Genomic DNA, 72,089 nt, shown 5'->3' with positions numbered 1-72,089 from the left:
TAGCATTTGAAATTCATTACCTACTATTTTTATAAATATTTATTTTGTCTCACTGTTTCTCTGTTTTCTTTCTGAGACTCCAATTACCCATACATGAGACCTTTTTCCCATGCCTCACATGTCACATCAGTTGTTAGGTGGACAATACTATCTATGGACCCATCTGAGTTTCTTGTTTTCATCTCCCATGTTGTTCCTTCCCTGCCAAAATATGACTCTTTAACTGTATTTTTTTTAGTTCTTATTGTTTCATTCTCATATAATTTCTTTTAAAACAAATCACTGTAGAGATTATTTCCCCTAATTTTGCTTTTCCTTAATAGATTATAATTAATTGTGCATAAATATAAACTTGGCTTTTGGAATGCCTATGAATAATTCTTTATAAACATTTCTAAATATTTTATATTTTCATCTTTATGCTTTTTTTATTAGGTTAGAAAGTATTAATTGTGTACAAAGAATACATGAGTAATTGTTATTTTCAACTCACTGGAAATGCTAAAAAATGTATCACATGTTCATTTCAATTGTGAGAGTTTTATGGAATCAAATGGATTTATATAACCACCTGAAATGCTGTCTTCTGAATTAGAAAATTAACATTGCACATTAGTTAACAGAGATAAGAGTTGGCAATACTCTTCAGAAATATCCACATAATCAAAAAATTATTTGATATAATACACATTGGTTACTAAACATTAGTCTGTAAAGAGTTATATAGTTTCTGTTCTTTATCTGTACAGAAAGAATGAAGTGATTGTATAGAGAGCATTCTAGAAATATGAGTTTGATCACCTGATTGTTCCTAGTTCACAATATTCAGCACTTTCTAAATTTAATTTTAATTATTAGAATTTAAAATATCTCAAAATAAAAATTAAAACTCATAATTATGATTTATTTCCTACATAACATATGTTAACATTTTATTTATCTTATGTTATTTATCTTAACATTTTTTGAGTTGAAAAATATTCAAGGCATTACACGTTTTCAATGACGTGAAACTTGTATCACAGAAATATATGATATACACTTTTAAAAATAAAATGTAAAAAATTTCCTCACAAATAAATTAATCAAAAATAGTTAGATTATAAAACATATAATCTACTTTGTAAATATGGTAAGAAGCTAATTATTGATCTACCAAAATCTCTATCCCAAACCAAGTTGAATCTAAAGAAACAAAAGTTGAAAAATTATCAAATTTAAAAACAAGAAGGAGACTCAAACCTACTCAGACTGGACATGACTTGAACCTTATTATAAAATAAACAACAATGTTAACACCCCATGTAAGCTATTGCTCTGTGGAGACAACTTCCTTACTTCGCTTGAACTCATATCTCCTTCCAGGGGTTAAGTTTCTTCACTTTGCTCTCTCTCTGACTCGTTGCAGCAGTGCTTCCCCTATCATGTGGATACCATCCCCAGCCAAGTCCGCCTCTGACACTTGCAATGGCCTATCCCTCACCCCTATCTTTTGGTGTGTGTATTACTTGCCCTGTTTAACCTGGCTATCCTAAGCTGGGCCATCCTGCCCTGAAAAAGACTTTTTACTTTTTTAAAATTCAATTTAATTTTTAGATTCAAGAGGTACATAGGCATGCGTGTTACATGGGTATACTGTATACTGGTGGGGACGTGGCTTTTAGTGCCATTACCCAGATACTGAACATTGTACCTGATAGGTACTTTTTCAACCCTTACCTGCCTCATTCCCTCTCCACTTTTGGAGTCCTCAGTGTCTATTATTTTCATCTTTATGTGCATGTATACCCATTGTGTAGCTCCCACTTATAAGTGACTACACATGGTATTTGAGTATTTGATTTTCTGTTTCTCAATTAGTTCACTTAAGATAATGCCCTGCAGCTTCATCCATGTTGCTACAAAGGACATGAGCTTATTCTTTTTTATGGCTTACTCCACTTAATCTTTGACTCCATATACCAAGCTACCTCTTCAACTGGGCACAAACTTATTCACTCTGCTTGGGGTTTTCTGTCCTTTATCGGGCACTGTTACCACTTGTACATCTCTTCCTCAGCCTTCTCAGTTTTGCCACTGCAGTGAGATATCACATCTCCCTCAAACTCAGTATAACTAGTAACCTTGTGTGGCCTCATCTAATGTCTTTAGACAAATTCTTCTTGAGTAAATGATATATCAATACTAATATCCTGATCTTGATGGTTGTGTGGGAGATATGTAGAAAATTGTCTTCATTTACAGGAAATAAATACTGAAGGGTTTGAGGATGGTGGACACTATCTTTACAGTGAAACCAAGTGGTCCAAGGAAATTAAGAGAAAATAGGTGAGGAATTTGCTATAAGAGTCAATAAACGAACAGACTATTATCATAATTAAAATGATAATTTTGCAGAAACAAAAAATACATATTTCTTAAATTTTCAGAGGCTTTTCTGCCTGCCATTTTAACTCGGTTTAACTTAAATATTTAGATCAGTATATGTGTTGAAAGAAAAATCTAATTCTTTAGGCCTCACAAACCACTAATTTTATTTCTCCATCCCCATGTAACCAAGACAATTCCTGCTATTCTATCCTCCCCAACCGCAACAATCGAACTGGACAAAATTTGAGTTTCTAGACTCTAGTAGTATGTATTCAAATTTGGACAATGACTTTCTTGCCATTTTTAACTGTAATTGAGGTAGATCAGGGACCCCTCTTAGAAGCCTGCTGGGTTCCCCTACCCTGCCCTGGCATGGAAACAAAGGAAAAAAAAATTAAGTGTCTTCAAAGGAAATTGCAGGCAGCTAGCTAGTCTTATGACCAGCAATTAGGGAAGTAAATTAATAATCTGCTAAGGAAGAAGATAATTTTAACTTAAATAATAGTCACCCAAGTAAATCAGTCATAAGATGCTCAGTCCTCTGTAGAGACTAAAGATAACATCTTGACATATGGACCCGAGTAGTTTTTCAGAAACCGGATGGAAAATGGCAACTGCTGTCATATAGATCTCTGCCAGCCTGTAACCAGAAAACGGATAAAGAAGTTCCAGAAATTTCCCAGCCCTTAACTCATTTTGAAGATCCCCTCACCTCTGTCTTGAACGACCCTTGCTTGTAAGCCATCATTAAGTTCGAGTCTTAAATATTAGCTGTTAATTCTTCTTGCTTGGAGCCCTGCAATAAATGCCTTACTTTCTCTTGCGGTAAATCCTGGTGTCAGTATTTGACTTTTCTGTGTGACAGGTAAGCAACCCAGGTTCAGTTCAGTAATAAGCCCAGGGATAAACCAGCTGCAGAACTTCAGCTCATGCCTCCATATTTCTCCCTTCTCCAGAATTTTTGCCTATCTGTTTCTCATAGCTTTAGTAGGTTTCTGATGTCTTTAAGCAAATGCATTTTATGAATGAGTTGTGGCTTCTTGAGCTATTTTCAGTGGGAATCGTGTTTTCCTTTAGTTTCTTCACACAACCTACATGCCAGTCTCATTTTCTAGAAGTTTTAATTCATTTTTATTTCACATAAACTTAGTTTCTTGGGTCTCCAACACAACATGGCTTTATGCATCGTGATATAAATCAACTGTCTCCAATATCCTGCCTTTCAGATTGATAAGAAATTTTATTAGTAAAATAATGGCCAGATTCAATCTTTTTTACGATAAGAATATATATGTTCAGAATAATATAGAAATGAGTTTGTGTGCGCATAGACATCTTATTTACATTGCATTAAAAGCAGTGTTTTCTTGTTTGCTTTTCAAAATCTTTGTTGTTGTGCATAGATAGTTTATCGCATTGTGTTCAACTCTTTCGTCAGATTTGGTAAAAAAATAAATAAATAAATAGATGCACACTGGGCACTCAGTCAGTTTTGAATTTCAGATTGGAAAAAGAATATTTTTTCAGTTCAAAATACAGTTTTTAAAATATAATTGTCTCAATTACTGCATGCAACATACAAATATAAATATATACCTATATAGATATATTTTAAAAATGTATTTAACTGAAATTCAAATCCAACTAAGTGTCCTATATTTTATCCAGCAACCCATTTTCTCCTTAAGTCAAGAATCTATGTAGGTCAGGGAAACATAAGCAGAAAAAGCCAGAAAACACTGATGGTTAATAAACCCAAATGATATTGATGAAAAGGACAATAGAAATGCCATTGTGCAGAAGATAGTGAGACTTACAAAATATCAAGGCCCAATGATTTCTCAAGAAAACCTTAGGAATGAAAGCTTAGTGTATATAATGAAACACATAAGCATTGCATCGATTTCTTCATTTTAGTGATGCTTAAATATACTTTAGTAAGAATAGAAACAAGTTCCAAAGTATAATCTAATTTGACACTCATAGACAAATACATGAGAACATAAACTGAAATGAGGATGAATGGGCAGAGAAGTAAAAGCAATTTCTGTAAGGTTGCAGGATATTAATTACCTGAAGTACTGGCATGAAATACAGTTAAATACGTTGATGGGCATTTTAAGTGATTTGTTTTCATTAACCATGCTAAGTTACAAGGTCGTGATTTCTTTTAGTCTGTTAAATACAGGCATTTTGCATCAAATAACTTTGTACCGGGGACAAATTTAGGTTAATCTATCATTATTAGCTTCTATTTATAATACCACATTTGCAGGAGAAGACTTTAAAACCAACATGCATATAATATTCTAATTTTGAGCTCTAATTTTAGGCTTTTTGGCAAGGATTTGTTTTCTATATTTTCAGTAATAGTCAAATTCTTAAACACTTTACCCGTTTCCTAGTTTTTTTGTAATTCATTTATTTTAACTTCTTTTTGAAATTTACTTTTGAGCTTGAACATATAATTTTTGTATTTTTCAATTTGCTACTATCTCATTATACCTTGAAAAGTGCTTAGCATAAAATTATTCTATAAAGATTTGTTAAGTGAATGAATACTTTCAATCAGAGGGGAGATTAGAAGGCATTAAGAAAAAAAAAGGAATGAAAACAAAATTATGATGATCCATTTAGTGGCCAAGGTTTAAACATGTCCTATTTACCCCATTAATAGGAGAGAGTTTCCTGCCCTTGGATTGTAGGGATGGCCAAACACACAACACTAGACACAAGAAAAATGAGATTGCCAGCGGTTTATTGGTTACGTATACTTATAGCCTGTGAGAGAAGGGCGCCCGGTACCATACAAGCCCACATAGAGGTTGCACTTGGGATTACAGTGAACTGAAAGAGGCAGAGGGATGCAGGCTTTGCGTTATCAGAAAGGTGAAGTGCTCCCTGGTTCCCAAGGAAGAATACGATCGCCTTATTTAAATAACTCAATGGGCTGTCAGGGAACCGAAACCCACTCCTCAGGAGTAAACAGAGCATCTGACAATTCTTTGATAGGAAGGGCTGTTTGGCTGCAGAACATTAACTGCAGAAGCAGTGTGGAAGATAATTTGCTTTAGGTCATTCTAGTCTCTCTCAATTTTACCAGATATCAAAGCAGTATATAGCATTGAACCATAACTTTAGGCCTCAAACCACAAGCCAACACAGTAAACATTTTATGCTTTTGCACATATTATGTGTTTTACCTTCAGAGGAGGGGAAGTTCAGGGGTAAGATGAAAGATAAGACTTAGTGTTCTCTCCTGGGATGTCTTCAACAATGGGTTCTTCACGACCAGTAACCCACACTGGACTTGTCACAATTACCTGCGATTAACCTAGACCTGAGGGTGAGAAAGGAAAGAGGGAAGAAATACAGAAACTTTGCATGTAAAGATTTTTTTTTTTCAGTCTATAACTTTTCTCATAAAGAAAAAAGAAATGTTATGTTAGGTTGGTGCAAAAGTAATCACTAGTTTTGCCATTAAAAGTAAAATCATTTTGCCATTAAAAGTAATGGCAAAAGCCGCAATTATTTTTGCACCAATGTAATATTTTTATCTCTGATGAAAAAAATTAAATTGTTCTCAGAGACCTTTCAGTGTCCTCTTCAACAGTAATGCTAGAAAGAGATGAAGGAACAACATTTGAAATTTTACAGTTGAAAAATTGTCTCACCAACACATATTAAAAATCAAAACATTTACTTATTTGTTAACTTTTGATGAAGACATTACACATATATTACAAAGTTTTAGAAAATATACCACCTTATCTTTCTAAAACAACCACTTGAAAATAGCATTCTGCTGAAATATTGATCAAAATAACCAGCTCAAGCACATTTGCAAACTCTGCATTTGACAGGGAATTGATATCCAGAATTTAGAAGAAACTCAAGCAACTAACACCACCACCACCACCATCAAAAACATATCTACTATTAAAAAGTAGGCTAAGGGTTTGATTAGACATTTTTCAAAAGAAGACATACAAATGCCCATAACCATATGAAAAAAAATGTTCACATCACAAATCATCAGAGAAATGCAAATTAAAACAACCAGTCAGAATAGCTATTATTAAAAAGACAAAACACATATGGGCAAAGATGCAGAAAAATAGGGAACACTTAAAAACTTATAAAAAAGGAACTTATAAACAGGTGGTAAGAATGTACATGAATACAACCTTAATGGAAAACAGTATAGATAGTTCTCAAAGAACTAAAAATAGAACTACCATTTGATTCAGCATACTGAGTATCTATCCAGAGGAAAAGAAATCATTATATCAAAAGGACACTTACACTGGTATATTTATCACAACACTACTCACAAAAGCAAAGATATGAAATCAGCCTAAGTGTCCATCAATGGATGATTGAATAAAGAAAATGAGATACTATTCAGTCATACAAGAGAATAAAATCATGTCTTTTGCAGCAATATAGATGGAACTGGAAACCATTATCTTAAGTGAAACAGCTCAGACACAGAAAGCAAAATATTGCATGTTCTTACTTATGAGGGGGAGCTAAAGAATGTCTACACAGAAAAATAGAGCGTGCAATGATAGAAAATGGAAACTTGAAATGGAGGTGAAGTGGGAGGAAGGTGGATGATGAGAAATTACTTAATGGGTATAATGTATGTTATTCATGTGATGGATGCTCTAAAAGCTCTGACTTTACCACTCCTCAATCTATGCATGTAGCAAAATTACACTTGAACCCCATAAATTTATACAAATAAAAATTTTAAAACAGAATGCGAGGAAATGTGTTACTAAATGACAGGTACTGGATAATGAAATGAGAATAGTAACTATAATTACAATACAATGGAAAATATTTTATAAAACATGGCAGTATTTCTCGTTGGATGATTTGAGGAAGAAAAGAACACTGAATTTACTAAATTAAGCATTTACCTGGGATACAGTCAATATACATATGTAAAAGGAGATTTAAGTGTATATGTAATGTACACACTTAGAGATATATTCAGTTATCCATGATTACATACGGTCATTTATATGTATACAAAATATGAACTTATAGAGATAATACATTCATGAAATAAATACTCCTCAATATTTAAATATCACCTGATATAGGATTACAGGTCATTTAATTTTCATCATTTTAGTTTTCAGCTCTTTTGTAGTTCCTCCATAAGAAATATTTTAATTTTATAGGCAGAAAAATAACTTTATTTAAATTTTTGAAAAAATTTTGCAAATATTTTTTAAAGCAAATTTCTTTTTTTCTTCATGTGCTCCTTCAAGTTTGGTTCCAGTCCCTCTGCATGAGTTCCTAAATCTTTCAGAGACAGCTTATTTATTACATTTCTGATGGAAATGTTCTTGGTATAAGGTCAATTCTAGTCTCTTCATCGTTCTCCGGCTCTTTGGATTGCTGTATCCCAAATAAGATTCACTCCATACCTCCACCTCACAATCCCCATATATATATGTACATGCATTTAAAAATCTATTTTCAAAGTTACAAGCCTCATTGTTGGTTACTTAATGGCAGCCAAGGGGACTTTAGGATAACAAAACACTAAGAACAGGGAATATTTGCAGCTGACACCAAATCACGGAGAATACTGTTTTTGAAAGATTTCCCTTTCTCCCTCTTATGTTTGTTTGTGTGACTTAGTGCTTAGCTCACAGATGCCTATTTTAATGAAATGTGTTATTTTCACAGTTTGTAACATTGTGAGAAGTGCTTCTCACCATAAGAACTTCACTGCATTGATGTGCTTGGATGTTTTTTTAAAAAATTTTAAGATAAATATGACTCTCAAATATTCTTGCTCTTTTTTATTTTTACATTTAATAAAAAACACTGTGGTCATCATAAAGTTGGCATATCTATAATACAGCATGAAATCAATATACTGTTTTAGCCAATAATTAATTTACTTGCAATCCTATGGTCCTCTTTATACAAAGTATAAATGAATGTTCTTTGGCATTATTTACTTCATAATTTGTTAGCTGTAAACCTAATAATAAATGAAAGAAACCAGCATATTCCCACTCAGTTACATGTTAGAAGCTGAATTGCCCATGTAATAGGGCCAAAAAGCAGCCACACGAAGTAAGTAAAGAGAAGTGGACTTGCTGACGTAGAAATTAGTATTTTTTTGATAAATGATTTATTCTATTTCTAATATTTGTCAATATCATTTGTTAGGTTGACATAGGACAATTCTAAAGATGACCTCTGAGTCATTTAGATCCTCTGATTCTCCCAGGAACTTTCTAAAGTTTTAAAATCAAATTTGACTAAAAACCTGATATTCTTTCCGTAATTTAATAGAATAAAAGTCAGAACTATTAGCAGGGAGAAGGTAAAATGAGACATCTCACATAAAACCACTTTTTACCATATTAAGGTATTCATCTCCATTTGAAAGGAAAAAAGCAATTATATCCATAACCCAGAGTGTTTAGACCAATACCCTCTTGCTTAAGGACATACATAAATACACATGTAAAGTGAAATTTACCATCTTTCACATCCTCTTTTTAATCTTTGTCAATGCGAGAATGAAAAATCTCTCTGTTAATCCATTAGATTCTAAACTCTCATTTCCATCTGTCCAATTTATGATCTTAGCTGATTAAAGTCTTCTCCCCTCCCTAACTCCTTTCTCATTTTGTTCTCTGGAATGCCTAGTCATTAGGTTCCATATATTCTACAACTACTTTCTGAATTTCCCCTTTACATCTGTTTTTTGGAGGTAGTTTTTTTTTCTCTTAATATACCATTTTCTTCAGTTCTTAAGGTGGAAAGGCTTTATTTTATTTTCATGTGTCAAATATCTTAAATTTGAGAGCAGTGTTTGTATCCTTCTTGTTTTCCAAATATATGCGTATTCTTAGTTTTCGGAGTTCTCAACAATTAACTGTATACCTGCTCTATAATTTTTCTTAGTGGTCCGCAATCAAAGTTTCAGGCATTATTCTTTTAGACTCAGACATTACCAGCTAGCCCATATTCCTTAATCTTCCATTCCTTTCCTCTCTATGATATTTAAATTTTCTTTGTATATCTCATCTCACTCTTCAAACTCCTTAAATATTAAGCTCCAAAAATGTTCTTTTCCTTTATCCTATCATGTTGATACTGTGCATGTTTTCATTATCCAAAGTGAACCATCTCCTGAATAGCTCATTAAAACTTTCTATTATAAGACTTTTTTTTAACGTCAGTAAGAAGCCAAATATACTGATGTTGCAGGTCTTGCTATGTGGCCTTAAGCAAGTTATTTAAGTTCTCTGTGTCTTTGCTTCATCTGTTAGATGAACATAATGATAACAGTTTTTTAATAGAGTTAATATAAGGAATAAATGAATTCATAAATATAAAATGTTTAACACAATCCTTGGAACACAGGAAATATGCATTAAATAGTAGCAATCACTATTATTGTTATTTGACTTTATAATTTTGCCATCATTTTATTATTCTTTGTTTTCTTATTTTACCTTGTGATCACTATCCTCAGATAGATACTCTGTATACCATCCACCATCCATAACATCCTAATTTTTGATTGACAACTATAACCTTCCAATGACACAAAGTTAATTTCATTCTATGACATACAGCAATATATGTAAATAATTATGAATGATGAGCAAGTGAGATTTATCTAAAGAAAGCAAGGTTGGTTTCACATTCAAAAATCAACTAAAGTAATACATTGTATTCATAGAATAAAAATAGAAAAAAAATTACATGATCCTCTCAATATACACACAGAAAGCATTTGACAAAATCTGATACCCTTTCATGATATGTTTCTTTCAACAAACTAGTCATAGAGGAGAAGTTCTCCAACTTGACATCTGTGGAAAGCTTATAGGTAACATTATACTTAATGCCAAAAGACAGGATGCTTTTCTCTAGTATCAGGTAGAAGAAAAGGATATCACTTTTACCACTTCTATTCAACATTGTAACTGAGGTTCTAACCAGGGCAATTAGTAAGAGAAAGAAACAAAAGGTAACAGGATGACATGATCTTGTATATGAAAATTTTAAGTAACCCCTTAAAAACTATTAGAACTATTAAATGAGTTCAGCAAGTCTACAGAATGCAAGATCAGTATACAAAAGTAAGTAGTATGTTTATACATTTTCAATATAAATATAAAAATCAATTTATTTTGGGGGACTGTGGGGTGGAGGTGTGGAGTGAATCTTCTTTGGGAGAAATTTAAAATCAATTTTAAAAATTTCTTTTACATTGGAATCCCAAAGAATAAAACAGGAATGTATATGCAAAATAAGTGAAAACTTACACTTTAAAAACTATAAAATACCATGGAAAGAAATTAAGGAAGATCAAAATAAGCACAAAAACATCAGATGTTCATTTATTAGAACACGACAATAAAATAGATATACTCTTAAAGCTGATCTGCAGATGCAATGCAATTTGTATCTGAGTGTCTGCTAACTTTTTTGTAGAAATTGACAAATTTGTGCTAAACTTTACTGCTGGCTGTGATGACTCAATCCTATAAGCTTAGAACCTCCACAAGATGAGATGGGAGGATCCACTGGGTCCAGGAGTTCAAGGCTGCAGTGAGCTATAATGACCCCCATGTACTGCAGCCTCAGCAACATAGTAAGGCCTCACCTCAATAAATAAATAAATAAATAAATAAATTTTAAAAAAGTGAAAACACCAACTCACAAAATGGAAAAAAAAATTTGAAAATTATGTATCTCATAAAGGGCTTCTATCCAGACTACCTAAAAAATTCTCATAAATCAAAAATTTAAAAAATGGTTGTTTTTTAAATGGGCAAGGGATTTAGTAGATATTTCTCCAAGCAAAACGTACAAATGGATAATAAGCACATGAAAAGGTACTTCATTAGTTATCAGGGAAATGCAATTCAAAGCAACAAATCGTTTCACATTCACTAGATGGCCAGACTAAAACAGTCATATAATAAAAAGTATCATCAGGAACGTGGAGAAATCAAACACTGCTGGTGAGAGTGTAAAATGGTGTACTCTTTTAAAAGCAGTCAGTTAGTCTCTCAGATGATGAAACGCAGAGTTACTGTATGACCTAGATTTTGCTCTGAAGTATGTACCTAAGAGAAATAAAAAGCTGATGTCTACACAAAACTTTTTGCATGAGTGTTATAACAAATTTACCCAAACAGCCAAAAGGAGTAAACAACCCAAAGGCCTATCAATGAATTAATGGATATATAAAATGTGGTTTATATGTACTATAAAATATTATTCTGACATAAACAGGAAAGAAGAATTGATGCATAATGTCACGTGGTTGAATCTTGAAAACGTTATGCTAAATGAAATAAACCAGTCACAAAAAAACCACATATGATTCCATTCATGTGAAATGTTCAGAACATTGATAGAGACATGGTGTAAATTTAGAGATACATGGTGTAGAGTAGTTCTTGCCTAAGGCTGAGTGGTAATTAATGTATATGAAGTTCCTTTTTGGGGTGGTAATTTAATTGAGTATTCCATTTTAAATTCTCTTTTCTGTCTTGAAAATTAACCAAGATTTTGAGCATATTTTTACATTTGAAAATACTTTTCAATGTCTACTCCATTAATTAATATGTAGAATGAGTTAAAATATTTGGACTTACAATTTATCTATTTAGAATTTATATACACATCCGCCAAAATGTAGGGGGCCAGGGAGAGAGGATGAAGGAAAAAAGAAAGGAAGGGAAAAATAAGCAGGAGGAGGAGGAAGAGAAAAGAAAGTAGTTTAACAAAATACTAATTTATAAATGTACACAGAGGAGGTAAGATAAATGGAGGTTTATTGCACTATACTTTTAATTCCATAGTGGGTTTGAACTATTTCAAACTAAAAACTAAATGAATTTCTACGCGCATAACCTCCAAGGCTATAAGTTTCCATGGAACAGGACAATGTCTATTTTACATAAAGTTACCAGGATAATGTCTGGCTTTGAATAGGCCTTAAAAATACTTGCGGAATAAATGAATGCACATTGTTCAATGCTGTCAGTCAGGCATTATAAACCAAATTTGGCATCTTGACTTCTTTTTGTCTTATCAAGTAGGAGGTTTGAAATTAAATACAATTGTTAGAATCTGTATTAAATCAAATTCACAATCAAATAATCTGCTCATTATTTACTTTAATTGGATTTATATATATAATCATTATTTTGATGTGGAACAGAGTTTGATTTTTATGCTCATATAAACAGATATGACTCCAAAAAATGTTATTCCAATGGTTCTTGCTGTAAAACAAATTGACTCAAAACTCAATGCCTTAAAATAACCACATTTTTAGGTCAAAATTTTAGAGATAAGAATTTGGTAAAAGTTGGGCCGCAAAGTTCATACTTGAGTTTCCTCATCAGACTGTAGTCAGATTCTACTTCAGGTCTGCCACCTGAAGGTTTGGTGTGGTTGAATATTCAAGATGATTTACTCCAAACTGGTTGCTTCATAGGGTTGTTGACCAATGTGCCTTCATGTGGCCTCTCCTACCTGACAATTTGGGATTTTCTGTCTTCTTATATAGTAGCTTATTTCTTTTAGATGCAGCTTCCCAAGAGGCTCCTAACGTTCATTTGCATTTTACAACTGGATTCAAGGGGAAAAGTAACTTAAGACAGTATTCCTCCAACTTCAGTCTTAGTATTAAACTTTCTACTTCCTTCTTTATGTTCAGATGGAAGAGGACATGTGGAGGTCAGACATGTGGAGATCAATCCTTTGAGCAACAGTATACCTTAGGCTTTTTTTCAGAAACTGTTTGGCTCAGAGTTATGCATCGACTTCCTTTGCACATTCCAAGGCCACCTTCTCAGCCTCCCATTGAAGGTATCTTACAAGAGGCAACCACAAGACTCCAGTCTCCCTCCAGCATCCCCAGTAATCTTTTTCACAGTGTCTTGAATACTTGTCATGCACCTAACCTCAACAATATACTGAAAAGCATGTTTTGTTTGGCAAAATATGGGGACAGATTTTTGGTCAGGGGACATTAAGGAAGTTTATCAAAGTCAGTGTTTCTCTCATTACTGTCAGTGGAACACCAGGGGTTCCCAAATCCCAAACATATTTCCTTGTGTTTGGCTAAGAAAAGTAACTGGGAAGAGGATAAAGGTGAGGAAGTCTTTCAAATACTGCCTCACTTAATCATTTTATTGAGGGTGTTTCATAGGAATTGTTTGAAGAAATCCTTTGCTACTGATTTTTTAAAACAACTAACATACATTCCAATAAATCAATTCATTTTTAAAGACAACATTAATGTTACTTGTCCAGATGTAAACAACATTGAGGAAGGAGTTCACATTTCATCATTATTATTTTCAACATGTTTAGATATTTTTATGTTAGTTGTGCATCTGGTGATGCATTAGTTTAGTGATTAAATGAAAGGGAAATGTCGCTGAGTTACATTGTTTAGTGAAGTCATTTAACCCAACATTTCAGGTTGGCATTTTGAACAGTAACTTTAAAGCTGGCATTTCACGAAAATATTTAAAAAATAAATGCCCTCTACATTATATACTTTTTGTAAAGGTTAAGTGCACAGTGTTTCACTTTTAAAGTGATTCTCGAATTGACAACAAAGTTACTCCCTTTTTTTCAAGATGTCAACCATAATACATGGTTCATTAAAAAATGAACCATAGTCTTTCTTACTCTTAATGCCTTTCTTTCAGTATTTTAAATAAAAAGCTATGCTTGACTCCCTCACCTGGAAAATTTATTTCCATTGACTTTTCTATGTAGCCATCAAGCATTGTAATTCACCTCTTTACACCCTATCTAAAATGATTTATTTTTCTTTAAAAAAATTAAGGCAAAAAATTAAGTCAATGTTTGAGGTTTAGATATGCATGCTTCTAAATGTCCCCCTTGATTAAACACAAAAAAATGAGTCACTGAAGAGTCTATAGTGCTATTCACTTACCATAGTATAAAAATCTGAATGCTAGTTAATTGCTTATAGTTCAGATGACATTAGAATTTATTATGAGTAATGGTTTTATTTACTTTGTATAGCACAATACAATGGAATGCCATGTGAATAGTATACAGATTTACTATAAAGAATCAGTAGGCAAAAGGTATCTCAAATGACACAGAAAATTTAGACAGACACATAACATACACACACACATCAGGTTAAATAAATGACTGTGAACTTTGGAGCTCAATCTTACTATGCAGATAATACATTGAGCACAGAATTTCTCAATAGTTCTGGCTTTATGACAAATTTTGTCTCCTTTCAAGTTGTGGAAATGAATGCAACAATGCATTTGCTAAAGCAAAAACCACATCTCTTTTTTGGATGTGACACTGATGTGAATTGTGTGTGTATGTGTGTGAGAGAGAAATATTTCAATACAATTATCTGTTTCTCTCTTTTTGATCACTGATTGACCCAATTGTTTTAATTTGGATTTGTGCCACTGTGAAACAAGGGTAGAAAACAGGACTGATGATTTACACACTGTTTTTGTCATTACTTAAGAGATAAGTGTAAATTTTGCTTAGTGTAAAACTTCTAACATACAGATTTTTATCATCAAAAATATCAGTGCAAATTACACAACCTTAGTGTGAGCACAGGAAAGTAAGCAGGCTTCCATCAGTAGTTCTCTTGCCAATTTTTTATCCTTCCCAACTCCTGCCTTCTCTCCTCCAATCAAAATGGTTGATACTACAAGCATTCTCCCATTTTCCCATGTCTGAAGTTTCTGAGTAATATAATTTCTTCTCTAAAATATTTTATATTTTAGGATGTCGACCGAAAATAAGTATGTATCATTTTTGGTGTTCTGAACAAAAAATCTGGTTAAAGTCAGCGTTCGGCCCAGTGTAGACAGTTATTCTACTACCTTTAAGCTTTTCTTATGCCCAGCCATGTCCTTCCTACTGAAAACTATAGCTTTCTCTCCAAACTCCAAGTGCAGGTTTAAGGCTGACTGATTGTATACTTTGTATTCTTTTAAATAAAACATTTGCCTGGTAACAAGCAACTCTGAAAAAGTAAGAATAGAAAGGACACTATGTTTAATTTTTAATAATGGTGGTACTCTATTTTTCCTTTATCATCATATACAAGAATGAGAAAGAAAATACTATTCTCATTTTCACATATACTTTTAAACAAATTTTATGTTGTTTTTATTGAGGTAAAAGATACGTATAAAATTTGCCATTGTACGATTTTTAAGTGTACAGTTCAGTGGCAATAAATGTATTTATATTCTTTTTTCCCTTCATCTGCCGCTCCCTGCTTCTCTTCCAGGCTTCTGGAAAGCACCATTCTACTCTCTGTCTTCGTGGATTCCACTTTTTGATCTCCCACATATCAGTGAGAACATGGAATAGTTGTCTTTCTATGCTTGGCTTATTTCACTTAATATAATGGCCTCCAATTCCGTCTGTGTTTCTGCCCACGGCAGGATTTCATTCTTTTAGGGCTGAATAATTATGTACCTCCATTATGTAGATACACCACATTTTCTTTATCCATTTATCCATTGATGGCCTCTTAGATTGACTCCATATTTTGGCTACTGTGAATAGTGTTGAAATAAATATGGGAGTGCACATATCTTTTCAATATATTAATTTCCCTTCCAGATATATACCCAGTAGTGGAATGTTTTGAGGAACCTCCATACTGTTCTATATGGTGGGTATACTAATTTACATTCCTTGTAACCGTGTATATGAGTTCCCCTTTCTCCACATCCTTGCCAGGATCTGTTATTGTCTGTCTTTTTGATATAAACCATTGTAACTAGAGTGAGACAATATCTCATGTGGTTTTGATTTGCATTTTTCTGATTAGTGATTTTGAGCATTTTGAACCTCTAGCTAGCCTTCCCACAGTGCCATAATAATACCTTTGGGATCCCTTCCACGTATGCTTTTCAAATGGACAATATACACTGGAAATAACCTCTTAATTACATCACCCAAAGCAAGCTCCATGAAGAACTCTGGCTTTTTGTTTGACTGATTTTGAAGCAGTTCTGATAAACCTTTTTAAGCAAACAGCTGGAATTTTATGCTTTTTCCCTTTTCTGAAGTGACTGTCACAGCAAATCTCATCTCATTCTAGTGATTAAACTGAGATTTTATGCTTTATTTTTCCATTAAGAAAGCTTAAAAATCTTCACATTGTAAACTTAAGCTGAAATGTGAAATTTACTCATTTAGTTTACTTATTTTATCCATTTTGTAAACTCGTTGATAACAATAAGCAATATAATTAGATAAATATTTTATAAGGAATAAACTCCAGTGTGACTACTAAATAACATTAATCAGCCAACAATGTTTCTAACAAAAATATCTGCATATTTGAAATAAATGCACTTATGGAAAAAAAATGAGAATTTAAAAAGTATTTAGAGAAATACGTGAACTTCCTCAGAAAACCTGCTTCAGGTCACATCAGTCATGGAAACTTCTCTGTCCAAGTGTTGTAGCTCTTTGAATATAATGAAACGCAGAAAAGAAGATTTGGGGCAAGGCAAATTTTAGACTAATTTACGGATACCAAAAAAAAAAAAAAAAACACATAGTCTTAACAAGTGAAGGAAATCACCAGATATTCACCAGATATTTTGAATTATTAGTTGCTGGTTAAACATCTGCATATGTATCCAAACTTTTGGTATCTACATCATTGTACAATAAAATAACAATGCTAAACTAAGAGATAGAAAAGTCAGATTCCACCACCAATTGATTTAAACATGGCAATACTGGACTCATTTTCTTCTTATTATTATAAACCTTCAATATCTAAGCTTCTGTTAAATTCTTTATTTATATATTATTTACACAAATATAGCCAGATGAATGAACAGATGTTAAAAGTACATTTGATTTGGTGATGAGTTATTGATATTTGTGTGTAAATACTTATCAACATAGAATCATTTCTTATCACTTAGTATTCTTTGTACACAAAAGTGAACAAGAACCAGTACACCAATCAAGGACTCTGAAAAAATTACACTAGTCTGGATTTCTAATTTTAGTTTTTTGTAGAATTGAAAATGGTGATATCAAATGCATTAGTTAAATATTAAACCATAGTTAACAGAAAAGTTTCCTAGACTATCTCTATTATTATATTTCTTCATAAAGTGATTTTTTCCCAAATTTTCAGAGTAAAAAAAAATATGTGTAAAGTATATAAGACTTGTCTCAGCGCTTATTATAATAAAGAAAATATTTAGTTTTCCTATTAGAGGATGATTTAAAAAATTATGGTGTTTTCATGTCATGGAATAATTTGTAGGGATTAATATAATGTTTCTGAATATTTAATAATGTGGGAAATGTTGACAATATACTATTAAGGAGATAAGGAATCCATAGTTCTTAGGGAGTGTGATACAAGTTATCTATGAGTGTGTATACATGTGAATCCAATGGACTTTGTGATATCACTGTGATTTCCTTACAGTATTCCTAAACTTTCTATCAATAGTGTTTCAGCTCAGAATATGCTAGGCATTAGGGAGTTAGGTTGGAGCAAAATGCAGAGTTATGGTTTGACAGATGGTGTCCCCTCCAAAGTTCATATTGAAACTTAATCCCCAATACAACACGATTAAGAGGTGTGGCCCTAGGGAGGTGATGAAGTCATGAGGGCTTTACCCTCATTAATGAGTTTAACACCCTTGTAAAAAATGGCTAGAAGTTGAAGAGAGCACTCTCTGGCCCTTCTGTCCCTTTTGTCACGTAAGAACATAGTGTTCCCCTACTCCTGAGGATGCAATGTCAAAGTGTCATCTTCGAAGCAGAGAGCAGCCCTCACCAGAAAGTGCCAGACCAGACACTAATTCTGCTGGCACCTTGATCTTAGACTTCCCAGCCTTCAGAACTCAGAGAAATAAATTCATATTATTTGTAAATGACCAAGTATCAGATATTTTCTTATAGCAGTACAAACGGGCTACAAGTACACACAAAAGTACTTAGTTACAAAAAGGAAAGAGGTGAAGGGAGAAATATGGAGCATTGGTTCTTAGGAAAGTATAACAAGGAGAAAACTATATCAGACTTTTATAACTTGTGAACAATTATTAAGGAACAATTTATTAAGGAAATCAGTGATGCTAAAGAAGAATGAAATAAAAGTGGAAAATTCTGCAGTTAGTCAGTTTGGAGGCTTGGATAGTGTTTGTTACATATTATTCAAAGGGTGAGCCCTGAAAGCTGACCTGGACTCATGTGCATTGTGTAAAAATATAGGCTAATTTTCTTTGGCTGCAAACTACCCCAAAAGCAAATTTCTTGAAACATAATACTGTATTTTATTCATTGCCTCCTTGAAAGAATGTTATGTTATTTCAATTCATGGTCTTCATTTATTTTTTACTGACCATATGACAAAACGTTTTGTCCCTACATCATGATCAATAACTATATAAACTCAGTTTTTCCCAGATTTTACTGGTTGTTTCTATGTTTTAAAAAGTGGCAGAAATCAAATAAGCAGACATGATCTAATCCTAGTCTACAGTTTTTCTATTTATCTGAATAAATTTATGGGACAAAAATGTAATGTTGTTACATGGATATATTGTGTAATGGTGAAGTCAGGGCTTTTAGTGTATCCATCACCTGAATAACACACAATGTACCCATTAAGTAACTTTTCATCATCCCCCTGGCCTACATTTAATATATTTAAAGCAAAGTTGATATGAGAAATGCATTTCAATATTTGTGATGACTAGCTTTAAAGGTTGCCAGATTCAGTGAGGTCACCATAGACAAGAACATACATATCATCAAAGTCAAGAACCTTACTAATTCTTCCATTTAGTGGTGACAGATTATAGAGAATGTGTTCATGCTACCAAAAGTTAGATAACATTGAATTATGTTTAATGGCAAATTTATATAAAGACCCAGGTCAAGAGTTATTCAAGAGCTAACAGCATTCTATTGAGATAGCTGTATTCAGAAAATCCATTCACATTATAACATGACAGCTTCCAATATAGAAAAATTGAGTAAACATACTTGCAGACTGTCAAACAAACCAAAACAAATACACTGTAATAGTCATATGCCATTAGGAAAACTTAGTCCTTGAATTTTGCTGCATAAAGAATAAACCATTCGTATTCCACTTCTTCTTATAAAATCAGTGAGTTTCCTACCTTCAGAATTAAAAATTGCAACACATTATTTCTTCGATTCCTAATTTCTACATTCCTGAATACATTATCTGTCCTAATGACAGTCATTACTCTTGTTTTTTGAATGAACTTTAAGCCTCTTGTGTTAATTTCATTTAGACTCAATTTTCTCCTGTCTGACCTGCTGTGTTGACTATTTTCACATTCCATTCAGATGGCTTCTTGTCTTTCAACATCTATAACTTTTTTTTCTCCATCTTCTTTATTTTTTTCTTGGCATCATAATATACTTGGATATATAATGAAGCATATGTGTAATTTGTTAATGAATAGAGATCTTGATTTCCTCTTACTTCATTCTGTAAAATACCTTTATTGATTTACAGGCAGGAAACAGGTAAGTACAATAATTTTTATTTATCTATTATACCTTTACAAAGTACATTCATCCTTAAATATTATTAATATGATTGCTATATCTGACTCCACTTTTAATATTTGATGCTGACAGAATTTTTTTTTTTTTTTTTTCAGACAGGGTCTCACTCTGTCCCCAGGCTGGATTGCAGTGGCACAATCTTGGCTCACAGTAACCACCACCTCCTGGGCTCAAGCCATCCTCCTGCCTCAGTCCCCCAAGTAGGTGGCACTACAGGCATGAGTCACCATGTCTGGATAATTTTGTATGTTTTGTAGAGATGAGGTTTCACCATGTTGCCCAGAATGGCCTCGAACTCCTGAGGTCAAGCGATCCACCTGCCTCCACCTCCCAAAGTGCTAGGATTACAGAGGTGAGCCACTGCGCCCAGGCGCTGGCAGCTGGACAAGCTGGTAAGAATGTCCATTAGGGTTCCTTTGGCGCTGGCTCACTAGTTGTACTCTCTAACTACTAAAACACCTAACTCAAGCCAGCCTGGACTTATTTGTGCCTGTTCTCCTCTCCCTAGGTTTCTCTTGTGTGAGTACTAAACTTTGCCGTGTATTTCTTTGGTGTGCAATGTTATCAGACTAAACTTTCAGTTTATTAATTGGGAGGGGATCTAGCTCATCTCCATAGGTGACCACAAAAATAAAGATACAAGTATCTGTGTGATATCCCTATGTTTATCTCTCAATGATGTAGTAATAAAAAGGGAGGAAGTACTAGAATATGAAAAAATAGGAGTAGTTCCTCCAGCAAGGTCACACAAGAAGTACTATGAACCCAGATGAAACAAATCCCTCATTTTCCCGTTTTTCTATTATTTTAGCACATTAGATAGAAACTCGAAACGATGCTAACATAGATATGTTTGGTAGGAACCTTTAAAATGAACTAAAGGGAACCTGTAGAGAGACATTATTCTAATATACAAAACAGGCTTACTTTCAAATTTATAACTGTAACTACACGGAAGAGCTACTCATTGTATCAACTACCCTCTGTGTTTCAGAAAGACGGCACCTAGCTAGGTTCAAATTAATCTAAAACCAAGCTACCAAAAGAGTACCAATAACTTATTGTCATCATCAAAATTACTGAGGCTTTCCACATGTATTCAGGAAGATTAATTTGTCATATACCTAAAGGCCTAAAACTGTTGAAATGTCAGATATGTAAACCAATATGCAAACATACACATATATGCATATGTAGATCTCACTGTATATACTTTCATATGAGATAGTCATTAAACTGGGATCAATAGATCAATATCCTCTCACTTTACTATGATTAGACATATAAATTTGTACAGTTAACATAAATTTTTAAAAAAATTTATTTCATTGTGGAAAAAACACAGTATGATAGCTCCCCTACTAATACATTGTAAGTGTATAAAACATAATGTGAACTATCCACACAATGTTGTTCAGAAGACCTCTATAACTTCTTTATATTGTACAAATCATATTTTATGCTAATTAACAATTTCCCATTTCCCCCTCTCAGCCCTGTCAACCACCATTCCACTCCATTGATTCTATAAATTTAAGTGTATAAATGGAATCATGCAATATTTGTCCTTTGGTGACTAACCTATTCCACTTCACATGATGTCCACCAGGTTCTTCATGTTGTCACATATTGCAGAATTTCTTTCTTTTTTAAGGCTGGATAATATTTCTTGTATATGTCACCATTCATCCATCAGTGGACATTTAGGTTGCTTTCACTTCTTAGCTATAGCAAATAGTGCTACAAATAAATATGAGAGTGCTAATATCTCTTGAATATTCTGATTTCAATTCTTTTGGATAAATACCCAGAAGCAGTGGAATTGTTGTATTATATAGTAGTTCCATTTTGAATTTTTTGAGAAGCCTCCATGCTGTTTTAAGTAGTGGCTGAACCATTCTCACCAGCTGTATGAATCACATACTGTATTCTCACCAGCAGTATATTAGGTTTCCAATTTCTCCACATCCTCACAAACACTGGGCCTTTGTTGTTTTGATAATAGCTATCTTAACAGATGTGAGGTCATAGAAATGCCAAGGCCAATGTCATAAAGTTTTTATGCTATGTTTTCTTCTATAAATTTTACAGTTTCAGATTTTAAGTCTTTATTTTGAATTAATTTTTTGTAATGTAATATAAGGTCCAATATTTTTCTTTTGTATATGGATTTCCAGTTACCCCAACACCATTTGTTCAAGTGGCTATCCTATCTTCATTGTGTACTCCTGGTAACTTTGTTGAAATGTAGTTGTCTGTATATGTGTGGTTTTATTTCTGGGCTCTCTATTCTGTTCCCCTGACCTGCGTGTCTGTCTTTATGCCAGTACCATATTATTTTTAATTGCTGTAGCTTTGTATTGCTTGAAATCAGGAAATGTGATGCCTCCAGCTTTGCTGCTCTTTCTTAAGATTTATTTGGCTATTTGGCATCCTTTTTTGGTTTCATATGAACTTTAGATAAATAATTGCTATTGGGATTTTGATAAGAATTGCATTGAATCCATAAATTGCTTCAGTTAGCATAGACAATTTCACAATATTAAAAATTCCAATTCAAAAATATATCTTTCCATTTCTTTGGATTGTTTAATGTTTCATCACTGTTTTCTAGTTTTTAGTTTATGAGTTTCTCATTTACTTAAGTTTAATCCTAATCATACTTTTTTGTGCTATTGTAAATGGAATTATTGTCACAGTTTCATTTTCAATGTGTTGTTAGTGTATCTAAATACAGTTGATATATAAATATTGAATGTATATCCTGCAAGTTCTCTTAATTCATTTATTATTTCTAAAAGTTTTTAAATGGGGTTTTGACTGGTTTCTATATACAAGGTCATGTCATGTGTAAAGGGACAATTTCGCTTATTCGTTTTTGATTTGGTAGACATTATTTCTTGTTCTTGCTTAACTACTCTAGCTAAGACTTTCAGTGCTATGTTGAATAGAAGTGGTGAGAGTGGGCATCCTTGCCTTGTTTGTGATCTCAGAGAAAAGCCTTTCAACTTTTTGTTATTGAATAAAATGCTAGCTGTGGGATTGTCATATTTGGTCTTCATTAGTAATTTCCTCCCAGTCCTAGTTTTGCTGAAAGTTTTCATCATAAAAAAGATGTAAAATTTTATCAAATACTTTTTTGTACCTATTGATATGATTGTATAATTTTTATCTTTCAATCTGTTAATATGGTGTATCACATTAGTTAATTTTGATATGCTGAACTATCTTTGCATCCTAGGCATATACCTTACTTGGTCATGGTGTATAATCCTTTCAAGATGCTGTTGAATTCTATTTATTAGTATTTTGTCAAGAACTTTTACATCTCTATTTATCAGGGATATTGGCCCATTGTTTGATTTTCTAGTAGTGTCTTTGTCGGGCTTTGGTGTTAGGGTGATGCAGGCCTCATAAATTTAGTTTGAAAGTGTTCCCTTCTCTTGAAATTTTGGAATTTTTGGAAAAGTTTGAGATTGTTCAAAAACAATCCTCAAACAGTAAGGAATGAAAATCTTTGAATGTTAGGTAGAATTTACCAGTGATGCCATTTTGTCCGGGGCTTTTTTAAAATGGAAGTTTCTTATTTACTATTATAAGCTTCATACTATATACAGGTCTTTCAGACTTTCTATACCTTGAAAATTTAGTTTTGGTAGGGTGTATGTTTTAAAAGTTTATTTCTTTTAAATTATCTAGTTTTTTGGTGTATAATTGTTCATACATGTATCTTACGATCCTTAAGTTTTATGGCATCAGTTATAATGTCTGAATTTTCCTCTCTTATTTCTGATTTTATTTGAATCTTTCTTTTCCAGTTAGTCTAGAAAAAGGGTTGTCAACTTGTTTATCTTTTTCAAAAACAAACTCTTAGTTTTATTTATTTTTTCTACTCTCTTTGTACTCCGTTTGTTATAACTTTATTATTTCCTTCCATTTGCTAGATTTGTGAATACTTTGTTCTTCTTTTACTAATTCTTTGAGGTATAAAGTTAGATTGCTTATGTAGCATCTTTCTTACGTTTCAAGGTAGATACATCTGCATAAATGTCCCTTGTAGTCTGCTTTTCCTGCATCTCATAAGTTTCGTTGTTTTGTTATTTTACTTTTATTTGTTACAAGTTATTTTCTAGTTTTTCTTTTGATTTTCTTTGACTCATTGATTATCCAGGGGTGAAGATGTGTTGCTTAATTTCTTCTTAGTTGAAAATTTCCAGTTCTCCATATGTTACTGATGTCTAGTAGAATTCAATTTTGGTTAGAAATGATAACTTGGTATAACTTCAGATTTTATAATTATATTAAGTCTTGTTTTGTAATTGAACATGTGATATATCCTGGAGAAGTTTTCCTGTGCTTGAGAAGAATGTATATTCAGCTACTGTTGGGTAGAATGTTATGCAAAGATCTGGTATGTCCATTTGGTCTACAAATGCTCCCTGATTTAAGATGGGTTATGCCCTGAGCAACCAACTGTAAGTCAAAAATGCACTTATTACCTTGATAAGTATACCATGAGGTCAAAGCATTATAAGTCAAATCATCATAAGACCAGATTCACCTCTTTTTACTATGGAGTTAAGTTCCAAAAAACACATAGTAAGTTGAAAAATTAATTAGTAGAACCATTGTAAGTTGAAGTTTGTGTGTATATTGCTGCTAAAGGTTGCTATTTTATTGATTTTCTATCTAGTTGTTATATTAATTATGGAATATGAACTATTAGAGTCTCTCACTATTATCATACTGCTATCTATTTCTCCCTTCAGTTCTGTCAATATTTGCTTTACAGATTTAAGTGCTCTGATGTTGAGTGCATATATATTTATAATTCTTGTATCTTCCAGTAAATTGGCCCCTTTACCATTATGTCCTTCTTTGTCTCTTGTGACAAATTTTGACTGGAAATCCATTTTGTCTGATACAAGTAAAACCACTTATGTGACTTCTCTCTTTTGATTACTATTTGCATGAAGTATATATTTTTTTTATTCCTTACTTTTAGGCTATGTATATTCTTAAACCTAAAGCAGATTTATTGTAGACAACATGTAGTTAGATTTTCATTTTGTCTTGTTTGTCGTTGGCTTAAAAAAAATTCCATTCCACCACTCTGGGTTTTTTTTTTTTTTTTTTTAAATTTCAACTTTTATTTTAGATACCAGTGTTACATTTGCAGGTTTGCTTCAGGGCATATTGCACCCAAAAACCAATTGCACCCCAAAATCATGCCCCTTTCTTTTCTACCCCCTCTAGTAGACTGCAGTCTTGATTCTTCCTATGCTTTTGTCCATTTGTGGTCAATGTTTGTATCCTTCTTAGTAGTGAGAACATATGCTACTTGGTTTTCTGTTCCTGCATTAGTTTGCTTGGGATGATGACCTCCAGCTCCATACTTCTTGATGCAGAGAATGTGATTTTGTTCGTTTTTTATGGCATAGTATTCTTTGGTGTATATGTAAAAATTTTTTTATCCAATTCAATATTGATGGGGATCTAGGTTACTTCCATGTCTTTGCTTTTGTAAATAGCGAGGTGATGAACATACTAGTATGTGTGTCTTTTGGGTATAATGATCTATTTTCCTTTGTTTATATACCCAATAATAACATTGCTAGGTTGAATGGTAATTCTGTTTTAAGTTCTTTGAGGAATCTCTAAACTGCATTCTACAGTGGCTAAACTAATTTGCATTTCCACATACAGTGTAGAAGTATTCCCTTTTTTCTGTAGCCTCACCATTATGTGTGTATGTGTGTTTGTGTGGTGTGTGTGTGTTCAACTTTTTAGTAACAGCCATTCTGACTTGTGTGATGTAGTATCTCATTGTGGTTTTGATTTGCATTTCTCTGTTGATTAGTTAGGATGAGCATGGTTTTCATATGTTTATTGGCCACTTGTATATCTTCTTTTGAGAAGTGTTTGTTCATGCCCTTTGCTCATTTTTTTTTTTTTTTTTTTTTTTATGGAGTCATTGCTCTGTTGCCCAGGCTGGAGTGCAATGGTGCAATCTCGGCTCACTGAAACTTCTGCCTCCCCTGTTCAAGTGATTCTCCTGCCTCAGCCTCCCAAGTAGCTGGGATTACAAGCCTGCACAACCACACCTGGCTAATTTTTGTGTCTTTAGTAGAGATGGTGTTTTGTCATCAAAACATGGCCAGGCTGGTCTCAAACTCCTGACTTCATGTGATCCACTTGCCTTGGCCTCCCAAGGTGCTGGGATTCCAGAAGTGAGACACTGCACCTGACCCTTTGCCCATTTTTAAATTGAGAATACAGCAAACCAAAGTGGTTGAAGATCTGTACAAGGAGAATGATGAAACACTGCTGAAAGAAATCAGAGATGACACAAATAGATGGAAAAACATTTCATGCTCATCAATTGAAATAATCAGTATCATTAAAATGTCCACACTGCCCAAATCAATTTACAGATTCAACACTATTCCTATCAAACTACCAACATTATTCTTCGTAGAATTAGGAAAATCTATTCTAAAATTCATATGTAACAAAAAAGAATCCAAATAACCAAAGCAATCCTAAGCAAAAAGAACAAAACTGGAAGCATCACACTAGCTGATTTCAAACCCTACTACAAGGCTACAGTAACTAAAAGAGCATGGTACTGGGATAAAAACAGACACATAGACCAATGGAGCAGAATAGAGACCCCAGAAATAAAGCCACACATACACAATCATCTGATCTTTGAGAAGGTTGACAAAAGTAAGCAATAGGGAATGGATAACCTATTCAATAAATGGTGCTGTGATAACTGGCTAGCCACATGCAGAAGAGTAAAAGTAGACCCTTACCTTTCAACATATACAAAAATTAACTCAAGATGGATAAAAGATTTAAATGTAAGACCTCACATTATAAAAATATGAGAAGAAAACCTAGAAAATACCATTCTTGACATCAGCATTAGCAAATGATTTTTGGCTAAATCCCTAAAAGCAACTGTAACAAAAAAAAAAAAACTGACAAGTGGGACCTAACTAAACTGAAGAGATTCTGCATAGCAAAATAAACTATCAACCTACAGAATGGGAGAAAATATTCACAAACTATTCATCCAACGGAAGTCTAATACCCAGAATCTATAAGGAACTTAAGCAATTTAGAAAGTATTCTCTATCTTTTCATAGGGGAGTCTTATTCATTCACACTTAAAATAATTATTGATAGGTAATTGCTACTACTGTTAACCTGTTTCTGTTTTTTTCTTATTTTTTGTTCCTCTCTTTCTTCTTTCTCTTGTCTTTTGTGTTTCATATTTTTTATTGGTATGTTTTATTTTCTCTTTTTCCTTTGTGCATCTTCTATAGGTATTGTATTCATAGTTACTGTGGGGCTTACATGAAATATCTTATGGTTTTAACAGTTCATTTTAATCGGATAACAACTTAAGCTTGTATACAAAAAATTTTACAATTTCAGTTATCTTATTCATACACTTTATGTTACTGATGACAAAATTATATTTATTTATATTGTATACCATTAATTTTTCTTTTTATTAATAGCTATTTTGAATGCTTTTGTCTTCCAACTTTTACACTGGCTCTAAAAGTGATTTACAAGCCACCATGAGTTATGTAGTATTCTGTATTTATCTTTATACTTAATTTTACCCATGAGTTTTATCCTTTCTTATGCTATCATATTATTCGTTAGTATCATATATATATTTTTTAACTTAAAGAACTCCCTTTGCCCAAGCCTACGTCCTGAATGGTATTGCCTAGGTTTTCTTCTAGGGTTTTTATGATTTGGGGTTTTATATTTAAATTTTAATCCATCTTGAGTTAGTTTTTGTATGAGGTGTGAGGAAGGGGTCCAGTTTCAGTTTTCTGCATGTGGCTAGCCAGTTCATGACTAAAATACCAAAAAAAATTTCAACAAAGGCCAAAATTGACAAATGGGATCTAATTAAACAAAAGAGCTTCTGCACAGCAAAAGAAACTAGCATCAGAGTGAACAGGCAACCTAGAGAATGGGAGAAAATTTTTGCAATCTACCCATCTGACAAATGTCTAATATCCAGAATCTACAAGGAACTTAAACAAATTTACAAGAAATAAACAACCCCATTCAAAAGTGGGCAAAGGATATGAACGGGCCCTTCTCAAAAGAAGACATGTTATGTATGTGGCTAACAAACATATGAAAAGAAGCCCATCATCATTGGTCATTAGAGGAATGCAAATCAAAACCACAATGAGATACCATCTCAGGCCAGTCAGAATGTCAATTATTAAAAAGTCAGGAAACAAGAGATGCTGGCGAGGCTGTGGGAAAATGGGAACGCTTTTACACTGTTGGTGGGAGTATTAAATTTGTTCAACCATTGTGGAAGACAGTGTGGCGATTCCTCAAAGATCTAGAACCAGAAATACCATTTGACTCAGCAATCCCATTACTGGGAATATACCCAAAGGATGATAAATCATTCTACTGTAAAAACATATTCACAAGTATCTTAATTGCAGCACTATTTACAATAGCAAAGACTCGTAACAAACCCAAATGCCCATTGATGACAGACTGGATAAAGAAAATGTGGTACATATACAGTATGGACTATTATGCAGCCATAAAAAAGAATGAGATCATGTTCTTTGCAGGGAAATGGGTGAAGCTGGAAGCCATCATTCTCAACAAACTAACAGAGGGACAGAAAACCAACCACCTCATGTTCTCACTCGTAAGTGGAAGCTGAACAATGAGAACACATGGACCTAGGGAGGGGAACAACACACAGTGGGGCCTATTGGGGATGGAGGAGAAGAGGGGGAAGAGCATTAGATCAAATATCTAATGCATGTGGGGCTTAAAACCTACATGACATGTTGATAGGTGCAGCAAACCACCATGGCACATATACACCTACCTAACACACCTGCATATTCTGCACATGTATCTTGGAACTTAAAATTTAAAAAAAAGAACTCCCTTTAGTATTTCTTATAAGGTAGGTCTAGTGATTAATTCCCTCCGCTTTAGTTTGCCTGGCAAAATCTTTATCTCTCCTTCACTTATGAATTAAAATTTTGCCAGGTATAGTATTCTGGTTTGGCAGTTTTGTTCTTTTAGCTCTTTGAATGTAGTAGTTTCCCCTTATTCACTGGGGATATCTATCTCAACATCTCTTGGATGCCTGAAACTGAAGATAGTACCAAACCCTATAAATATTATGTTTTTTTCTATACATACACACCTATGATGAAATTTAATGTATAAAATATGCACAGTAATTAACAATAAACTAGAACAATTAAAATGTTATACTGTAATAAAAGTTATGTGATTGTGGTCTTCCTGTCTCTCATTCTATCAGAAGACTAATATTTTCAAACTGCGGTTGACCATGTATAAGTGAAACAGTAAAAAGCAAGATCATGGATAAGAGGTAAACTCTTGAGTATCATCCCAGTCCCTTCTGCCCTGTGAGATTTCTGATGAAAATTCTGTTGGTAGTCTTATGAGAGGAAGGGGTTCCCCTGTATGTGACAAGTCACTTTTTTCTGCTAATTCCAGAATTTTTTCATTGTCTTTAATTTTTGACAATTTGATTTCAATGTGGCTCAGTGTGTATTTCTTTGAGTTTATTTTAGTTGGGTTTCTTTGGGCTTCCTAAATTCTCTGAATGTCTATTTTCTTCCCAAGATTTGGTTAAGTTTTCTGTCATTATTTCTTTGAATAATCTTTTGGGTAACTTCTCTTTTTTACCCCCTGGCACTACCATTTTATATATATATATATAAAAAAATGAATATGTGTGTGTGTGTGTGTGTGTTTATACAATGGTGTCCTGTAATTCTTTTATCTTTCTTCACTCTTTCTGCAATAATCTGTTTCCAACTTCACTGGTCCTTTCTATCGCTTTACCTAGTCTGCTGTTGAAATCCTCTGGGATTTCTTTTCAGTTCAGATATTGTATTCTTCACCTCCGTGATTTCTATTTTGTGCTTTTAACATTTTCTCTTTGTAGACAATTCCCACTTTGTTCATGCATTTTTCTCCTATCCTTAGTAAACATCTATGATAGTTATTTTGAATTTTCTCTCAGGTAAATTATATACCTTTCTTTGCTAAAGTTAGTTTCCAGGTACTTATTTTGTTCCCTTATTTAAAACATATTTCTCTGTTTTTTCTTTATCCTTGTCTCTCTGTGTTGGTGTCTGCACATTAGACAAAGAAGGTACCTCTTGTAGCCTTCACAGACTGGCCTCATACGGGATAAGGTCTTCACCAATAAGCCTGTTCAGGGATTTTGCAGGCCTCTCATTCCTTTGTGCTAATCAAACCCACTTTCTTTGTTCTCATTGGCCCCCACAGGCCTACAGTATGCCGGGTCCTGTCAGTGCTCCAAGACAAGCACTGAGAACAGTTCTTCAGTCAGCCCCCAGAAAAGTTGGGTCATTTGCACCCTGTACAACTCTTTCCCTCCTGGAGTGAAGTTGGGATCTCATTTGTTTTGGTGTTTACCTGTTTGCTCTGTGCTAAGCTTGGGGGAGGGTGTGGCAACTAGCTGCAAGCTAGATCAAACCATCATCTTTGTTGTCACTGGCCCCAAGGTAACTAGAATATGCCAAGTGTTGTAGTACTGGGAGACTGGCAAGACAGAAACTACTCCTTTGGGAAGCTCCTGAAAAATTAGGGCATTTTTCATTAAAACCAAATCTTTAATTCTCCAAGGAAAGCCTGGGAGCTGGGATTTTGCATCTGCTAGCTATCTGCTGAGCCCAGGGGAGGGACTGTGGCAAATACCAGTCCAAACTACCATCTTTATTTTCCCCAATGGCTAGATTATTTCAGATCCCATCAGAGCTTTGAGACTGGCAAGACAGCAATCATTCCTCTGTGGAGACCCTGGAAAAGTTGAAGCACTGGACATGCAGGTCATCTCTCTCACTCTTCAGGGAGAAGCAGAGACCTGAGGGTTGGTTCTATTGATTATATGACACCGCAACAGGGGTAGGGATTCTCGTGAGAGGATGTGTCAAATTTCCATATTGGCCTTAATGTGTCTAGTTTCACACTCACCTGGGGTGCAGAAGCCTCTTAACAAGTCCTTGATTTTCTACAAAGAAAATGCTTCCATGAATTTCCTGAATTGTTGTATTCATGGAACAAAGGAGGGTCCAAGGCTTCCTCTTCTGTCATCTTGCTGATGGTACCCTCACATAAATATTTTATGTATTATTTTTAATATTAAAATTTATAGGACAATTTTATATTAAGAATAAATTGAAATACTATAGTTTTCTTATTACTTATTAAAGACCTATAAAATAACTCTTCCAACAGTTTCTCATTTGCATACTGATGAAACTATTGTGCTTGGCCAGGTATGATGGCTCACATCTGTGATTCCAGCACTGTAAGAAGATGAGGTGGGAGGACAGCTTGAGGCCAGTAGTTTAAGACCAGCCTGGGCAAAATTGCCAGACCTTGTGGCTACAAAAAAGTTAAATGAAAAAATTAGCCATGCATGGTGGCACATGAATGTAGTCCCAGCTACTTTGGAGGCTGAGGCAGGAAGATCACTCAAGCTCAGGAGATCAAAGTTGCAGCAAGAAATGATTGCACAACTGCACTCCAGCCTGGGTGACAGTGTAAAATCCTAACTAAAAAAAAAAAAAAAAATCTATTTTCTTGTTACCTTTATAAATAACTTTAAAAATTGATTTTGTTGTAGTTTGTATTTTTTGTTTAAAATTATATCTGCAATATTGACTTTCACATCAGGACTATTTTTACACATTCTACCTTTATAACGATTCATATGGCTTTTAAAATTCATTGCTCGAATCAGTGTATGGTAGAATTCCATGGTAGAATTGTGACTCACACATTGGCTGGAGAAGATACATGAAACAAATTTGCTAATTGATTCTAGATTCATGTATATATGTACAAAGAAAATATATCATGTTGTGTAATTGTTAAAATCCTAAAACAAAATGTATACTGAGAAAAGAATTACATATTTTTAGTGAAAAAAGAAAGGAGAAATATAGTCAATACAGTAAATGTTATATTTTCCTATTTTTCTTTCATTATTTTTTAAACATTAGTTCTCATTTAATCTAATTATTTGTTGTGTTATGAAAACTTTAGCTAATTTTCTAAAACCTTCAATGGCTTTGACTCTGTTCTAAGACTTCATGCTAGCAAACAAATACACAAACAAAAACTTTAACCTGTTACTTTCTAAGTGTTGAATGTGACAAATTTAGGGAACCATTTCTTTGAGTCCCTTTTATATCAGATGAAAAAAGTGCAGGACCAAGCTATCAGAGTACCTGGATTTAGACCTGCATGTGCTACTAACTAATTTTATTATTCAGGGGCCTCAGATTGTTTTCTTTGCAGGAAAGATGTCAGACTAGATTATATACAGAGGCTGTGCTATATTTAAAAGTCTGTGGTTAGGCCCAGTACCGTGGTTCACCCCTGTAATCCCAATGCTTTGGGAGGCCAAGGAGGGAAGATGGCTTGAGGCTAGGAATTTGAGACCAGCCTGAACAACATAGCCAGACCCTGACACTTCAAAAAAATAAAAATAAAAAAAAAAATAGCCAGGTGTGGTGACACACACCTGTACTCCTAGCTACTACGGAGGCTGAAGCAGGAGGATCACTTGTGCCTGAATTCGAGGTTGCAGTGAGCTATAATTGTGCCACTGCAAAGAAAAAAGAAGTCTACTGTTAGATTCTTCTATAATTTATCCTCCACTTAGGCATGTCAGATTTTAATCGTCCTTAATAAACAAAGAAAACATAAACTGTATTAACATTTATTTTCTTCAGGGTTTCTCTAGTAGCTCAAATCCATAGACGTTTATGAAAAGTTAGGATGCACTCTAGATTCTAGAAAACATAAATAAAGGGAAGAAAATGCTGTTATAATTTAAAAAGGTGATTAGGCTATAATAAAATTTTATATGTAGCTGAAGAAAAGAAAAATATTTTTAACATGTTTATAGTTAGCTGGACACCAAATTTAATGTTATTATTTAAGCAAAGACAAAAGAAAATATTCATCTATAAAATGATTTTCTTTCCATTATGTAAAATATATCTAAATCAAAGGAGAAGAATCAAAATTAGGATAAAAACATAACTAATTTGAATAGAATCACTGGTGGAAGAAGAATAAAAATTTCCATTAATTTTCTTAGTGTGTTACCAACTAATGCTGAATCAATCTCCTACTCTTATATTTAACATTAGATTTATTCAGAAACCAAAGGACTAATGCATCTTTATAGCTTAATTTCACTAGAACATACACACAGGTATTTGCATTAAAATATTTTAAAGATTACCTCTATATACTCCTTTAAATAAGAGCACACTAGGTAATATACTATACGCCCATTGATTAGTTCATTCAATAAGTATTTAACAAAGTCTTACCATGTAGTAGTTATTACTGTAAACAGATCAAATATTCCTGCTCTCTTGGAGCTTACATTCAAGTGGGCAGAGAGAAACTAAACACTATAATTAAGAAACATAACAGACATACACACACTATGTTAAATAATAAGTGATAAGGAAAACATTAAGTGGCAAAGGAATAAATAACATGTTGAGAAAGAAGTTGCATTTTTAGGTAGGGCAGTGGACAGAGAAGCCCTCATAGAGAATGTGATATTTCAGTTAAGGTCCAAAAGAGGAGATGATGGATCTAGACATGGGTTTTGTCATGTCACATATACATACACACACACACATACACGAGGAAAAAAACACTAACAAAATAACAAAATAAACAAACACACATACCACAAGAGCAAAGACTCACGCACACTTTTGTGGCTGGCACTGAATGAGCAAGGTAAAGACCAGTCAGCGAGTTTAGAGAGGGAAAGGGCATCTGATCCTAGAGGGTCTTTCCGAGGACTTGTGCTTGAATAATTCAGGACACCACTGGTGGGTTCTGAGAAAAAAAGTGAGGATAGTCTGATATATTTGAAATATGTTGCTCTGGCTGCATTGTTGAGATTAGATATTACGAGTCTAACCGATGACTTAATCATGGCTCTACAGCTCACGTTACATACATTTCACTGTGGGATTTTCATGTAAAAGATGTTTTCAGAGACAGAGTCAGGTTTCACTTAAGTGATTAATTATATGAGACAAACAAGGAATATGAAAAAGACAGAATGTGACTGCAACCATCTTCACAAAATTAACAAAAGCAGCCAGTCCAATATGACATTCGTTCCTACAGAAATATGTGACCACCTATCATATTTTTAGCTAAAGCTTATCATAACCTATAAATAGAGATGGAAAATAATTGAATTCTAATTCACTTTCAAGGGAGCTTTTCTATCATTAAGCTGTTTGTTGGCATTAAGATATTCAATGCAAAGATAAAAATCCAATCCATTTTTAAAGAAAAACATCAGAGGCCATAAAAATTTGTAAACATGTGCAAAAGACTTCGCTATCTTACCATCTGGGAAATTATAAAGATAATTTTACACAAATTCTATTGCAGGTGGTAGAGCTGAAAATTCTTGGCATTCTGATCATTGTAAGAGCAATAAATGGTGTATTCACAGGGCTTACAAAATATGCAGACATATAAGCAGGCTGTTTATTTATAGTTATGTCTGTAAATTGCTGTAGTTTAAGTTGTATGAAAACAGATGTTAGAGATAAGCATCTACTGAAAGAACCAACTGCACCACATATGACAATAATATATTCTCCTTTATTAAAAATAAAGGTTCTGAAATAATAGTATATACAGTTGCTATGAATTCATATGGTCTTTTTAATATTAAGCTGTTAATATTCATTGACTGATACTTGTTTTCACTTTTCTTATTGATTCCCTTTTTTGCTTGTGCTAAGCCATCTGTTATAAATCTAGATTTATTTATAAAAATACCTTCCGCTTGGTTAGAGACAATCAGAATTTAGGCTGTAATGGCATTTCATACCTTTTTGATCCCTGTGGAGAAGGAAGTCTCAAGTTGACCTTCATGTACCTATTTAAGGAAAGTTATTATTGAACTGCTGTACTTGATAAGGAGATCTAATTCCACAGGAATAGTAAAACTGAAGAAGAGGGTAATCATATTTGAAAAAGGGTAGGCTTATTCATTCAACAGAAAATAGAGATGAGCAAAGCAATATTAGGGATGATGCTCTCATTTAGTACAAGGTGAAGGAGTTTAAAAAGGGACACTGGTTCAAAATCCTCCAAGAGCAAATTTTGAAATATTAATTCATACGTGTAAACAAAGATGAAGCTTTACAATTTCTACACTACATTCTTTGTGGTAAGCAACTTATCATTATTGAGCTAGTGACTTGTTTATACTATTTAAAGATTTCTATTAGAATATACAGGCATCTATTGTTCATTTATTGTATTTAAATTATAAGTATAAAATGTACATCAATTGGGGTTAGACTGAGTTAAAATGAGAAATGACAATGTTGATTTAAGAAACAAAGGGGAAAGTAAGTAACTGTATTTCATTCCCTAAGCATTGCTTAATTACATGCCTTTGATTTCCAGAGAGCTAAGACCAGAAGAAAAGAAAGACTAGGTAAAACAAGCAAACTACAGAAGCTTCACAAGTTTAATAAAACTCAAAAGCTAGTTAGTTCAACGTAGGGTGTTCCAATGTTCTCAAGAAATTGTTTTCTTCATAGACGTGGCCAAAAATGACACACTGAAATATAAGATTTTTCCTTTCGCTTGTCTCTTTAATTGCTCCCATTCATTTAAGGACTGCCTGGTAGGTAACAATGTTCTGGTGGATTCTGTGAATAAAAATGAGCAATTCATATTTCCTTACTTTCAGTAAATATCCTAGGAAACAATTACAAAACAGTAAAAGGCAAGTACTCTTATGTCCTCATGGAGGTAAGTACAATATATTATAGGAGCAAAGAAAGGAAATCGGTTAAGAATTGATTTTTATTTAGTTTTGATGAAGTTTTGCAATTAATTAATTGATGGCAACTTTCCCAGAGAAATATTACTGAATTGAACCGAAACTTTGATTGTGGTATCACAGTAAGTGGATGAAAATTGAGATCATTAAGACATTAAATGAAAGTTGAGACAACAGTTCTTGAAGGGAATGATGAATTAATTGGTAGAAATCTTAAAACATTAAAGGGGTAAAGATTCCTCACTATAATTCTAAGACAAGTAGTATGGAATATCACTTTTCTACACATTTTCATTAAATTTGAGAGTTAAATTGAAAGTCTTTATTGTTGTTACTAATATGTATTTGTTAAGTGCACAAATAAACTAATTTCAAAAGAGTTTTTATTGAAATGCAATTTGTATTTAGTTATCGCAAGTAGATTATAACATAGTGAATTATGTTGTGGATTATTACAAGTTCTGAATATTCCTAGACATCTTTCAGCTTACAGAAAATCTGCAGTCACTTTAATCTTCAGAGCCATAATAATACACAGGACTATAAAAAAGTTAGTGGGCAAGCTCTTAGTCATCACTTTGTCCTACCTTCAAAGTATCCACTAATACGACATACTCAAAACTTAGAAATAAAGGAGAAAAGGGATTGCATGTCATTTCAATGTCATATTAGAACACTGTCTAATAAAATCTCCTTAGGGTTAATGAACTAGAACAATCCAATTTTTTTGACTTGCTATTTACTATTGTTTAGAAAGCAAACTCTATATTCATGGTTAATTTGTAGAAAATTGATAATGTGAAAATGATTCTTCATCTGGTAGAGAAGGTGTCTCTGAAGGTTACCAGACACCAGATCTTCTAGGAGACTAGCCAGTTTTGTATTTTATTGACAATCGTCTCATTCTAGCATTCTTTGTGCTTTGTTTATATTCTCATTTAAATCAGTTGTTTTGTTTTTGTTTTTTGCCCTGCTTATTCCAGTATTAACAAATTAAGTTAAATTCAGCCATATATAACTAAACATATAAGGGTCTTATTTTTAGTATTTTGAGAATTAAGTCTTGCCATGCCTCGAGGAGACCCAAGGAGATACTCCACATGTGATATTACTTTCAGATAGGTCATATGGTCTCAGCTTACTACTATTGTAGTTTAATCACCATTTTCATTAGTTTCCTGTTGCTATATAAAATTTATCACAATCTTGGAAGCTTAAAACAATACAAAATTTTTTATCTTATAGATTCCATGAGTCAGGAGTCCGGCATTTCATGACTGGATTCTATGCTCAGGGTCTTACGTAGTTGAAATTGTGTTGTCGTCTAGGGCTATGTTTTCACTTGAAGCTCAGGATTCTCTTCCAAGCTCATAGAGTTGGTTTGCAAAATTTAATTTCCTACAGCTGGGACTGATATCCCCATTTTACTGCTGGATATGAACCAGGGACTGTTTTTGCCTCTAAGTGGATGTGCACCATTTCTGCCACATGGCCCTCTCCATAATGTGGTGGTTATGCATGCAAAGCCAGCGGGGGAATGCTTTGTTTTTCCTAATCTTTGACTTCTCCATCTCTGATCTGCTGACCAATATTTAAGGGCTCATATGATTAGTTCAAACTCATCCTAATTATCCCCTTTTTGATTAACCTAAAGTCAACTGATAAATAACCTTAACTACATCTGCCAAAAATTCATGTAAATATAGAAAAAGTTTCATAGGATTGATTTCTCACAGTCCTGTTCACATTCAGGGAGCAATTTTGCAAGCGCCAGGGTTGTCAGGAATCATTCTACCTACCTGGGTTCTCCTTCCATCTTAATGAATTCTATCTTCCAAATCCTGGAAGTATCCCTTTGTAATTAAAAGTCAGTTGAACCTTTCCATCACTTTCTCTAAACATGCTAACATATACCTATAGATTGGGACGGAGGCTGCTCAGACTCTTTCAATATGGCTCTTGGCCATCATGGAAAGTAGAAAAACATAGAATTTGGAGTGGTAGCAGGGAAGTGGTAAACAATAGTTCTGACCAAAAGAGAACACTGTTATAACGTCTTTCCAGTAAAACTCTTGCAGAAATTCACGTACTGATTTAAATGAAGTGGATTTCCAGATATCTCAAGCTGTGAGTGACAACCTTGCTTGTCACTTCAATAATGGAATCTAAGCAGTGGTGAATCACATAAGCTTCCCTTTAGAAAATAACTGCCCTCTCTGGATATTGACTCCGACGTAGGTTCCATTAGGGAGGAATGCAGCTGTGAAAGACAGCATCTTTGCAGATTTAAAATGTTAGCAGAGCACAGTGGGTAGAGTACAAGTTCTGAACTCAGGAAATGTGTATATGTGTGTGTGTGTGTGTACCATTTGTGACAGATGCAACATCTGTGATACTATCACTGCAATATAGATAATGAATATAATCATCATACCCTATTTCTCCATACCCCTTCATAATCCTTCCCTGCTATCCCCTCAGTTACCCTCACCATACTCTGACAAGGATTGATTTGCTTTCTGGAGTTATACAGTATGTATTTCTTCACTTAATATAATTATTCTGAGACCCATGTTATAGCATGTATCAATAATTCTTGCATTTTTTCATTGCTAAATATTTCTGAATGGTTGTGTTCATCCCAAAATTCATGTGTTAAAATCCGGACCCCCAAGGCGATGATTAGGTCATGAGAGTGCGGCCCTTATGAATTAGTTTTGTGCCCTCAGAAAACAGAACCCAGAGAGCTAGCTGGTCTCGTCCATGTAAGGACACTGCAAGAAGGTGCCATTCCAAGAATCAGAAAGTGGAGCCTTACCAGACACCTGATCTGCTGACACCTGAATCTTGAACTTCCCAGACTCCAGAACTGTGAGAAATAAATTTCTGTTGTTTATAAGTCAGCCAGTTTATGGTATTTTGTTATAATAGTCCAAATGTACAGAAGCACTGATTAATATTCTGTTGAATAGATAAACCACACTATAATTATTTATTTTGACGAACATTTATTTGTATCCAGATTTTAGCTACTGCAAATAAAACTCTAATGCACCTTCATAGATAAGCATCTATAGACATTTTCTTTTATTTCTCCTGAGTAAATACCTAATACTGGAATAGCTAGAACATATGTTACATACATACTGAAATTTTTAAAAAACTGCCAGCCTTTGTCCAAAGTGATTGTACCATTTTATATCCCCACTAGCAGTATATGAAGATTCTACATCTTTCACATCTTTGCCAACGTTTAGTGTGATTTTGTCTCTTTAATCTAATGACTGCAGTAAGTGTGTAGCAGTATCTCTTTGTGGTATTATGCTACATTTCCTTAAGAAGTGACAACAGTGAACACTATTGTGTTTATTTTCCTTGTGTATATTTTATTTGATCAAGTGACTCTTTCAAATATTTGCCTTATTTTTAAATTAAACTTTGAAACTTACTGTTATATTCTGGATACATGTCCTTTTGTGGGACATACAATTTGTAAATACTTTCACCCAAGGAATAGTTTGTCTTTCCATATTTGTGTGTTTTATAGAGCAAACTATTTTAATTTTGACAAAACACTATTATTTTTGTGCATTACTAAGGAAATCTTTGCCTAGCTGGGGTCACGGTTTTCTCAGATATTTTATTTTATAACTTTTACAATTTTCATTTTTATGATTCATTATCTATTTTTAATAAAATATCTATGTACGATGCAAAGTAATGATTGAAGTATACTTGTTTTATATGAACACTAGTTGGTCTAGTGCCTTTTGTAAAAAGACAATCTTTCATCCACTGAGTTTCTCTTCAACCTTTGTCAAAAATTGGTTGTAGTTGTATATTTATATGTGGGTTGTAGGTGCCAAGGGAAACCGTCCCTTTGACCCTTGGAAGGTTTACTGAAAAAAATCAACCGACAAAAGGCAGATTAATAGGAGAAGTGTTAAACAAATTTATTATTGTGCAAGAGGGAGAATCAAATAGTGACTGCCTCACCACACAATGGGGTACAAATGGTTATAAGTCCTACATTTTAGGGGAAAGCATGATGGGTAAGTGTGGATAATTTTAAGGGGTTAATAAATAATTTTTAGGGAAATTCTGTAGGCTTGAGTAACATACAGTGGCCTGGAACAAAATCTGTTGGGCCCACAGAGCAGAGAAGGGTTTGTGACAAAAGTCTGTCCATGTGCATTGACAGATTTCAGTCTTTCTTCCTGCTATATGAGTTCATTCAGTTAATGAAAACTCAGGGAAGAGACCAGAGGAATTGTTTTCTTCTTTGATGGGTCTAGATGATATGTACATAAGGACGTTAGAGAATAAATTCATCCTGTGCTTAGAGATTGACAGAGGACTGAGAAACAGGATTAGGGGAGAGATCTTGGAGGCCTTGAGACTTTCTTCAGCTCAGCATGTGAAAGTGTCATATTTTAGAGTATCGGTTTCTGGGCCCTAACAGTGTATATTTCTGGACTCTGTTCTATTCCAGTGACCACTTTGTCTATCTTTAAACTATGTTGTCTTGAATCTAAGTTCTATTATACTACATATATTTTTGGCTCCTGAAGTGGTCTCATGGGTTCATCAATGCTTGCTTGCTTTTTTTTTTTTTTTTTCTTTTGTCGCTTTTCTGTTTGTGTTTCTTTCACGTCATTTCTATTATGATGGATGCATGTTCACCAACCTCTGCTTTTCCATTTTTGTTTTTCTTTGATTTGCTATTTTTGGTCCTTTGCTTTTGCATCTGAAATTTATAATAGGTTTAGTTTCTACAAATAAGCCATTGAGATTTTGATTGGGATAGCATCAAATCTGTGGATTAACTTGAGAAGAATTTACATCTCAACAAGATTTATTCTTCCAACTCATAAATAGTATGTCTGTCCATTTATATGTATTTAGGCTTATTTAATATCTCCCATCAATATTTTATAATTTTCAGCATACAGGATTTTCACATTGTTGTCAGATGTTTGTATGCTAGTGATTATTTCATGTGGTCTATTTCAGAAAAAAAAAAGTATTTACTTTGAAAGGTATTTCTATTAAAGTAGAATTCATGGATGACAGGTTTTCTTTTTTTTTTTCTTTTACTGTTTCCTTGAACACAATTTTTTTATTTTTTATTTTTTGAAACTGAGTCTCACTCCTTCACCTAGACTGGAGTACAGTGGCGCGATCTCGGCTCACTGCAAGCTCCACCTCCCGGGTTCACTCCATTCTCCTGTCTCAGCCTCCCGAGTAGCTAGGACTACAGGAGCCGGCTACCACGTCCCGCTAATTTTTGTACGTTTAGTGGAGACGGAGTTTCACCATGTTAGCCAGGATGGTCTCTATCTCCTGACCTCGTGATCCACCTGCCTTGGCCTCCCAAAGTGCTGGGATTACAGGAGTGAGCCACCGTGTCCGGCCCTTGAACACACAGTTTCTAACCAGGAATCTACTGCATTCTTACTTTTACTTCTCTATGAAACATGCATTTTCTTCTTTAGTTACTTTTAGGATTTTTTGTGGATCGCTGGCCTGTTTATTCAGTTTTATTATGATGTGTGTTGGTGTAGATTTCTTCTACTACCTTGTGCTTGAAGTTCATTGAGTTTCTTGAGCTTGTGGGCTTATAGATTCTTCAAATTAGGAAAAAATATCAACCATCATTTTTTCATATATGTTTTCTGTTCTGCCTTTTCTTATCTCTCCTCCAGAGAATCCAAGAACATTAATTTTGTGACTTTTGATGTCCTATAACTCACTAATGTTTTCTTTATTTCTTGTTCATGTTTTTGTTTTCTTTTCTCCTTGTATTTCACCTGGTTAGTTTCTATTATATGTCTTCAAGTTCATCTACCTATGCTTCCGCAAGCTTTATGTCATATTCCCACTGTATTTGTCTTCTTATACATTACAGTTTGAATCTCAAGAGGTTTTTTTCATAAGTTTCGTGTTTCTACTTTACTTTTGAATATATGAAATACAGATTTAATAGTTATTCAACCACCTTTGTCTGCTAATTCTAATATGTGTGTCAGTTTTCAGCTTTTATTTTTTTTTTTATCACATATAGGTTGTATGTTGCTGTTTCTTGGCTGGCTTAATAACCCACTTACTGAACGCTAGACATTATCAGTTTTACCTGTTGATTGCAGGATAATTTTGTATTCTTCTATTTTTTAGCTTTGCTTTGATATGCAGTTAACTTACTTGCAAACAGAGTGATGCTTTTGGGTCTTGCTTTTAGAATTTGTTTGACCTCACCCAAGCAGTGCTCATTCTAGAACTAATTATTTCATATCACTAAGACATGACTCTTCCATGAATCGTCCCAAATTCCCTGTGATTTTTGTTTTCCAACCTTACTGGAGAAACAGGCATGATTCCTGACTCTTTGTGCATGCCAGGTACCCTTAACTCTTATCCTTTCACATGATTCTATCTTTGGTCTCTGGTATTTTCCTCACATGTGTGAGCAGATCAATATTTAGTTGAATACTCTTAGAATGTCAACTGAAGATTTTTCTGCTTCTCTATCTATGCAACTCTTGCTTTTCTTGTACTCTGTCCTGTAAACTCTTGCTTTGTCTCTCTGGATCATCATCTCCTTAACTCAGGGATTCTACTGTGCTCCATGTGAGTTTCTTCTTCCTGCACTGCAGCCTGGAAACTCTCTTAAGTCAGCATGCTGGGACAGTCATGGGACTCATGTCATTTGTTTCTTTCGGGGGTATCTTTCATTTCCTGATGCCTACTGTCTTGTCAGCCGTTGTTCCATATATTTGTCTATTTGTTGGTTGCTCTAATTGAGAAGATAAATCCTGTCTCTGTTACTCCATCTTCTGCTTTAGATTCCTGAATCTCTCTACCCTCCTGTTTCTTGCTGTTTCCACATTACTTTCACCACTATGTCTGACAGCAGTTTCTGCCATGGTTTTGCATTCTGGTATGCCCATTGCCCTCTAGGTGTTTCGGTTTCAAATCTATAAAATAGGAATAATAACAGTATCTGACAGGTTTGAGGGTGACAAACATTGAGATAGTAAGCTTAAAGTTCTTATTGTTCCTATCTTGGATTCTTACTCCATTTATCTAAGATTCTATCGACCTAAGAAGATTAAAGATTTCACAGTTATGTGATCTGATTCAATCCCAGGGATAGGAAGGGTACTATTTCAGGTCAGACATAGTTACTAAATGGATAAACATGTTTTAAAGTTTTCTAATTTTTATCACAATGTTTAGAGAAAAAATTAACATAGAGACAAAAGGAAATCAGAAATTTAAATCTGATAGCCTGTGATGGTATATCTGAGAGATAATCATATTTTACAGTATAAGTTCAGATAAGCAATTTAGATATTTAAAAATATTCCTGTTAGAACATTTTGGATAGAAAACCTATAGGATTTTGTGTATGTTAGATAACAGCAAGGGAGAAAGAAATGAAAATTATCAACTCATAAGAAGAAGCATCATTATAAAATGGGGAGAAAGAATAAAGATTGAGATGAATTGGGAAGATACACATCAAGTGATGAAATTTTAAGTTTAGTTAGAAATTCAAGTGTATATGTCAAGTAAACAAAATGTATGACTCTGCATCAAAGCATATAAATATGAGCTGGAAAAGACAGCATTATTTGGTACATAGAGAATATTTAAATTCATGATGTGATAGATGGTGAATTATTAAATACTCATACAAATCATCGTCCTTAAACAACAAAAAAACATAAATGATAATTCAAATGGTACAGATCAATATACTGTATTTTGAAATAACCTGAATCTTTCTTTTTTTTTTTTTTTTTTGAGACTGAGTCTCGCTCTGTCACCCAGGCTGGAGTGCAGTGGCCGGATCTCAGCTCACTGCAAGCTCCGCCTCCCAGGTTCCCGCCATTCTCCTGCCTCAGCCTCCCGAGTAGCTGGGACTACAGGCGCCTGCCACCTCGCCCGGCTAGTTTTTTGTATTTTTTAGTAGAGACGGGATTTCACCGTGTTAGCCAGGATGGTCTCGATCTCCTGACCTCGTGATCCGCCCGTCTCGGCCTCCCAAAGTGCTGGGATTACAGGCTTGAGCCACCGCGCCCGGCAACCTGAATCTTTCATAAATGATTTCAGGAAAATATTATTATCACTTTACTATTTATTTGGGGTTTGGATTAAATGTACAAAATTCTGAACAATGTATACAGAAGCATTCTCAGAAACCAATTGTTTTTGGGACTTCTCTGTTTTCATCTTATTACCTGGGACATTGGAAAGCAACATGAATGACATATTACCCTGTGGCATCTTGTCATAGTTTAGGCTATTCATAGTATACCCCAAAATGTACCAAGTTAGCCTTAGTCACTAGCCTTATTTACTAACTACAGATCTTTGACAACACCAGAGTCCATGCTGTCCTTCCTGGGTCATGGTACAAGCCCTCTATCAGAACTACTAATAGGTTTTTTTTGTTGTTGTTGTTGTTGTGGTTTTTTTTTTTTTGACGGAGTCTCACTCTGTCGCCAGGCTGCAGTACAGTGGCATGATCTTGGCTCACCACAACCTCTGCCTCCCGGGTTCAAGTGATTCTCCTGCCTTAGACTCCCAAGCAGCTAGGACTACAGATGTGTGCCACCATGCCCATCTTATTTTTGTATTTTTAGTAAAGACAGGGTTTCACCATGTTGGCCAGATGGTTTGGATCCCTTGACCTCGTTATCCGCCCACCTCTGCTTCCCAAAGTGCTGGGATTACAGGCATGAGCCACCGCGCCCGGCTAGGTTTGGTTTTCATCAGTTTGGCGACAAGCCTAGCCAACACACAGGTTATTTTTTATCTTTCCTAACTGACTGATAACTGATGTGATTCTCCTGGAATAGTGCATCTATTAGATCCCTAAAAACATGATCAAAATAGACAACTGAAATTCTGACATCACATCTAGCTTGACATGTCCAGTTCTAATCAAGTCACTACATAAGTTCTTGCCACAGGGTATTTGTAGCATAAAACAGGATGGGTACAACACAGCATGCAGATAAAATATGTAGCCCACTAAACTGTCCATTGGGCTGTCTTGTCTTAAATACAGCTTGGTATGAGTGGTCGTGAATAGCATGTCTGCATCTCAAAAGGAGAATTATTTGTGATATTTGGCCACAGTATCAATCCAAAGTCCCCATCTCTTGAAGCTACTCAGCTACCATGCCAGTTTTCTGAAAGGCATTTAATCTTCATTCACTTTTAGTATATTCAAAGGAGCAAGTCAAGCGCTGACCTTCCGGGAAGGTGGCATAAATTGGCTTCCAATCATCCCTTGGCAGCAGTCTTAATTTGTCAGGTTGTTTCAAATCCACACCTTGGACAGAAGCTAAGCAACATGATCCAAGTGCAGTATTTATCTCGAGATATATTTCAATAAAAACAAAATAGTAAACAGTCTACAAATCATGAATCCAATGTTAGTTCCAATTGATTGAATCAGAGGACACTGCAACACATTTTTTTTTCTATATTCTCCAGATTGAGTATTTAGGCAGAACCTATAAATCAGCAAGTCAATTTCCATTCTTTGTGCAAATGGCTATTTTTACAGATCACGTGGCTTTTCCCACACATGCCATTGGTTAACACCAGATCTTAATCATAGCTAAGACTATTATTTTCTTGCTCTGAGATACTGTTATCGGATTAAAGTTGCTGCATTCATCACTGGGATTACAACCGACATATGGTTCCTTTCCCATTTGCCATGAACTCTTCTTTCTTTATTACTTGTTTAACTGACATTCTTCCTTTTTTGAAGGGGCGTTCTGGCTTGGACATAATGCTTTACCCATAGTCAGAAACAGCAGTGATAATTGCCTCACCATATCCTGTTGTTATCTCATTTCTAAGGAAGAAGTTTTACGACTTGATAGGTAAAAACTTGTAAGACTGTTTCTGCCACTTAGTAATCAGGACACAGTCATAGTTATACCTAAATTAGCTAGAAGGGCTAAAATTTTGTCTGACCCTAAAGTTTATTTCAGACTATTCCCTGACAAAGTTAGCTAATAGATATTACATCTTATGCATCAACATTGTTCTCTGGCCTGACACATGTAAATGCAGTCCTTGCCTTAGGGCAACAAAATCAGGCAAATCCAAAGAAGACATTTTTAAAATTGGACAGATATGAAGTTGTATTATTGCATTATCGCTCAAGACCTCATTCTCATCTCCTCATTGTAGTAACTGTTCCGATGAAGTTCTTCCTTTATGTCTGTCATATTCTGTCAGGACATGTTCATTTAATTGATTCAGCCAGCCTCTCAAATTTTCTTACCACCCATTTTATTATAAGTGTACATTATTCAAAATTGTGGATTCAGTGAAACAACTACTCTGAGGATATTAAAAAATGTAATATATATATATGTTTAAAAGTGTATGTTCTTGCTTGCTTGCTGTACATTGGTAGGAGTAATGTGTGTAGGTTAATTATAATAAATATATTTTGGTGAGCCGGATTAACAGCCTGTTTGCTATTCCAAACCTTAATTGTATTTTTTACAGTTGTTTTTGAAACTGAATAAACGAAGCATAGAGTAAAAACGCTGGAACACCCATCGGTAGCCACCCTCCACCCCCCCGGGGCTACTGGCAGTAGTTCAAGTACACCGGCAAGGTGCTGGCCCCCTGAGAATTAAGAATTCCATCTACAGCCATCTTAAGGAGATTGGTTTCCTGCTGGCACAAGCAGAGTTTCTTACCACATTAGTGGTTTCATCTGATTTGAGGACCAATTGTGTGTGCACAGTCTGAGCGTATTATGCCTACTCATTTCATGAACTCAGGAAGCTAACTCTCAGTATCTGACTCAGGTAGTCTCTATAGCATTCCAATCCCTTAGCTGCCTGCATGGTCTTTTTGGAGGACATCTACATGAATGACCTGATTGCTTCTGTAAATTCCCACAAAGACTTCCATAACTGAGTAACTCAAACACAAGACGTACTTGTCACACAGTCAGCTAGGACCTCCCTGTCTCAATATACTGTAAGGACAATGGCTACAGCACAAGGGTTAGTACATGTCCAAACACTATTCTCAGAGTGGGAGCCTCACTCCTTTTCTTTCTTTTCCTTTTTTCTTTTCTTTTCTTTTCTTTTTTTTTTTTTTTTAAGAGAGAGTCTCGCTCTGTTGCCCAATCTGGAGTGCAGTGGCACGATATTGGCTCACTGCAAGCTCTGCCTCCCGGGTTCATGCCATTCTCCTACGTCAGCCTCCCTGAGTAGCTGGGACTACAGGTGCCCACCACCACGCCCAGCTATTTGGTGTGTGTGTGTGTGTATTTTTTAGTAGAGACGGGGTTTCACCATGTTAGCCAGGATGGTCTCGATCTCCTGACCTCGTGATCCACTCACCTAGGCCTCCCAAAGTGTTGGGATTACAGGAGTGAGCCACCATGCCTGGCCCCTCACTCCTTATGCACCTGTTATTTAAACTGCTTTCAGCTTTCCCTAGTGTAAAAATGTGGAGTTTCCTCTTCCCCTGGGGTTTTACACTATCCACCAAGTATATTGCAATCAATTTCAAAATAGCCATTCGACTCTCAGTTCTAGACATTAATTGTGGCCCAATCAGCATGATTTGCTTTGCTGAAAAGAAAACATAGGGTTTAGACCACACTGAGTAGGGGTCAGGGAGATCCCTCAAGAGCTCTGTCATCAGTTGTGCAGGCAGGGGAGAAACCTGTCCAGTATGTGGGAATGCATAATGAAATTTCTCTGATATATGGTTTGGAATATCATCTCTACTTTATCAGTGAGAATTATTGTGCTGTTCTCTCTCTTTGGGACTCTTTCTCCAACATTACCAAAGACATAGTAGATATTACTAGTCTCAAAATTATCTGATATCCTTAAGTAGCAGGAAAAGTCTCTTTCAATGTCCAATTTCAAGTTAGAAATTGTCTTCCAATAGGCTCCACAAGTGGTTGCATCCAGCAGTTTTAGAGCATAAACACAAGAGGTTTTGGATGAAAATAGTGGTACTTATTGCCTGCCAAAGGGTTCAGTCTGCATTAAGTTCTAGTTGCAAGCACATTTAAAATCTTATGATCCATAAAGTTATAATGTACCACTGAGAGTATGTGAACAACTGCCTTTAGTTAATCTTTTAATATTTCTGCCCAAAACCCATTTCCAATTTAGATTTAATCTTGGTGACCTTATGGATAGAAGCCAGCAAAATTCCTACGTGGGAATTTGGGTTCACAAGAACCCAATTAGTAAAATTATAATTGATTCTTATAGTTTCAGGAGAATCTCTGATTTTATTGGAATATATGATTTATCTAAATCTCACACATTGGGCTAGACCTTGACATTTAGCTGGATTCAGACAGTCTTTTATATTTCACATGGGTGACTGAAGTTTTTAACTTGTCCTTCATGTATTTACATAAGAAGTTCACAAACTGGCATCACCAATACAGTGAACTCTCATACTTAATGGTTTTCAGATCCAGGTACGTGCAATACCATATTAAGACCATTCTGGTGAATTCAAATGTTTTGGATCAGGACCATAAATGTAATGAACGTAACGAACGCGGGTTATGCATATACTTTTAGCGATGATGTCTTCTGCTGGCTCCAGGCTCACCTGCAGACTTTCTTAATCCTTTCATGAGCATTTCATTCGGATATTTCTAAGTGAAAAAATGATGTCAAGATAGAAAGTTAAGAGATTGGTATCTATTTCAACTATTGAAGAGGTGAAAAGTAATTGTCATCTAGTTAAATTTGGTCAAGAATTAAACTAAAAAAAATGTAACAAGACAGTCTGTGGTAAAGAAAAAAATATGGTTTTTGGAGTTTGACACAGAGGGGTTTCTATCTTACCTATATCACTTAGAAACTATGTAATATCAAGAAACCAAACTGAACTATCTTTATCTGCAAACTATATTCATCACTATTTTTAATTAAAAATTGAGGATGATAATGTATCATACCTTGTAAGGATGTTCAAAGAATTAGAATTTCTGAAAAAAAAAATGTGTGCTTTAATAGAGTAGATGATCCAAAAAAGTTGGTGTTATTAATTTCAATCAAGTGAGATAATACTTACATAGGATAAAGTAGTATAGAATATTTAGAAGGAATTACTTGGTAGATTAAGTTAAATAATCAGTCAGTTCTATTGACACAAAGATACTAAAAAAGACAGGACAGAGTTAAATACTACAATCTTGTTGCTTATATTTTAGGCCAAGTAGATGAATTTTCTCCAATGACTTAACTTTCTTTGGTATCTAAATTGGTTATAAATTTGTGGCATTTTTATATTTCATTATGACCTTATATATTTGAAAATTATGACAAATATTACAAATTATATTTCTACAGATTCATCACTTCTGGTTTTATTACTAGAGTTCAGAAAATTGAAGAATTTTGGAATGAGGCCATATAACACATGTATAACTCTCCTGATACTATTTTTAATAATTAATTAATGTGTAAAAGAATCATAATGATTCCACAAAAGAGAATCTTTTCAAGGACAATAATTTGACGAATTTCTACCTGTTTTTAACTTACATACAAAATTTCGTTTTCATAATTAGTTCCAAGAGAAGGGGCTCACTATGGCAAGTCTGTTTCCTGATCTCCTTCTTCCCACATAAACATGTTTTCTTTCATCTGTCCAGACAAGCATGAGATAACAGTGGTATACCCAAGAATGCTCATACAAGGAATTCTATCTAGTTTTATGTGAAATATTGTACAACATAGACATCTTTTAACAACAGGGATTAAGAATAATATTTTGTCAATATCCCATTTCCTCTGGGAATTGGCATACTTTGCTCACACTGCAATAAACTTTTGACTTACTATTAGCAAACTTTGACCTTCTTGTTTCTGCAGATTACTCTGCACCCAACAGTCAATGATGTAAAATATTTTACTTTCCATTTGTGCCAGGGCTATTGTTATTCTTGATTCTTCTTAAAACCTGTAGCACCTTCTGCCGCCTATGTTAATTCATTATAGTAGGGAATCTCTTCTTCACTCCTGATTTAGTATGTTTTGATAAAAGCATGCTAGTAGCAAATGTTGATATTTCTTCGAATTCCTTAATTATAGAAATAAGGTTTATTTTCAAGACTGTTTTACAATTATTTTATGAGTACTAGCAGGAAAATTTTTACTTAAATTTGTGTTACAATTTTCAACTGTTAATGGATTTGTTTTGCTCTACTTGTAAATCATGCATTATGTATACTTGCTGAAATATCTAATGTCACTAAAAGTTATCTTAAAATGAAAATATAATAACAGGATTATCTCTAAACATAGTAGTATTTTTTAAAGAGGAGTTGGTGTTTGTATCACATTATGACTCAGTTTTTAAAAATCGAGAATTAAATATGATTATATGAAAACAGATATTAATGCACTTAGCACTTTAATTTTTCTTTTTCACAAAACTAGTAATTATACAGGATTGAAAAATAAAGAAAAACAAAGGAGTAAATAAAGAAAAAAATATTTGAGAGACATATGATGAATAATTTAAATCAAATTAAAAATAAACTACTGGGTAACAGAAACAAAAGACAAAATATGAATTTACATCAAGGAGACTGAGTTCCTCCAGATAATTTCTATCTCATTAAATATGAAAACAAAATGTCACTTGATTTAGAAAGACTGATGTGGAATTTTATATAAATAAGAAATAAATTCTACATGTTCAGAGAAGAGAAAAGTGGTTTAAACACATGTTATGGAAATCCCCAGAAGCCGTGTCACTCCCAAACTGGAGAACTCCAAAGAAGGGTTTCTAAGTCTGAGAACAACATGTAAGTACTATCTCAGTCTCCACCTCCCCATGGAATACCTGCGGGCAGTTCCCTGACTGAGGGAAAGGCAGTGACTGTTACATAGTCACTTGACCCATTTCCCTATAGGAAGTTACTAGTGCCCTTTTCAAAATCAAACTACGGCGTGGGGCGAGGGGAAGAAATCTCTTTACAGTCCATTTCGGATGGAGAAAATATCACAATGCACGGATAATTTGCTAGGGGTAAGGGAGAAGAAAGAATTATTTGAGTAAATGTTTACTGAGCCTGGTCTGCTAGCTAACTTATTTTATAAACACATTTAAAGTATAAAATTTATTCTTGCCTTCATGAAGCTTACATTCAAGGATGAAGAAAAACTCATGTGAAACCAGTATTCACATTCCAAAGTAGGCAATGGGGGAAAATTCCACATATTTTAAAAATAAAATGTTAGAGAGATATATCACTCTCTCTATATATATGTGTTCATATCTATATAACCTATAAACACACACACATAAAAACTAGATGTATCTGCTTTCATTTTAAGTACTTCTTATTCTTCAGAATTTACTGTGAAGCATGTTTACAAAGTTTTAGAAAAATAAACCTTTTTTCTGATTTTTAGTTATTAAGTGGAAAGCACTATATGTATAATGACATCTATTTTGCTTCTATTATTGAGCAATTAAGCCAAATATGTACTCTATTAAATCAATCAGGTAAGCATAGGAGGAGTTGATCTCAGCAAGATCTCCTTTTCAGTCTGTCACTTCTGGTGAATAAGAGTCTGCTAAGATTGTGCCACACACTGTGTATGCAAAGAGGGGTATCCCACAGTGTTTTTGTATGGCTTCAATTCCAAAGGGTAAAAAAACCCCTCTACATTATAATACAGTTCACAGTATTTGCTGCTGTGCAGTCTTGCAGATTCCTGAATAAGATATTTTATTAAACACAGAAAATAAAATTAGCTTTCAAGTTTTTCAGAACTAGAAATGAGATTGATTTATAAAATGGAAAATAATGATTCAATGCTAATTGCCCAACTCTTACTAAAAATTAGATTAAACATTATTTTCAAATACTATAGTCAAATAAAATTTGCACTATGATAAGCTAATACAACAATGAATTTAATAGAAATCCAATTTGTATAGAATAACTACGGTTATAAGAAATCAGTAAGAACAATTTTTTTCTCACATTTTTCTTTGATGTGCTTCCCCAAACAAACTCTCTAAGGGTACTTAATTCAAAGCAATTGCATAAGTCTTCACAGAAAGAAAGAGGAGGAAGTGGGAAGCAGGAAGACAGAAACGGGTAGAGAAAGAGACAAAAAAGGGGGAGAGAAAAGGAAAAATAAGTAAGTAATAGCAAAAGACAAAAACTAATGTTTAAGAATGAAACAGTGCAGTTTATAAATTTGATGTTTTCTATCAAAGACAAAGTTTACAGTACCTGGAATAATACTGTAGTTAGAGTATTATTCCATAAATATTCCTTGGTTTCTTGACTTGTTATAGTAAACCTCAATTCATTTTTCCAAGATGTTCCATAATGTGTGTGCACTCTCATGCAAAGAAAGTGTTCTGCCTTCAGTATAAATGATCCCATCTAATTTGCCTCATTTAATTTTGTATACCTAATCTTAAGATCTAGGTGTGGCATATAGTAGCAGGCTAAAAAGTTGTTAAGTGAATCAATAAATTAAACTTAGACAATTCTGTGTAGTCAATTCCTTCTCTAGGAACATAACATTTTAGAAACATGTATACACATCAAGAATATAATTACATCCTTCTAACTCAAGTGCCTAAAAACAGAGTATCTTTACTTTCTATACGTTTTAGTTCTGGACTTTCAGCCCCTAGGTGAGTAGGTGGCAAAACAGTTCATCTCAAACCTCCTAGAGCATCTTCTTTTATTTAAGATGATGCTATAACTCTGGATTCTTCTTAATAATCTTAAAATATTCAACAATAATCTTAAAATATCCAAGGTTGAAGATTCAGATCTCTACCTTGAGTTAATGAATGAATTTCACACATAAGATTGGGTCTTAACAGAAAAGAGGCTGTTTGTTTACTCTCGCAGCTTTTGGATCAGTATAAACAAACCACCAAAAATGTCAGTAGTGTTAGAAAAACTGGAGTTATGAATAGAATGAATTAACTGTCCACGGAGGAACTTTCACGTTTGATATTCAGAAATGTAACTAAATTTTCTTCTCCGAAGAACCTAAACATAATTTGGAGAGATTAGAGGCAGGTGTTCTGTAAAGTACAGTGTCTAAGAAGGAGCATACCAGAATGACAGGACTAGGTGGAAAGAAGTTATGAAAGTTAAATTTGTGTTTCCTTGTCAATTTGTTTACTTTTTTCCCTGTGACCAATTCAGATGCTACAGAATAAGGCCCATTTATCTAAAAATGAAGATAAATCTCATATATTGATATGCAATATCTGGTTTTAAAACACCTCTGCTTCCCAACAGAGGAAATCCCATAACTTGTAAATTACTTGTCATTTTCTATGTTTGATCACCAAACACATCAAAATCATAACCCTGTCTTTTTCTTAATAATCAAAAGTGACTATGAGTCAATGATGGCATCATAATGTGCGAAACAAAGTATATTCTCAAAACATGCATACCCTTGTATTAATTGATACAAAGAAAATTCTTTACTTCTTGCCTCAAAACCTACCCGTTATAGTTTCTCTTTGTAATTCTATGCAATTGTTTTCATTTCAACTATTGGTATAAAAAAGGAATATATTTTCTCTGATGCAAAATGAGAAACTAAGTTGATAATGCTGTGGACAAAAATTTATGATTATTATATTTGATATTGCATCGACTGTGAAATATTAACTATGAAGTCTAATGTTTACTTTTCAAGATCTGAACCCTGAGTTATTCATACAATAAAATTTCTGAAAATAGTTGCAAAAAATTAAAATCTTGTTACTAATATTTTTCTATTAAATGTGGTTTGTAAAAGTTAATATTTGAACTTTTTCATAGTGGGTACTGAATTTACCAAATGACAAAGTTTGGTATTTTTGGCACATTTTATCTATATTTATTTTATTTTTTTAAAAAAAGGCAACATCTATTCGTTTATCATGCAAAATGTAATCAAACTTAATTTAATTAAGTTTAATATAGTATATAAGAAAAGTGCTGTTTTAGATTTCTGTGATTCAAATATTAAGTTTAAAACGGGTGAATTTTGACTTATCCCCAAAAATATATGTTTTATACTTTAAAAAATCACATTTTGAATATAAACCAAATTGAAAACTTCTGATGCTATCAGGTAACTGAATTGCTAAAAATATTATTTCATATAGTAGTCCATCAAATTTTGGAAATGTGCCTTATGATTTTTAAAAAGTGTTTTTTATCTGTGTTAGCTATCCAAGAATATTAATAGAAAGATTGGGATACAAAATAATTTAAGTATTAGATAACAGCTCTTTTGGCTTACATCTTGCAGCCTCCCTATGGCTCCTGAATACACATGATGGGAAAGAAGTGTAGCATACTAATTTTTAAAATATTATTTGAGATAAGCTGACAAAAGCAGTAAATAATTAGAGTTGAATTTAGCAATTCAGGCTATAAATATTACTTTCTTTTATCCTGTCCACTGCATAGACAATAAAGAATACGTTTAGTTTATATAGGCCAAGCTTCATGAATAGATAGAATAGAGGATATGAATTGGCATTCTGTTTCAAGTCAATGCCAAAAAAATGCCATTTTCAAATCTAGATGTTTCCCATTTAATCTTGTGAATTTTCTTCCATGAGATTCTCTTATAAAATATAAACATTCATGGGAGGTTTTAATGTTTTTGTTTTTGTTTTCTGTTTTTTGTTTTGTTTTGTTGTTTTTTATTTTTATTTTTTGAGACAGAATCTCGCTCTGTCACTCAGGCTGGAGTGCAGTGGCACGATCTCAGCTCACTGAAACCTCCACCTCCTGGGTTCAAGCGATTCTCCTGCCTCAGCCTCCTGAGTAGCTGGGATTACAGGCACCCGCCACCATGCCAGGCTAATTTTTGTATTTTTAGTACAGACGGGATTTCACCATGTTGGTCAGGCTGATCTCAAACTCCTGACTTTGTGATCTGCCCGCCTCAGCCTCCCAAAGTGCTGGGGTTACAGGCAAGAGCCACCTCACCCGGCCTCATGGGAGTTTTTTTGTAATAATAAGAACAATCGTGATTATCATGACAACGGCTAACATTTCACAATGTTTACTATGTGCAAGGTACTATTGTAAGTACTTTACATATAAGGATTTATTGCAACATTACAATAAATCTAGAAAGAGATATGTTATCAATTTTATAGATAAAAAAGCTGAAATACAGAAATGTTAACGTGCAAGGTTACATGTCAATTACTGACAAATCTGGAATACATTATACAAAATTTCTCTGTGATGTTGAGGACAAAGAATCACATTTCTCCTAAGATAAAGAAACAAAATGTACCATTCTATAAAAATATTAGCTGTCTGGATAAGGAAGCATATATGCATGAAGAAAGGACATAAGACATAGAAATCATAAAAGTGCATCTCTGATGAAGAAAAGTATAATTATTCAAGAAATGAAATAATCTTAATAACAACCTTTAGCTACTCTAGGGTTTTAATTTACAGCTTTTGTTTTAAGTATTTTTTTCTGGGTTGAATTTATATATAATACTGTTTATTGAAAACTTTTTATTATTTTCTTTTTTTTTTTTTTTTTGATATTTCAGTGCTATTACATTGAATGAATGTACAACACTTTGCTTCCCTAGCTCTTAAAAGTGGACATAGTCACTTAGCCCATTAGATGCTCTCTCCCAGGACCTGAATTTCCACTAAGCTAACACAAAGACTTCATTCAAAGTGGGGAGATCATTCATAGTGACAGCACTGGGAGAGTTCAGAGGCAGCAAGAATCCAGTGATAGCAATAGAGGTTAGAATGGAATTCTAAACACACGTTTCAGTTGTATCATTGATACGGTTTGATTCTGTGTTCCCACCTAAATCGCATGTCAAATTGTCATCCCCACATGTTGAAGGAAGGGTCTGGTGTGAGGTGATTCAATCGTGGGGGCGAACTTCCCCCTTGCTCTTCTCGTGATAACAGTTCTCATGTGATCTGGTTGTTTGAAAGTGTGTAGCACTTCCCTCTTCTCTCTCTCTCTCTCTCTCTCTCTCTCTTCTGCACTGCAATAGTATGACATGCTAGCTTCCCCTTTGCCTTTCGCCATGTCTGTAAGTTTCCTGAGGGCTCCCAGCCATGCTTCCTGTACACCCTGCAGAACTGTGAGTCAAATAAACCACTTTTCTTTATAAATTACTCAGTCTCAGGTAGTTCTTTATAGCAGTGTGAGAACAGACCAGTACAATCATTATACATACAAATTTTCTACCCAGGTTTCCTTAGCTCTGCCCATATTCTTAGACTGATTCTCCAATATTGCCATGAATTCTCAGAGCTTAATGATAGCCTTTGAATTAAGTTTCTGCTTATTATAGCAGAATTGCTTTCTATTACTTGTCACCATGAATCTTTATTGGTCAACTCCGTTCTTTCCATACCTCAAGATTATATGTCCAACACCCTCATTTTACACTAATCTGAGGTTTAAAAAAGTTTAAAATTTCTGATTATACCAATGGATGCAGTTAATGACAGTGGTTAAATTTCCTTGTCGCCAGGTCAATAGTTACCTATAATTCTGAAAGGTATAAAAGTTCAGAATCATGAGTCTTCTCATTTACTTTTTTGTTTATTAATTCATTCATTTACAAAATTATTGACATAGAAAAATGTCCACTTAGGTAAAGAAAAATTGTGTGTAAATAGTAACATACATATGGCCATGTATAAAATAGATGTGTGTACATTTTTGTAAATATATTGAGATGCTGTATCTTAAAATTAAAATAATGTTTGTATATGGGTAATGATACTTTTAAAAATTATATCATTAAATATTTTTATATTGTCCACGATAAACATAAATTGCTTTAAAATTAGAAAAAGATGTGAGGGTAGATGACAGATAACAGGGTTAATGTGCAGCTCCCACATGGATGGACAGAACAATGTGTGGAGATTCACACCATGAACTTTTGTTCCAAGAATCATCACAGGAGCATACCAGAAAAACTGAAAGAATTCACAGATTATTTGAAAGAAACAGCACGCCACTGCAAATTCCGTGAGACAGGCAAAAACTATGCATTCGGAAAGTGTGAGAGGGAGTTAAAACCTGCCTCCGAACACACACTCACACTGGGGAATCTGAAAATCCAGATTACAGGAGAAGGATTTAACCTTACCTAGAGCTGGAATGTATTTAGAGACCTGCATGAAATATAAAAGTGGAAATAGCATCAGGAAGAGCCTTATAGGCACTTCCATTCTCCAGCTTGAGCCCAGGGAAGCCATCTCTGACTACACCCCACAGAGGTCCTCCAGGAAGGCACCCAGCGGACTTAGGGAGGGGTCACAGGGTGTAAGAAGCTTCCAGCTGAAATTTGTAATAATTTTGAACGGGCATGAAGTTTTTCGAGCAGAATCCGAGGGGTGAACAGGAATTGCTGCAGATATCAGTGCAAGAACTGTGGTTGATATTATGGACATTCAGGGAGGAGTGAGGCCTAAAAGCTGAGCATTCTTGCGCAGTGTGGAAGCTTATAGCCTGTGGCAGTTTTGAGTTCCGCACTCAGGCTGGCGAGATCTAAACCGTTGCTGGCGGGGGACGAGGGGAGTGAGACCAGACTCGCCAACAGTGTGGGAGCTGGCTGAGGCCTTTCACTACTGGCTATCCCCCCATTTCCCTAGCAAACTATATGCCACAGCAGAGGCAGCCATAGTCCCCTCTGGAACATAACTCCCTTGACATAAAAACCACACCCTCGTTCCCCACAGTGGTTGTGGCAATCCCTGCCCAAGGAGAGTCTGAGCTAAGATCCATCTAACCCTGCCCTCACCTGATGGTATTTATCTACCCACCCTGGTAGCCAAACACAAAAGACAATCCTTTATGGTCCTGCTCATTCCTGAGAAACCAGAATACTTCCTGCAGCCAACTTAGGGCAAGCTTATACCCTACTGCAATACTGCAGCTGCTGCTCTCCTGTAAGCTCCACCTCCGGACTAGAGGCCAATCAACTCAGGTCTTTATAGCAACTTATTACAGAATAATCCTACTCCCAGGAAAGAGAAAACAACAGGTAATATCACCAACTGCAACATCCTAACTAACCAGAGGTGCTATATCTGTCCACGTGACAATTTCACTGCTAGCATAATCATCATTCAAGAAAGCCAGAACACTAAACATCTACAGCCAAGAATTCTCACAGAGTCTGCTGCTCTCCCCTGCTACCCCCACCAGAGAAGGTACTGGTATTCATGGCTGGGACACCTGAAGACAGATCACATTACAAGACTATTTGCAGACATTCCGCAGAATCAGTCCAGAGCTGGTAGCCCTGCTAGGTGACTGTCCTGAGAAAAGCAATAATAATCACTACAGTGCAGTTGTCAAGAATCCCATCCCTAGGGGAAGAGGAAGAGCACTACATCAAGGGATTACCCTATACAACAAAAGAATCTGAACAGCAGGCCTTGAGTTCCAGATCTTTCCATTGGTGCGTGGTTTATTACAGCAGAGACACAACTGCAGTGCTGGGTGCAGTAGGCGAAGTCTGTACCTACACCCTAGCACGCAGGCAGCCTCTGTGAACATTAAGGGTTTTGGAGAAGGGGTCCTTGTTCCCCTCTGGTACTACACTGCAGACACAGGTGTGGCTTCCCCCAAAGCAATGCAGCATGAAGGCACAATCCAGCATGAGAGCAGTTACAGTCTTACTGGAAAAATCCAGGGTGACAGCAGTTCCACAGGAGGAGCACATCCCAGATTCAGGCCTGCACGAGAGGCAGAGTCATAATTCTTCCCTACTTGGAGCACCAACATTCCTGTTGTAGCAGGATGAGAGGTGGACAAAACCCCACAGACACCGAGATAGTGAAGGAAGTGGCTTTAATCAGCTGGAAGCATCGGCAGACTAGCATCTTAAAAATCCAAGTGCACAATTTCTATCCCTTTTAAGGGCTCATAACGCTAAAAGTTTTGCATGTAAGGGTCATGATTGATTGAGCAATCTAGGGGGGTATGTGACAGGGCTGCATGCACAGGTAATCAGAGTGAAACAGAGCAGAACGGGAAGTTTCACAATGTCCTTCCATACAATGTCTGGAATCTATGGATAACATCGGTTGCTACGTCATGGGTTGAATTTTAACTATCAGGCTAAGGTCAGGCAGGCCAAGGCCTGGTTTTTAGGTCTGATGCCTGGCGTCGGGCTGCCTGCCTTTGATTTCGTTTCCTTGTTTCTTCTTGAAACATTATACAACAATATAGGGGTCTCCTTCTCTCCTCTCTCACTATAGATGAAAAGAGATGCCTATCTGATCTGAATAGCTGACATGCTACGAGAGCGAGGCTGAGAGGTGAACAGATTTTTCCTGCTGACCTGGCAGGGGAGTTGAGATAGTTCTCACTCATCACACTGATAAAACCTCAGCACATCTAACTGAGATCTCCCCCAGCCATCCTCATCAAGGCTGGGACCTCAGCCCACTGTTGGTTATTACATCTATCTGCCTGCCTTAGCCACAACCAGTGCCTATCCAGGGCTACCACCCCAATTGTGCTGCACCCTGAATCATCAATTAAATAAATAAAACACTGGAAAAAAATTAAATAAACAAATAAAATGTACACCACAAGAGAAATAAGATTCAAGAGATTCCTGCTATTCCAACACAATAGGAGAAGTGAAGTAGTTTGCATACCAAGAATATAACAACCACAACCAGCTTAAGGGAAGCCGGCACACAAAGACATTCTATGACTAAGAAATTCATACAGAATCTTCACCCCTACAAATACCAAGAACCAAATTAGGCTAAGCTAAATATTAGTCTGGTCCTTAAGAGTGGAGAAAAACAGTTCAATTAAAACTATATTAAAGAACAATTTGAAGAAACAGTCTACCCAAATGGGAAGGAACCAGAGAAGTAATTCTGGTTATGACAAAACAAGATTCTATGACACTCCCAAAACATCACACTGTCTTCCTAGCAATAGATCCAAACGAAAAAGAAATCTCTGAATTATCAGATAAAGAAATCAGAAGGTAGACTATTAAACTACTCAAAGAGATATCAGAGAAAGGTAAAAACAACTTGAGAAATTTTAAAAAATAGAGGATATGGATGAAAAATTCTCCAGAGAAATAGATGTTATGAAGAAAAAACAATCACAACTTCTGCAAATGGAAGACACACTTAGAGAAATGCAAAATGCATGGAAAGTTTAAACAAGAGACCAGAACAAATAAAAATTGAGATTACTGAGAAAGAATATAAATCTAAAAGTCTATAAAACATATTTAAGGAAATAATCAAGGAAAACTTCCCCAGCCTTGCTAGAGATCTAGACATCCAAATAAAAGACGTTCAAAGAATACCTGGGAAATTCATCACAAAAAGATCATCACCTAGGCACATGGTCATCAGGCTAATCTAAAGTCAAGATGAAGGAAAGAATCTTAAGAGCTGTGAAGCAAAAGCATCATGTAACCTATACAGGAAAACCTATCTGATTAATAGCAGATTTCTCAGCAGAATCCCCCGAAGGGATTGGGTTCCTACTTTTAGCCTCCTTTGAGAAAACAATATTCAGTCAGTATTTTTGTATCCAGCAAAACTAAGTTTCATAAAAGAAGTAAAAATACGATCTTTTTCAGAGAAACAAATGCCGAGTGAGTTTGTCACTACCAAGCCAGCACTGTAAGAATTACTAACAGGAGTTCTAAATGCACCAAAATAGAACCTCCTTAAAGCATAAATCTCACAGGATATATAAAATGATAACACAATGAAAAAAAAAAAAGCCCCACAAAGTATTTAGGCAACAACTAGCACGATCAATAGAATTGTACTTCACATCTCACTGCTAACATTGAATGTAAAGTCATAAATGCTTCAGTTAAAAGACAAAGAATGGGAGAATGTATAAGAATTCACCAACCAAGTATCTGCTGTCTTCAAGAGACTCACCTAACACTTAAGAACTCACATAAACTTAAGGTAAAGGGATGGAAATATATATTCCATGCAAATAGACACCAAAAGCAAGCAGGAGTAGGTATTCTTATGTCAGACAAAACAGACTTTAAAGCAACAACCACTAAAAAAGACAAAGTGGTACATTACATAATGATAAAAGAACTAGTCCAACAGGAAAATACCACAATCCTACATATATATGCATCTAATACTGGAGGCCCCAAATTTATAAAATAATTACTACTAGACCTAAGAAATGAGATAGATGGCAACACAATAATAGTGGGGGATTTCAGTACTCCACTGATAGCACTAGAGAGGTCATCAAGACAGAAAGACAACAAAAAACAACAGATTTAAACCACAGAAAAAAATTGACTCAGCAAATATTTACAGAACATTCTACCCAATGACTGCAGAATATACATTCTTCTCAGCAGCACATGGAACTTTCTCTGAGATAAACCATATTATAGGCCACAAAACAAGTCTCAATAAATTTCAGAACATCAAAATCAGATTAAGTATCTTCTCAGAAGACAATGCAGTGAAACTAGAAATTAACTCCAGAAGGAGCCCTCAAAACTATACAAATTCAGGAAAATAAAATACTCCGCTCTTGAATGATGTTTGATTCAACAATGAAATCAAGATGGAAATTTAAAAGTTCTTTGCACTTAACAATAGCAGTGACACAACTTATCAAAACCTATAAAATTCAGCAAAAGCAAGTGCTAAGAGGAAAGTTTATATCATTAAATGCCTACATCAAAAAGTCTGAAAGAGCACGAATAGACAATCTACAGTCACACCTCAAGGAACTAGAGAAACAAGAACAAACCAAACCCAAATCCAGCAGAAGAAAAGAAATATCGAAGATCAGAGCAGAACTAAATGAAATTGAAACAAACAAAAATACAAAATATAAATTAAACAAAAATCTATTTCTTTTAAAGATAAGCAAAATTGCTAGACCACAAGTGAGAATAACCAAGAAAAGAAGAGAGAAGATCCAAATAAGCTTAGTTAGAAATGAGATACTAAAACCAATACTACAGAAATATAAAAGATCATTCAGGGTTATTATGAACACCTTTACACACACAAATTAGAAAATCTAGAAGAGCAAGATAAATTCCTAGAAGTATAAAACCCTCCTAGAATAAACAAAAAAGCATTGTAAACTCTGAACAGACCAATAACAAGTGCTAAGATCGAAACCATAATAAAAAAAAAATTGCCAAAAAAAAGAAGTCCAGGACCAGATAAATTCAGAGCTGAATTCTAACAGACATTCAAAGAAGAATTGGTACCAATCGTGCTGCAACTATTCCAAAAGATAGAGAAGGAGAGAATCATCCCTAAATAATTCTGTGAAGCCAATATCACCTTAATACCAAAACCAGGGAAATGACATAACAACAACAAAAAGCTACAGACCAACATCCCTGATGAACATAGATACAAAAATCCTCAACAAAATACTAGCTAATGGAATACAACAATATGTCAAAATGATAATACATCATAATCAAGTGGGTTTCATACCAGGGATGCAGGAATGGTTTAACATACGCAAGTCAGTAAATGTGATACATCATATAAACAGAATTAAAAACAAAAATCATATGATTATTTGGATATGTGTATGTAGAAACACTTTTGACAAAATCCACATCCCTGTATAATAAAAACCCTCAGCAAAATTATCAAAAAAGGGACATACCTCAAAGTAATAAAAGTCACACATGACAAATCCACTGCCAACATTATACTGAAAAGGGAAAAACTGAAAATATTCCCTCTGATAAATGGAACAAGACAAGGATTCCAACTTTTACCACTTCTATTCAACATATTACTAGAAGTCCTAGCCAGCGCAATCAGACGAGAGAAAGAAATAAAGGGCATCTGAATCGGTAAAAAGGAAATCAAGCTGTGGCTATTCAATGATGATATGATCGTATACCTAGAAAACCCTAGAGTCAACCAAAAAGCTTATAGAACTGACAAATGAATTCGGAAAAGATTCAAATCAATGTATACAAATCAGTGGCACTTCTCTACACCACCAGCAACCACATTGAGTGTCAAAATAAGAACTTAATCCCTTTACAGCAGCTGTGAATAAAATGAAATGAAATAAAATAAAATAAAATAAAATAAAATACTTAGGAATACTCCTAACCAAGGAGATGAAATATCTCTATAAGGAAAACTAAAATCTTGCTGAAAGAAATCATAGATGACACAGACAAATGGGAATACATACAATGCTCATGAATGTGTAGAATCAATATTGTGAAAATTACCATATTGCCAAAAGCAAACAACAAATTCTCATCAAAATACCATCATCTTTCTTCACAGAAGTAGTAAAAAAAAATCCTAAAATTCACATGGATCTAAAAAAGAGCCCCTATAGCCAAAGCAAGACTAAGCAAAAAGTACAAATCTGGAGACATTACCTGATTTCAAACCATACTAGAAGGCTACAGTTACCAAAACAGCATGGCACTGGTGTAAAAATAGGCACATAGATGAACAGAACAGAATGGAGAACCCAGAAATAAAGCCAAATTCTTACAGCCAATTGATCTTTGACAAATCAAATCAAATAAATAAATAAATAAATATAAAAAAAAAGAGGAGAAAGGACACCCTATTCAACAAATGGTGCTGGGATACCTGGCAAGCCACATGTAGAAGAATAAGGCTAGATCCTCATCTCTCACTGTATATAAAAATCAACTAAAGATGGATCAAATACTTAAATCTAAGACTTAAAGCTATAAAAAAATTCTAGAAGTTAACACTGGAAAAACTCTTCTATACACTGGCTTAGGCACAGACTTCATAACCACGAATCCAAAAGCAAATGAAACAAAAACAAAAACAAACAGGTAGTACCTAATGAAAATAAAATGCTGCTGCACAGCAAAATAAATGATCAGCAGAGTAAACACAACCCACAGAATGGGAGAAAATATTCACAAACTATGCATCTGACAAAGAACTAATATCCAGAATTTACACGGAACTCAGTCAGCAAGGAAAAAACAAATAATTTCATCAAAAAATAGCCAAAGGACATAAATACACAATTTTGAGAAGACATAAAACAAATACAATAAAAATATAAACAAATAAAAATATATTAATTATATTAATAAATATATTAAAATATGCCCATCACCCATTATCAGGGAAATGCAAATTAAAACCACAATGAGATACCACTTTACTCCTGCAAGAATGACCACAGTTGAAAAATAAAATCACAGATGTTGATGTGGATGTGGTGAAAAGAGAACACTTTTACACTGCTGGTGGGAATGTAAACTAGTTCAACTACTATGGAAAACAGTATGGAGATTTCTTAAAGAACTAAAAGTAAATCTACCATTTGACCCAGTAGTCCTACTACTGGGTATCTATCTACTCAAAGAAAAGTAAAAGCAAGACGTTTAGCTGACTCACAGTTCAGCAGGGCTGAGGAGGCCTCAGAAAACTTAAAATCATGGCAGAAGGAGAAGGGGAAGCAAGGCACCTTCTTCACAGGGTGGCAGGAAGGATAAGTGCTGAACAAAGGGAAAATAAAACCATCAGATCTCCTGAGAATTCACTCACTATCACAAGAACAGCATGAGGGAAACTACCCTCATGATTCAATTACCTCCACCTGGTCTCTCCCTTGACACGTGGGGATTGTGGGGATTATGAGGATTACAATTCAAGATGAGATTTGGGTGGGGACACAAAGCCTGACTATTTACTGATATTACCTATCCTATCTAGACTTACATTCTTTACCCACAAGAAGAAAATAACAATAGTGTTTACTTTAAGTTGTTATTTTAAGGATTTTTTTAGATAATGCTATTAAAACACTTAGCACAAACCTTGCCACATTTTAAGTACCCAATTGTAACTATTTCATTATCATTATAATTTAAAAGGTCATCATAAATATGTCTATTACAGCATAAGTGAACATGATCAAACATGGAACAAATTCTGAGGTTTGCAGTAAAGGAATTAATTTCTTATGAATTGAAATAATGCCAAGTGCCATATTAAAATTTAACCTACATCTAATTTGTGCAGAAATCATTCATTGCTTTTTCAAAAGATGTAAATAAGAAACTGATATGGAACAACAATGTTTTAATTCTCCAGATAAAGGGGGATGCATTGCATGATAGAAATGGCTAATCTATTATCCTGAGCCTTTTTATTCAATACAAGTAAGTGAACAGGATGAACACAGGGAAAAAATACTAAAGGAATCTTTGAACTGGAGATTAGCATGTAAAATACAAAACAGAAGTGGCAAGGCAAGGGAGATAAACAGATTTGTTACAAGAAAAGCTTAAAAAAAGGGAAATTTGTTTACAAGGAGGGGAAGATATATGTGGGAATTTATATGACATAAAAAGAAATTATTATGATATCTGGAAACCTTGGAACTGAAAGATGTACCTTATTTCACTTTTTTCTTCCCAATGTGCCACTCAGTTGCATTTAAAAAAAAATTTCTTTTTTTTTTTTTTTTGTGAGTTGCATATTTATTCATGGAGGACACATACGTCTTTCTTCCAGAGGCTCACTACCACAGCTCTGAGGCCCTACCACTTTCTTCAGTTCTGTTAATCCATAAGAAGTAAATAAATGCATCATTTAAAAATATGGCAAAAATACCCCAGCCCTGCTGAACTGTGAGTCAGCTAAACGTCTTTCTTTTACAAATTACCCAGTCTCAGGCAGTTATTTACAGCAGTATAAAAATGGACTAATACACTTACCCAAGGACGCAATATATGTGACAGCTCTAGGGAGAGAGCTCCGGTCTGCCTGATATGAACCCGTAGATAAAGCTAGTAGGCAATACTACAAGAAGTCATCAAATGGCCAGCTATGATCTAAAATAAGAAAGTCTAGGAAAAGTGAAAGAATAATGTCAAGGTATATACTTTTGTACAATTTGACATTCCTAATGACAGAGTCAAGCAAGGTACCAGAGGCATCTGTATTAAAGAACAGTGGGACAGTAACAATTGACCAGTCTATATACAGTGACATATGCCTACTAATTAACACACATAACTTAGTCCTTAATTATACTTCTATTTTTGTTTATTAGAGATCATTGTCTCAGTAAGGAAGGAAATCATTGTCAGGACTAATGCTAGTAACCCTTGAAATACGTTAATGTCATTTCTTCTTGAGAAATACTATGTATTTGAATTGAAATAAACATTTAAAACCATAGGAAGTTGATATGGTTTGGATTTGTGCCCCTACCCAAATCTCATGTCAAACGGTAATCCCCAGTGTTAGAGGAGGGGTCTGTGGGGAGGTGACTGGCTCATGGGGGCAGGTTTCCCCCTTGCTGCTCTCATAATAGTGAGTTCTCATGAGATCTGGTTTAAAAATGTGTGCACCTCTCCCTTCACTCTTCCTCCTGCTCTAGCCATGTAGGACGTGTCTGCTTCCCCGCTGCCTTCTGTCATGACTGTAAGTTTTCTGAGGCCTCCCCAGCCATGTGGAACTGTGAGTCAATTAAAATTCTTTTATTAAAAAAAAAAAAAAAAAGAAAAGTAAGTCATTATATGAAAAAGACACTTGTACCTGCATATTTATAGCAGCACAATTTGCAGTTGCAAAAATATGGAACCAGTCTAAACGCCCATCAACCAACAAGTGGACAAAGAAAATGTGATACACACACACACACACACACACACACACACACTATGGAGTACTATTCAGACATGAAAAGGAACAAGCAACGTTATTTGCAGCAACCTGGATGGAGTCAGACACTATTTTTCTAAGTAAAGTAACTCAGGAATGGAAAATCAAACATTGTATGTTCTCACTTATACATGGGAGCTAAGTTATGATACGGCAAAGGCATAAGAAAAATATAATAGTCTTTGGGGACTATGGGAGAAGTGTGGGAGTGGAGTAAGGGATAAAAGACTGCACATTGGGTACAGTATATACTACTTTGGTGACAAGTGCACCAAAATCTCAGAAATCACCACTAAAGAACTTACCCATGTAACCAAAACCCACCTGTTCCCCAAAAACTATTGAATAAAATAAAATATAATAAAATTTAAAAAAATAAAACAACATTGGAAGAAAATAGATTTTACGAAAAGTATAATCCAATAACTAGTTTCTCCTGTTTATTTTTATTAAGGTTTTATTAGGTGAAATTGACCCATAATTAAGATTAAAAGCCTTTGGTTTCAATCTTAACCAACTTTTTAATAAAAGAGAGTATATTCCATTGATTTCATTTCTGTTTCTACTATTTTCAATTATTAAATATATTAAAACATATGTTCTGTTAATGTAATAATCTAGCATAGTATACAGCTTCAATAATTGCAACACATATACTTATCTTTGAAATTTGTGACCATCTTTCTTTAGAGAAGAAATTGCTACTGGTCACCATACAAATGTTTTTTATTTGGATATCGCCATTTAATTCAGGAAAATGATTGCACAAATGCTTAGTTAAATAAACTTTCCAGTAAAATTAGACATAAAATGTGTGTAGTTGATACCAAAAGGTTGTTTTTTCTCATTTTTTTAAAATGTAGAACAGAAAAAAGTCTCATTCAAAAGTCTTACCATCAATAAAACGCAACAATTGAAATAGATTCAGATTCATTTGATAGAGATTTAAAAATAAAATGTAGTTTGGCATATCTGCAGAACAAATCTATTTAAACTCAACAGGGCACTTATCTCTTTTTTTTCCCTGAGGCAATCCTGTCTGATGCTGAATAGAGTAGCATATAGCAATTACCATCATATTAAAATGACAAAATTTAGCTTCTAAAAGGGTTAGAGGACTAGGATGAAAGAAGAAAGGATTAAAAAACACTGAGCCACACAAAGCAAAGCCATTAACCATTCATTCCTGAATACAGGAGAATTTAAAGATGCATTACAGAATCTGGGTGTAGGTTTTACAATCATTTGTGGCAGGTATTTAGGGAAATGGTGAGATTCTGATTTCAATTTAACCTTGACATGAGTAATAAGATTTTCAGATAAAAAATATATTTATGAAATGTAACCATTTCCTAAAGGCTTAAGACATTTTTAATATATTTTATTTTTAAACAGTTTCAGACTTACAGAATGCCATGGTCTGGATATTCGTGTCCCTTCAAAATTCATGTTGATATCCTAAGCTCCAAGGTGATGTTATAGGGAAGTTAAGCCAATTTTTGTTGTCTCTATAGTTTTGCCTTTTCCAGAATGCAAATGTCATATAATTGGAAATATGCAGTAGGTAGGCTTTCAGACTGGCTTTTTAAACTTAGAAATATGAACTTTGAATCTCCTATGTATCTTAATGGCTTAATAATTCATATTTTTATTGCTGAAAATTATTCTCTTGCATGAATGCACCATACTTTATTTCTTAATTCTCCTATTAAAGGGCATCTTGTGCTTTTAATTTTTGGTGGAATAAAGCTTCTACAAACACTCTTGTATATATTCTGTGTAGACATAGTTTTCAAATGATTTAAGTAAATGCCTAGGAACACGATTGCAAGACTATACGGTAAAACTTGGTTTACATTTGAATAAACTACCAAACTGTCTTCCACAGTGGTTAGGCCATTTTATATTCCTACAATAAATTAAGAGTTTTCAGTGCTCCATATGCTCCCCAGGAACTGATGTTGTCATTGTGATAAGCAGAATTATTGTCCTTCAGCCTATGTCCAATAAGGCTCTTATAGTGCTTACATTAGAGGGCAAGCCTTTGTTATCGAGAGTATACAGGTTTATTTCATTGTGGTTACTGTTTTCATTCCTCTGCTTCTGATTTTACTTGGTTTAAGAACCTGATCGGTTTCCTGAAAGTGAACTCATGAAAGTAGATGTATTCAAAGACTGTGGTCCCCAGAAATGTCTTACTCTCATACGAGTTTACAATCCTCAGAATTCATGAAAAGAATCATGTAAGTGTTCCAGTTAGTATAGGACTCCAGTGGATTCTGGTCCAAATAAGCCGATTTTGACTGTGATTTTATATATTCTCTTGTCTCTATAGATCCCAGGGTGGTGGCTTGTCCAGAGTCCTCAATTCTCCAGTGAGTAAGAAAACGTCTTTGATTTTTCGTTCGCTCAGCTTTTGTCTTTCTGTAAGGATGCAGTTGATGTTTTCAATCTTGTTACATGTAGAAGCTGAAACTTAAAAGTCAGCTTCAAATAATATTTTTATTGTTAATTTAGAATCTATTTACTGGTATTCTGTAGTTACAGTAGCCCACTGACTCTTCTCTTGTCTCCCAAGATATTTCTCTTATCTACTACAAATTGTTCTGCTTTTCAACCCACATAGCCATGAATCTTCTCATACATCCAACAATTCATTTTCAGTGTAAAATGCCTTGAGTTATGTGCTCAATGATTCACTTAATAACCTTGTGTCTCAGTTTCCAAATATCTAAAATGAAAGTTAGAATATGGAATACTATTCAGGATTATCTGTAAGTTATTTTTTTTCGTGGCTCATGTTCTATATACAGTTGCATGCAAAGCAACATTTTAAAAATAGAATCACAGTTTGAATTTTTTAAAGCAGTGGTATTCAAAATGCAGTTATTGAACTAGCAGCTTCAACCTTATCTAGGAACTTTTTAGAAATGCAAGTTTTTGAGCCCCAAACCTGAACTAAAGATACAGAAACTCTGAGGGTGAGATGAAGAATCCGGTTTTAAAAGGCTCTACAGGTGACTCAGAGTCAAGTTAAAATTGAGAACCACTGCTGTCGAACAGTGTATTCATTGTTTTATATAATCTTTCTCTAAATTGTTGTTAAATTACATAACTATAATTTAATGTACATTTATTATTCCTTTCTATTTAGACTTTCATAGATTGGTTTTCAAAATATGCTTGCATATTTACTTATAAATATGGTCATTTCTATGAGTATCTTAATAGTGTAACTTAGTTCTGTAGGTATGTGGCACTGTAAGCAGGTGGATCATTCAATATGCCTATAGATTCAGGTGGAAGCATGTGTCAATATAAATGGAAAGGAGTCTACAATGATAAGAGGCTTCATGAACATGGATTTTTTAATGAATCTGTAGTACATGTTCAGAATTTGAACTTCCATATTGACACATGTAAATGAAATTAGGATCAAATCACCAGTTATGATTAATTTATAGATGTGAACATAATTGGAACTGTTTTCTAATAGGCTTAACAGCTTTTTCCTGTTATTGAGTAAACATTTGTGTGATATTTTGCTTTACCACAGACAAATAATTACATATTTTCTCTGCATCTATACCTACTTGTTTTCAGTATGCCTAATATCTGGCATAGATCAATATTTATGTCAAAGAACACATTATTTTCTCAGGTGACAAAACTTTAAAAAGATAACCTTAGAAGTTTTCCATAGATAATCACCGCAGGTGAGGTTCAGGATAAGCTAATTGATTGGTAATTTGTGAGCAAATAATTTTTTGGCAAGATTAGAAAAGTTTGTTATAAATTGAGGTGGATGTTGAGAAAGATGAAATCAAGATTTTCTATAACATATACTATTGTGATTCCTTTCTTTATAAAGCAACTATTTTTATAAGATATATCTCACATCAAATCCATCCCCTCCATTGTGTCTGCACCAATCATTTTCTATGTAAAATTGTTGAATAGAAAGGAAATTATAATTAAGGTTGCATTCCTGTTGTGTTCCAAATGACACCTGCAACTGAATCACCTGTGATGTTTACTAAATATGCAGATTTCAGTCTTAGAGTAATGAAATAAAAATGTAGGAATATGGAACTCAAATATTGGCTCAGAAATCTAGAGCAGCTCTAGATTCTGTTATTAAGTAAAGTCATTTAAAAAAATCTATTCAAAATATTTAGAGTTATTGGTCCTTTATAGTAAACAGTGTGTTTTTACTCAACTGTGGGAAAGTTAACAAATCTTAATACACTGATTTATTTAAGTTTTATTACTACATAGGTGTTGTTACGTTAACTGTTATGATGTCCAAATATAAAGTTTAAACAATATTCATAAGATAGGATTCAGAAAATGGCAATCTGATGCTTGGCTAGCATGTAAAGCATTAAATATTATGTAACAAGAGTTATTCATATTTTAAAATACTGATTCATCTCTCTAGAGATATAGTGGGGAACATTTCTATTAAAACAATTTAAAATAACAGTAAAAATAATCACCTCATTTTAGACTATCAGAGGAGAATGAACCTAATTTGAAAAGCAGTAACTTATCAAAAGAAATCATGGCTTTTCAATCCTTTCTATTATTTTCCTTGTGTCCCAAGAAAAAAATAAAATAAGACTTACTAGTTTCATGACATTTTAATCTTGTGCTTTAAGGATGGGTTTCATGTGGTGATGGTAGCTTAGATTGAGAGGCATTGTTCACCTTTAGAATCACATTGATTTTTTTTCACATATGTTTTATGAATCACAAAACCTAAAGCAGTAATGTGTTAGCAAAAGGGCGCTGGTATAATTTATAGTAAGGTAATGTTGACTTGAGAAGAAAAAGCTGGTGGTATTTATATCAATACTTAGAGTAATTCTTGACCTATATTAGCAGTTCAATAAATATTATTGAATAAAAAATAATACAGTTAAATGTGTAACCATTTGCTTAACAGATTTGTATATGGGGTAGATTAGGAATGCTAATAATAATAAGACCTAAAATTAATTAAGAAACACACATTATTTACAATTAATTTCTAAACAAAAATCAGAAAAAAATATTAAAATATTTCATGTTTTTAAATCTATGCCTTGACAAAGTGACAGCTCATCTGGGCCTGGCATGGTGGCTCACGCCTGTAATCCCAGCACTTTTGGAGACCGAGGTGGGCAGATCACCTGAGGTCAGGAGTTCGAGGCCAGCCTGGCCAACATGGTGAAACCCTGTCTCTACTAAAAATACTCTCTCTCTCTCTCTCTATATATATATATATATGGCCAAGCGTAGTGGCACTCGTCTGTAGTCCCAGCTACTCGGGAGGCTGAGACAGGAGAGTCTCTTGAACACAGGAGAATTCTAGTGCAGTGAGCCAAGATTGCTCCACTGCACTACAGC

The 72,089-nt window shown here is 34.4% G+C and overlaps 1 long non-coding RNA gene across 1 annotated transcript; it reads right to left on the bottom strand.

The window, feature by feature from the left end:
• Positions 1 to 32,761: 32,761 nt before the first annotated feature.
• On the bottom strand, positions 32,762 to 66,520 carry LOC116273703. Its single transcript, XR_004182022.1, has 5 exons — positions 65,747 to 66,520; positions 48,939 to 48,968; positions 48,587 to 48,632; positions 34,985 to 35,816; positions 32,762 to 32,891 (listed from the first exon to the last, which is right to left on the bottom strand). It is a non-coding gene; the product is annotated as an uncharacterized LOC116273703 (long non-coding RNA).
• Between the last annotated feature and the right edge of the window lie 5,569 nt (positions 66,521 to 72,089).

The sequence above is a fragment of the Papio anubis genome, chromosome 2 (assembly GCF_008728515.1).
Source record: "Papio anubis isolate 15944 chromosome 2, Panubis1.0, whole genome shotgun sequence".
In the NCBI taxonomy this organism is placed as follows: domain Eukaryota; kingdom Metazoa; phylum Chordata; class Mammalia; order Primates; family Cercopithecidae; genus Papio; species Papio anubis.
The sequence above is the reverse complement of the archived record's forward strand: the minus strand, read 5'-3'. Positions and strand labels throughout refer to the sequence as shown.